We start from the raw sequence: 72,089 nt of genomic DNA on the forward strand, positions 1-72,089 counted from the left end.
AACACCATTCCGCACTGAACAACACCATGCCGCACTGAACAACACCATGCCGCACTGAACAACACCATGCCGCACTGAACAACACCATGCCGCACTGAACAACATCATGCCGCACTGAACAACACCATGCCACACTGAACAACACCATCCCGCACTGAACAACACCATGCCGCATTGAACAACACCATGCCGCACTGAACAACACCATCCTGCACTGAACAACACCATCCCGCACTAAACAACACCATGCCGCACTGAACAACATTATGGCGCACTGGACAACATTATGCCGCACTGAACAACACCATGCCGCACTGAACAACACCATGCCGCACTGAACAACACCATGCCGCACTGAACAACACCATGCCGCACTGAACAACATTATGCCGCACTGAAGAACACCATGCCGCACTGAACAACACCATGCCGCACTGAACAACACGATCCCGCATTGAACAACACCATCCTGCACTGAACAACACCATGCCGCACTGAACAACACCATGCCGCACTGAACAACACCATTCCGCACTGAACAACACCATGCCGCACTGAACGACACCATCCTGCACTGAACAACACCATCCCGCACTGAACAACACCATGCCGCATTAAACAACACCATGCCGCACTGAACAACACCATCCTGCACTGAACAACACCATGCCGCACTGAACAACACCATGCCGCACTGAACAACACCATGCCGCACTGAACAACATTATGCCGCACTGAACAACATTATGCCGCACTAAACAACATTATGTCGCACTGAACAACACCATGCCGCACTGAACAACACCATGCTGCACTGAACAACATTATGCCGCACTGAACAACACGATCCCGCATTGAACAACACCATCCCGCAGTGAACAACACCATGCCGCATTGAACAACACCATGCCGCACTGAACAACACCATGCTGCACTGAACAACATTATGCTGCACTGAACAACACGATCCTGCATTGAACAACACCATGCCGCACTGAACAACACCATCCTGCACTGAACAACACCATGCCGCACTGAACAACACCATGCCGCACTGAACAACATTATGCCGCACTGAAAAACACCATGCCGCACTGAACAACACCATCCCGCACTGAACAACACCATGCCGCATTGAACAACACCATGCCGCACTGAACAACACCATGCTGCACTGAACAACATTATGCTGCACTGAACAACACGATCCTGCATTGAACAACACCATGCCGCACTGAACAACACCATCCTGCACTGAACAACACCATCCTGCACTGAACAACACGATCCCGCATTGAACAACACCATCCCGCACTGAACAACACCATCCCGCACTGAACAACACCATGCCGCACTGAACAACACCATGCCGCACTGAACAACACCATGCCGCACTGAACAACACCATGCCGCACTGAACAACACCATGCCGCACTGAACAACACCATGCCGCACTGAACAACATTATGCCGCACTGAACAACACCATGCCGCACTGAACAACACCATCCCGCACTGAACAACACCATGCCGCATTGAACAACACCATGCCGCACTGAACAACACCATCCTGCACTGAACAACACCATCCCGCACTAAACAACACCATGCCGCACTGAACAACATTATGGCGCACTGGACAACATTATGCCGCACTGAACAACACCATGCCGCACTGAACAACACCATGCCGCACTGAACAACACCATGCCGCACTGAACAACACCATGCCGCACTGAACAACATTATGCCGCACTGAACAACACCATGCCGCACTGAACAACACCATGCCGCACTGAACAACACGATCCCGCATTGAACAACACCATCCTGCACTGAACAACACCATGCCGCACTGAACAACACCATGCCGCACTGAACAACACCATTCCGCACTGAACAACACCATGCCGCACTGAACAACACCATCCTGCACTGAACAACACCATTCCGCACTGAACAACACCATGCCGCATTGAACAACACCATGCCGCACTGAACAACACCATCCTGCACTGAACAACACCATGCCGCACTGAACAACACCATGCCGCACTGAACAACACCTTGCCGCACTGAACAACATTATGCCGCACTGAACAACATTACGCCGCACTAAACAACATTATGTCGCACTGAACAACACCATGCCGCACTGAACAACACCATGCTGCACTGAACAACATTATGCCGCACTGAACAACACGATCCCGCATTGAACAACACCATCCCGCAGTGAACAACACCATGCCGCATTGAACAACACCATGCCGCACTGAACAACACCATGCTGCACTGAACAACATTATGCTGCACTGAACAACACGATCCTGCATTGAACAACACCATGCCGCACTGAACAACACCATCCTGCACTGAACAACACCTTTCCACACTGAACAACACCATGCCGCACTGAACAACATTATGCCGCACTGAACAACACCATGCCGCACTGAACAACACCATGCCGCACTGAACAACACCATGCCGCACTGAACAACACCATGCCGCAATGAACAACACCATCCCGCACTGAACAACAGCATGCCGCATTGAACAACACCATGCCGCACTGAACAACACCATCCCGCACTGAACAACACCACCCCGCACTGAACAACACGATCCCGCATTGAACAACACCATCCCGGACTGAACAACACCATGCCGCACTGAACAACACCATTCCGCACTGAACAACACCATGCCGTACTGAACAACACCATGCCGCACTGAACAACACCATGCCGCACTGAACAACACCATGCCGCACTGAACAACATTATGCCGCACTGAACAACACCATGCCGCACTGAACAACACCATCCCGCACTGAACAACATTATGCCGCACTGAACAACATTATGCCGCACTGAACAACACCATGCCGCACTGAACAACACCATGCCGCACTGAACAACACCATGCCGCACTGAACAACACGACGTCGCACTGAACAACACGACGCCGCACAGAACAACACGACGCCGCACAGAATAACACAATACCGCACAGAACAACACAATACCGCACAAACAGTTTTAGATAATATTACGTCGCAATCATGTGACGCGGACATGACGTCAATAGGCGGAACTCACGGCAAAATTATAATCCGTGGGCGTGGCTTGCAACAGGAAGTAGGAAAGCGGCAGTTCTGGCAAACAAGACACAGCTGTTAGTAACACGATGACTAACAAGGCAAATATTTTTGTTTTCAGCTTGCAACTTGACCGTCTAGAGCGTACAAGGTAATTACAACTGTTTTTTTTTAGCCCTGAAAAGCAAGGGAGTGTGGCGTTTGGGAGGAATGTCGAACTCGGCGTCTGCTTCCAGCCACAGACGCCAAATTTCGACGATTATTTCGACTGGTCAACGGTTGTAAATTATTGCGTTGACTAAAAACTTTATTTAACTCTACTCTTAACTTTGCCGTTTCAGATATGCGGGTATTACACCGCGGAAATGACGTCAATAGGCTGAACTCTCGCCAAAATTCAAATCTGTGGGCGCAATGGCCTTGAGCGAGACACCGGATACAAACACGACGATTATCAACAGAAATATCTTTATTTTCCGCTTGCAAGTGGACCGTCTAGAGCGTACACCGTAAGTACAACTCATTGTGTTTAAAAAGATTTACGTTTGTGTAGTTTGCGTTGCGTTGTATCTGTGAATGTTGGTTGAGGCTAAATGTTAATGTTTAATTTCATTCCTTTAGGTTCCACGGTGTTTGTTGGCTGTATGTTTTCCACTGCAAGAAGAGGCTCGTATCATTGACCAGCAGGAGCTACAATGGTGAGTACCCCTTTCGTCTTCCATTTATGTTAAACACTTCCTATTTCATGTCTAACAGTACTCGATTTAACAAATAACCATAAATAAATACAGTGTGGGCAGTCACGTTAACATATGTGATTATCCTGCCTAATATGTTTATCACAAATATGTCACTAATCACTAATATGTTTATTTGTTTATCACAACACCTTTGGACCTTCAGCAATCGATTATTTCCCTTCATCTACATAGAGACAGAACGATGGTGTCTTAAACATCTCATTCATTTCACCAAATAACTTCACGCAGGTGGATAACGGCCGTCTCGGTCACGCTATGTTGCGTGATGCAGTTTTGAAGAACCAAATGCATTTATTCAATGAATAAGTCAAGCTAGTTCTATGTTTATGATGTTGTAAGTTACGGTACCGATTGAAGTTGAGTTCGAAGCCAGTGGAAAACAGCGCTGCGTTTGTGCTCTCCAGGTACAAATGTTGTGATCTCTGACTGACGACCGGGCGAGACTCGAGTAAGAGATGTCCAAACGAGCTCCGGCAGGGCGGGCCAAGGCGGAGCGAACGGACGCCCTTCAGGCCGCCAATGACGAGCTGAGAACCAAACTGATGGACGTCCAGTTAGAACTTCAGCAGGAGAAGAACAAGGTGAAAACCTCAACAGACAGACACTGCCTGCCTCCCTGCCTGCCTCCCTGCCTGCCTCCCTGCCTGCCTCCCTCCCTCCCAGTTTTCCCGATGTAGATTAGACATGCGTGTGCCATGACTGTGTCAGCCTACATCAACAAATGCACCGAGGACGTCAGCACCACTAAGAATATCATCACCCGGGGCAACCAACGACCCTGGATGACTGAGGAGGTACGTCAAACGCTACGAGCGCGGAACTCTGCCTTCAAGTCTGGCGACAAGGAGACACTGAGGACAGCGAGAGCCAACTTGAACCGTGCCATCAGGATAGCGAAGCGAGACCGCAGTCGAAAATTTCAGGATCGTTTCCACGACGTCAAAAACATCAGGAGTATGTGGCAAGGCATACGGGCGATTACAGACTACAACTCACCCTCCCCCCCCCCCCCCCCCCGGTGGGTGTAGTTGATGCTGACTTTCTAAATGGTCTAAATAACTTCTTTGGGAGGTTCGAGGCACTAAACGGCACTCCAGCAGTTAAAACTGTCCCCCATCAGGAAGAGGAGGTACTCTGCCTTGACTCCGCCGATGTGTTGAAGACCCTGAGGAGAGTCAACCCCTGTAAGGCCCCTGGCCCCGACAACATTCCTGGGCGTGTGTTCAGGGAATGTGCAAGTCATCTGGCTGGGGTCATCACAGACATTTTTAACACCTCGCTGGGCCAAGCCACAGTGCCGGCGTGCTTTAAGACTGCCTCCATCATTCCGGTGCCGAAGAAACCTCAAATCACCTCATTTAATGATTACCGGCCTGTTGCACTGACTCCGGTTATGATGAAGTGCTTCGAAAGGCTGCTTAAAGGTCACATCGTTTCCAGACTCCCCCTATTATTTGACCCGTTCCAGTTTGCCGACCGGCAAAACCGCTCCACTCAGGACGCCATCTCCTCCGTTCTTCACCTGAGCCTGGCTCACCTGGAGGAGAAGAACACCCATGTGCGGAGGCTGTTCCTGGACTTCAGCTCAGCGTTTAACACCATCATCCCACAGCATCTGGTAGGAAAATTGGAACACCTGGGCTTCAACACCCCCCTTCGCAACTGGCTGCTAGACTTCCTCACCAACAGACCTCAGTCAGTCCGGGTCGGACAGAACACCTCTGATGTCATCACCCTCAGCACAGGCTCCCTTCAGGGCTGCGTCCTGAGCCCCCTGCTGTGCACCCTGATGACACACGACTGCGTCCTCAGGTTCACCACCAATCACATCGTGAAGTCAGCAGACGACACAACGGTGGTGGGGCTCATCAGAGACAACAACGACCTGGACTACAGAGAGGAGGTGGAGCAGCTGGTGGGCTGGTGCAGAGAAAACAGCCTGATCCTGAATGAGGAGAAGATGAAGGAGATCATCGTCGACTTCAGGAAAAAACAGCCTCACCACGCTCCACTGATCATCAACAGCTCAGCTGTGGAGGTGGTCAGCACCACCAAATTCCTGGGGGTCCACATCACAGAAGACCTCACCTGGACTATGAACACTACGGCACTGGTCAAGAGGGCACAGAAGCGCTTGTACTTCCTGCGGAGGATGAGGAGAGCCCACCTGCCCCCACCCATCATGAGGACGTTCTACAGGAGCACCATAGAGAGCATTCTGACAAGCTGTCTCTCTGTGTGGTGTGGAGGCTGCACCGCCTCCGATTGGAAGAACGTGAGGAGAGTGGTGAGGACAGCAGAGAGGATCATAGGGGCTCCTCTTCCCTCCATTCAGGACATTTCATCTCAGCGCTGCATGTCCCGTGCCCGTAACATCATCAATGACCCATCACACCCCCACCATGGACTGTTCTCCCTGCTGCCCTCTGGGAAGAGGTTTGCAGCATCCGCTGCAGGTCCACCAGGTTCTGCAACAGCTTTTTCCCTGCTGTCATCAGACTGTTGAACACTAGAACTGTTGAGCTCTAAACTGAACTCTGCATCACACATTCACAGAACTGTACTTTATGACACTACGGACCTCTATCTTGCACTATCTCGCACTACCAACTTTACTGAACTTGTATAAACCCTTTAAATAGAAGTTTAATACATGGTTTAGCATTCCTCTGCACACTCTTGAATACTGTTTTGCCTACTTGCACTATTGCATAATTATCACTGCTGCACTTTATACTTATTTTTAATATATATATATATATATATATAGTATATATGTATATATATATATTTTCATAGGATATGTTACTTCTATTCAACTGCAATATCACTACTTTGTTGTAAGACGTATGCAACGGAATTTCGTTTTGTATGCACCATGTGCAGACAAGATGACAATAAAGTTTGTCTAAGTCTAAGTCATGTCAGGTCAGCTGTCTGGAGAGAGAGAGAAGTCAGGACCTGCGGGCGGAGCACCACCGTGCCACCGCCGCCATGACGGAACTCAAAAGCAAACTCCATGAGGAGAAGCAGAAAGAGTTAGCCATTACCAGGGAGACATTACTGCGGCAGCATGAAATGGAGCTGATGAGAGTGATCAAAATCAAAGATGGAGAGATCCAGCGACTGAATGCCTTGGTCCTCAGCCTGAGGGACGGCTCCATGGACAAGGTGATCCGCTCTATCCGTGTCTGACTATCCGCACGCCACGTCGGGCTTCGATGCGGCCGCTACCGTATTGTGTAGCTTGTCCCCAGTAAGCGTCGCGGCGCTCCGTTGCGGTCTCAACGGCCCGGTGTGGCGCAATGTCTGCTCAGGTGAGGAGGGGGGGCGCTTTGCTGGCGGAGGTGGAGGAGACGCGGCGGTGTCGGGAGACCGAGCGGTGTCGCCTCCACCAGGAGCGCGGAAGAAGCCCTGGCAGCGGCCCAGCAGGCCTGGCAGTCCCGAGCGGCCGAGCTCCGATCGGCTCATCACCAGCATCGGGAGGAGCTGAGCCGAACCAAGAGAGACTGCGAGAGGGAGATCCGCCGACTGGTAGGACTGATCAGATGCGCGGTGCGTGGCTATGTTCCCAATTTCGTTGTATACCTGCAGTGCAATGACACCTAAGGCATTCTATTCTATTCTATTTCACAAGAAGAAAATGTCCGGTTGCTCGCTTCGCTTTAGTCACAGCAAAGGTGTTCTAGTCGATTCAAGAAAAAAATTGGCCGGTTGCTCTCTTTGTTTTTGTCACAATTCTGGCAAATGAGTTTGCCCGCCTGCCTGAGCGCTCCCCGTTTGTACATCCAGACGGATGAGATCAAGCTGAAAGACAGAGCGGTTAGTGTTTTGGATGAAGCCCTGGGGCCGGCCACGTCCACCGCCTTCAGCTGCAGACTCAGGCTGCCGAGCAGCAGATCGCTGCCCTGAGGGATTCCCAAAGGGCGGGCCTAAACTACCCTGGAAGTGGGGTCAACGCCGCTACTAGCAATCCTCTTCATTGCGTAAGGCACCTCATCACACACTTGCAGTACGCATGACTTAGTTCGTTGCTGGAGGAAGGTAGCACAAAAACAGTTTTGAACTTTGAACGAGTGCTTGTGTGTGTGTGTTGCGGGGCGTTTTCAGTCTCAGGAGGATCGGGACACGCGACGGTTTCATCTGAAAATCGCTGAGCTCAGCGCAGTCATCAGGAAACTGGAGGATCGAAACGCCCTGCTTTCTGAAGAGCGCAATGAACTGGTAATTTATTGACGGCACGCTTGAAGGTTTGCGCTACGTTTGATGCGCGCCATCCAGCGAGGCACCCATTGCGCTTGCTTATTAGTTGAGCGGCGCGGCGAGTCGGTTGCCTGGTAGATGTCTTTTATTGGGAGCCAAAGCCACGATTCCGTTCAAACCGATGCAAAAGGAATGGATACGTTCTGGCCCGCGTGTTGTGCGTCTTTCACATCCCGCACTTCATGCTTGCAGCTAAAGCGACTGAGAGAAACAGAAAGCTAGTTTCTGCCACTCCTGTACAAAAACAAACGCCTGAGCAGGAAGAATGAAGAACTCTCGCTGGTGCTGTGTCGCCTTGAAAACAAAGTGCGCTTTGTCACCCAGGAGAACGAGGAGATGGCAAGCTTGGTAAGTCGACGCGGACAACGGCGGCGTGCCAACAGAGTCCACTGCATTTGTGTTCCACAGAGAAGGCCTAGTTCGCTCAATGACCTGGACCGCGGTTGCGGCCAGCAGGACGGTGAAATGGAGTTCCTTCAAGTTGTGGAGCAGCGGCACATCATCGACGACTTGTCCAAGGTCTTCAGGCAGGCGACTCGGTGCACGTACGGCAGCGCCGCGCTCGCTCGCTGTCGCCAGGAAACCTTTTCCGTCCAAAGCTTGGCCGGCGGCCGCCATCCAAAAAATTGGCCCCTTAAATTCCGACCTTTCAAGCAGGAGCATTGTGCGCACGCGTTTGAACACGCTTTAGACTTGTTTTGCCGTTTTCAGCAGCTCAAAGCTCCCGTTTTGTCAGCGCCTTTGCCACTCGCTGTGCGCTGAAAACGACGGACTTGCCCGGCTGCTCAGCCCGTCAACCATGAGCCGCGAGCGCGACGTCATTGTCCGTAGGCAGCTAGTGGCAAAATGCACCCTGTTAGAGTTGCGCTCGCTCCAACTTATTTTGCAAGAACCACACGGGAGACAAGTAAGTTCTTTTGGACACCTGCAGGTGGAGAGTCCATCCGTTGTATACGAATGAAGTCTGACTCTCGGCTCCTGCACGAGCATTTTAATTAAGAGAAACAGGGTGGGTGTAAGAGTGGATTGAATAGAGGAAGCCCTTGACCTCTAGTCAAAACATAGCAAGGGGTGTTTTACGACTTTGTGTAGGAAGGGATAAGCGATAGGGATAAATAAGGGATAAATAATATTATTTATTACAGGTCGCAGTCAAAGTCAAAGCAACACAATGATACGATAAAGATAATCTGGAAAACCCCGACACACCCTGTAGTTGTCACTTTTGGAAAAGACGAGCGTCCCTCCAATCATCGCCGGTGACGTGTTTTTCAGGCTCTGGAGACAGGAGCTCATGTCAGAAATGTCATTGTGAGTCGCGTTTGTTTCTGCGCCGGAGCCGTTCGTTCCCTTTGCATCCAAAGAATCTCAAAGGCGGATTATTTGTGTCGACAGGAGAGAGATTTGCTGCTACGATACCGACGTCGAGAATCTCTGAGGAGGAACAAAGCGTGAGGTCCTGCAAGGTGAGTCTGTTTGTTTGCGGCTGCTTGGTGTTGCGCAAGATGAAATGGCCTTTTTCTCGCTATCGTTCCTCTCGTCGATTCATCGTGAGGTGTCGCTTCAGTTTGTTCAGAGAGATGTTTGCTTCCGCGCCCGCAGGTCATCGAAACATTTTACGGCTACGACGAAGACGTGTTGGTGGACTCGGACGGATCGTCCTTGTCTTTTCACACCGACAGAACCCCCGACACGGAACCCGAAGAGGTAGCCCGCCATTTCTGCCAGCGTATTGGCACCAAACATTCCTCTTCAGCCTGGAATCGGACTCGTCTTTGCGTCGCGGGTGCTTTGTCGCCGGTCTGACTGATTCTGGTACTAGTGCTGTGTTGCATTGGTGTGTGCATGAAGAGGCGGAGCTTCGCTACCGCCAGCTGACGCAAGAATATCAAGCGCTGCAACGAGCCTACGCTCTGCTAGCCCAGACCAGCGAAAGGGGACTACGACGCCGAGAAGGAGATCAAGGTGGCGCCCCTTCCCGCAACCCCCGGCCGGGTCGCAGCCTCCCCGTTCTCACCCAGCCTCGGGTGTTCTCTGGTCTGAAAGGAGGAGGAGGAGCCTCCCTCCTCCTCCTTTCAGACCAGAGAAAAGCTGATGGTAGAAATGGGTCACTATCAAAGCAGAGTAGCAGATCTGGAGTCAGCGCTGAAGCAACAAGGACAGGTAAGCTCATCAATGAGCACACCTTTTTCTCAGACAAAATAGCTACATTCTTCAGTCACTCATCCGTCTGGCATTACTGGACCAACCCCCCCCCCCCCCCCCCCCCTCCCGAACGTGGCTGGGAAAATGCGGAGAAAAGCAAATGTCATTTTCCAGTCAACCAAAGAATTTGTGGATGAAAATGACACAACATTCCAAAGCTGTCCACGCGTTTGTCTCTTCTAGAATGTCAAGTGGGTGGAGGAGAAGCAGCTGCTGCGTCAGAGCAATCAGCAGTTGGCCGAAAAGGTGACGGAAAGAAAGGCGCTGGGCGGAGTCGCTTGGCGTCACACCTGTCGGGAAGCCCCGCAGATGAGGTCTGACTGTCTTTTCAGGTCAGGCGGATGGAGGCGGAAGAAGCGCGTCTGAAAGAGCACATCCAGGATATCCGAGACCAAAACGAACTGCTTGAGTTCCGCATCCTGGAGCTGGAGGTGGGAAGACTCGCACAAGCGTGTTGAGGCCAGAGATGTGACGGACGGACGGACGGACGGACGGACGGATGCATGCCTCTGCCTTTCAGGAGAGGGAGTGGCGCTCCCCCGTCTTGAAGTTTCTGCAAGTCCGTTTCCCAGACGGCCTCAGCCCTTTGCAGATCTACTGCGAGGCCGAGGGCGTGAGCGTACGTAAGGCGTCCCTCGCAACCCTAACCTTAACCCGAGGTCCCAGAACACCTTACATTGCTCCTTGCGCCTTTCCCCCGGACATCGTCATCAGTGATCTGATGAAGAAGCTGGACATCCTGGGCTATAACGCCGTAAGTGTATGTCGAACTCCTTATGTTCGCACTCCACGAGACTCGGCGGCTCAAATGTGACTTTTGGAAGGCTTTGCGCTGAAAGAAGCTTGTTGACGCTGTGCCTTTGGGCTCTTGCAGAATCTCACCAACGAGGAGCAGGTGGTCGTGATTCACGCCAGGACCCTTCTCACCCTAGCCGAGAAGGTAACGCGCACGTCCACGCACGCTCTCGCATTCTGCTTATGTGACAGCAGCCTTTCCTCAGTGGTTAGAATACATCAAAGTGACCAAGTCAGCACTTCAACAGAAGATGTTGGACATTGAAAGTGAGAAGGTAGACAGACACGCGACATCAGCCAAGGGGAACTCCGGCAATGTGCCCCAACAATTCTGACCTTGAGCTGTGCTAGGATATGTTCTGCAAGCAGAAGGGCTACCTGGATGAAGAGTTGGACTTCAGGAAGTGTTCCATGGACCAGGCTCATAAGGTAAGCCGCCCTCAAATCTCCCGCCGGACCACTGATGGACGAGGATTGCGGCCCAGAGGATCCTGGAGCTGGAGGCCATGTTGTACGAGGCGCTACCGCAGCGGGACTGCCCCGCCACGGACGGCGAAAAAGCCAGCCACGCTGGCGTGAATGACGTGCTGACGGCGGATCAGAGAGAAGAGCTTAGGAGCGCCGTGGACCAATGGAAGCGAGCCCTGATGTGCGAGTTGAGGGAGCGCGACGCTTGCATCCTCCAAGAGAGAATGGATCTGCTGCACAGCGCGCAACAGGTAAGGGCCCAAAGCCAGCCCGGCACTTACTTGCACGCTTACTGGCTTTTGAATGCCACTTTCCATTTGTCCGTCCTAGAGGAACAGAGAGCTGAAAGAATTCATCGAAGCTCAGAAGAGACAAATCAAACAATTGGAGGAGAAGTTTCTGTTTCTCTTTCTATTCTTCTCCTTGGCCTTCATTCTGTGGCCCTAACACCAGCTGGTGAGTGAGCTCCAGCGGCACCGCACTCGACACCTCCGATACACTGCCAGCCGGTCTCAGACGTTGGCAGACGCTCCGATGCCAACGTATACCCCCCGCCACGGTGACAGAGGCACCGCGTCACACCGGCGCTCATCCAATCAGAAGGCAGGAAAAGCAAATTCACATGCAGGGCACTTTTGAACCAGAAGAGAGCGCCACAAAAAACGGTTGTTGCCCCAAACGCGCACTAAAAAGGGTCAGAATAACAAGAGTCCCACTGGCCAGCCGGGGCCACCCGTCCAGCTGTTTCTTCAGGGGGGAAAAAAATTGGAGTCACCGGTGAGTACATTTTGCATTTAGCTCTGCTTTTCTGCTTCTGTCTTCAAGTGTGTGGCATCCTGCGATCAAAGAGTCAGCCAACCCCAAAGCGGTTGACCTCAACGTCCCACCACCATGCCTACCAGAGCAGGTGACGTGATGCTTTGGACATCCTTCCGTCTCAGATGCCCAAAAGTACTCTTTGCCACATCTGCGGCAATACGGTGTCTTTTCAAAGGTGCAAATAAATCCAGCGTGGGCGGAACACGCACGTCTTCGGTTTTTCCCGCTTTGTTTGTGTGACAGCTGTTGTGAAAATTTTATACAAATAAAGTTGTATAGTACAGGTTTGGCCAAGCCGCAACTCCCGAACCGCATGCGGCTCTTTTATGTTCATATCAACATTTGTGTGTGTGTGTGTGTGGGGGGGGGGGGGGGTTGTGCGTGTTGGCTTCACTTGAGTTCAATTTGGTATTTTGGTCAAAAGCGCATGTGGTGAAATTCCACAAAGTAGGATGGGCAAACACATTTCTTTAAACTATGAGTGTCAATTGGGCTCTCGAAATGGCAGGGAAAAGATGCACAGCAAAACGAAAATACGTAGATGAACACAGGACGTTTTAATCAGAGTGGGAAAGTTTCTATTTTTTGTTGAACGTGATGGCAAACCATTCTGCCTGATATGTCAGACCTCAGCGCATTTCAAAGATTCAAATCTTCAGCGCCATGCACTTCAGCTCACTCCATGCTAACATTGATCAGGCGTCGAACCCGCATCATCATGCTTAAGAGGTGGCCATGCTAACCAGTGCGCCATTATGTCAACGCATAATAACTAAGTCTACTGGTCAAAACAGCGGTTACTATATGACGTCGCTACGTCGTGGTCACGTGACGCAGACAAGACGTCAATGGACGTGGGCAGAGTTAACTTGTTTAAAAGGGAGTAGGCAGAAGAAATATTTAATTTATTTAAATCTATTTTGAGTGCACACCATTATGCCAATGCATAACAACTGTAAATCTACTAAACAAAACAGCGGTTGCTATATGACATCTGCCACGTCGTGGTCACGTGACATACGTGACGTCGATGGGCGTAACTTTCGCCGGAATTCAAATCCGCGGGGAGAGTTAACTTGTTTAAAAGAGAGTGGGCAGAAGAATTATTTAATTTATTTAAATCTATTTGGTGTGTGCGCCATTATGTCAATGCATAACAACTGTAAGTCTACTAAACAAAACAGCGGTTGCTATTTGACGTCTGCCACGTCGTGGTCACGTGACGCGGACGTGACGTCGACGCCTACTTTACATCCCACCGATCACAGGACTCCTCGGCTGCATAACCGTGCCCCCTTCCCAACCAATCGGATTTGCTATACGCGAAAACGACGCCAATGGAAAGAGCTTCCGCCCAAATTTAAATCCGTGGGCGTGGCTCGCAGCAGGAAGTAGGAAAATGGCGGCGATGTTGACAAAGACACAGCGGATGGTAACATACGACTAACAAGAGAAATATTTTTATTTTCTGCTTGCAACTGGACCGTCCAGAGCGTACACGGTAAGTACAACTCATCGTTTTTAAAAAGAAGTACTTTTGTTGCCCTGAAAAGCGAGTGAGCGTGGCGTTTGTGGGGGACGTCGAATTTCGACGATTCTTTCTGGTCAACGGTTGTAAATGATTGTGTTGATTAAAAAAGAAAACTTGATGTAACTCTACTTTTAACTGCCGTTTCAGATAGATTTGGAATTGCATCACATCCAATTTTGCCTAGAGCGTACACGGTAAGTAACACTCGTTGTGTTTAAGGAGATTTACGTTTGTAATAGCAGAAGTGTAGCCGCGTTGCGTTGTACGTGTGAATGTTGGTCCGGGCGAAATGTTAATGTTTAATTTCATTCCTTTAGGTTCCACGGTGTTTGTTGGCTGCAAGTTTTCCACTGCAAGAAGAGGCTCATATCATTGACCAGGAGCGAGCTACAATGGTGAGTAGCCATAACATTTATGTTAAACACTTCCTATTTCATGTCTAACAGTACTTGATTTAACAAATAACCATAAATAAATACAGTGTGGGCACTGAAGTTAACATATGTGATTATACTGCCTAATCTGTCACCGAGTAGATTGTTGCAAAGTAATATAAGATCCAAAGTTGTAATTCAGAATAGTTTTCAAAAGAAGGCCATTAGAATTATATACAAGTCTGATTACCCTGAACAAGCTATTAATTAAATCACAAATTCTTCAATTCAAAGATTTGGTAGATTATCAGACAAATAATGTCTAACAGTAATTGATTTAACACATCACGATAAGTAGATTGAGTGTGGGCACTCTCAAGTTAACATATGTGATTATACTGCCTAATCTGTTACAGAGTATGTTGTTGCCAAGTAATGTAGAATAGATCCAAAGTAGTAATCCAGAATAGTTTTGAAGAGGCCATTAGAATGATAAACAAATCTGATTACCTTGAACATAATAACAAGCTAAGTGTTTAATATGTCCTATGAAGTCAAAATTGGGCACCATCATGTGGTGAAATTTGGAATTGCATCACATCCAATTTTGCCTGGGAACAAACAGATTACATAAATCTTAGTTTTGAATAAGCCACTCCTTCTCAAACAAGTAAACTCTGCCCATTTTGCGCAGTAGATGTTCTGTTAATATCTAGTATTTATACAAAGTCATAATTTAAATTGCTTTCAACCTTCATTCATCGGTTCAACCAACATTACTCGCTCTTATTACCAACTTGTATTGATTTAACTAAGCGTTTAATACTTCCTATCAGGTCTCAAATCGAGATTTGGCAAAATACAATTTCAGCAAATCCAATTTTGCCAGGGAACAAAAATAGATTAAATAAACTAAATAAGTCCTCTTCCCATTAAATAAATCAGAAAAGTCTGTCTTGTAACCAGTCCTCTTCAAACAAGTAAAGTCTGCCCATTTTGTGCCGTAGATTTTGTGTCTATGCCTAGTATTTAAACAAAATCATAATTTAAACGACTTCTTTCCTTCATTCACTTTGGAAATTTGGAATTGCAGCAAATCGAATTTTGGCAGGGAACAAAAATAGATCAATTAAACTAAATAAGTCTTCTTCCCATTAAATAAATTAAAAAAGTCTGTCTTGTAACCAGTCCTTTTCAAACAAGTAAAGTCTGCCCATTTTGTGCCGTCGATTTTGTGTTAATGCCTAGTATTCATACAAAATCATAATTTAAAGGACTTCATTCCTTCATTCACTTTGGAAATTTGGAATTGCAGCACATCAAATTTTGCCTGGGAAGAAAAGTAGATTAAATAAATTTAATAAGTCTTACTACTTCCCATTAAATAAATTAAATACGTCTTACTTGTTCCCACTCCTTTTCAAAACAGTAGTTTAAAACGAGGGCCCTTCACTCAATCTTTAACCTCAACCCCGCACGTTGTGTTGTATCTGTGAATGTTGGTTGTGGCCAAATGATAGTTTTCTTTCATTCGTTTAGGTTCCAAGAAAACTTGATGTAACTCTACTTTTAACTGCCGTTTCAGATAAGCGGGTATTACGTCGCAGTCAAATGCCGCGGATATGACGTAATTGCCCGAACCTCCGCCAAAATTCAAATCTGTTGGCGCGATGGCCGTGAGCCACTGAGCAGCGACGATTATCAACAGAAATATCTTTATTTTCTGCTTGCAACTGGACCGTCTAGAGCGTACACGGTAAGTAACACTCATTGTGTTTAAGGAGATTTACGTTTGTAATAGCAGAAGTGTAGCCGCGTTGCGTTGTACGTGTGAAAATTGGTCGAGGCGAAATGTTAATGTTTAATTTCATTCCTTTAGGTTCCACGGTGTTTGTTGGCTGCAAGTTTTCCACTGCAAGAAGAGGCTCGTATCATTGACCAGGAGCGAGCTACAATGGTGAGTAGCCATAACATTTATGTTAAACACTTCCTATTTCATGTCTAACAGTACTTGATTTAACAAATAACCATAAATAAATACAGTGTGGGCACTGAAGTTAACATATGTGATTATACTGCCTAATCTGTCACGGAGTAGATTGTTGCAAAGTAATATAAGATCCAAAGTTGTAATTCAGAATAGTTTTCAAAAGAAGGCCATTAGAATTATATACAAGTCTGATTACCCTGAACAAGCTATTAATTAAATCACAAATTCTTCAATTCAAAGATTTGGTAGATTATCAGACAAATAATGTCTAACAGTAATTGATTTAACACATCACGATAAGTAGATTGAGTGTGGGCACTCTCAAGTTAACATATGTGATTATACTGCCTAATCTGTTACAGAGTATGTTGTTGCCAAGTAATGTAGAATAGATCCAAAGTAGTAATCCAGAATAGTTTTGAAGAGGCCATTAGAATGATAAACAAATCTGATTACCTTGAACATAATAACAAGCTAAGTGTTTAATATGTCCTATGAAGTCAAAATTGGGCACCATCATGTGGTGGAATTTGGAATTGCATCACATCCAATTTTGCCTGGGAACAAACAGATTACATAAATCTTAGTTTTGAATAAGCCACTCCTTCTCAAACAAGTAAACTCTGCCCATTTTGCGCAGTAGATGTTCTGTTAATATCTAGTATTTATACAAAGTCATAATTTAAATTGCTTTCAACCTTCATTCATCGGTTCAACCAACATTACTCGCTCTTATTACCAACTTGTATTGATTTAACTAAGCGTTTAATACTTCCTATCAGGTCTCAAATCGAGATTTGGCAAAATACAATTTCAGCAAATCCAATTTTGCCAGGGAACAAAAATAGATTAAATAAACTAAATAAGTCCTCTTCCCATTAAATAAATCAGAAAAGTCTGTCTTGTAACCAGTCCTCTTCAAACAAGTAAAGTCTGCCCATTTTGTGCCGTAGATTTTGTGTCTATGCCTAGTATTTAAACAAAATCATAATTTAAACGACTTCTTTCCTTCATTCACTTTGGAAATTTGGAATTGCAGCAAATCGAATTTTGGCAGGGAACAAAAATAGATCAATTAAACTAAATAAGTCTTCTTCCCATTAAATAAATTAAAAAAGTCTGTCTTGTAACCAGTCCTTTTCAAACAAGTAAAGTCTGCCCATTTTGTGCCGTCGATTTTGTGTTAATGCCTAGTATTTATACAAAATCATAATTTAAAGGACTTCATTCCTTCATTCACTTTGGAAATTTGGAATTGCAGCACATCAAATTTTGCCTGGGAAGAAAAGTAGATTAAATAAATTTAATAAGTCTTACTACTTCCCATTAAATAAATTAAATACGTCTTACTTGTTCCCACTCCTTTTCAAAACAGTAGTTTAAAACGAGGGCCCTTCACTCAATCTTTAACCCCAACCCCGCACGTTGTGTTGTATCTGTGAATGTTGGTTGTGGCCAAATGATAGTTTTCTTTCATTCGTTTAGGTTCCAAGAAAACTTGATGTAACTCTACTTTTAACTGCCGTTTCAGATAAGCGGGTATTACGTCGCAGTCATGTGCCGTGGATATGACGTAATTGCCCGAACCTCCGCCAAAATTCAAATCTGTTGGCGCGATGGCCGTGAGCCACTGAGCAGCGACGATTATCAACAGAAATATCTTTATTTTCTGCTTGCAACTGGACCGTCTAGAGCGTACACGGTAAGTAACACTCATTGTGTTTAAGGAGATTTACGTTTGTAATAGCAGAAGTGTAGCCGCGTTGCGTTGTACGTGTGAAAATTGGTCGAGGCGAAATGTTAATGTTTAATTTCATTCCTTTAGGTTCCACGGTGTTTGTTGGCTGCAAGTTTTCCACTGCAAGAAGAGGCTCGTATCATTGACCAGGAGCGAGCTACAATGGTGAGTAGCCATAACATTTATGTTAAACACTTCCTATTTCATGTCTAACAGTACTTGATTTAACAAATAACCATAAATAAATACAGTGTGGGCACTGAAGTTAACATATGTGATTATACTGCCTAATCTGTCACAGAGTAGATTGTTGCAAAGTAATATAAGATCCAAAGTTGTAATTCAGAATAGTTTTCAAAAGAAGGCCATTAGAATTATATACAAGTCTGATTACCCTTAACATAACAACAAGCTATTAATTAAATCACAAATTCTTCAATTCAAAGATTTGGTAGATTATCAGACAAATAATGTCTAACAGTAATTGATTTAACACATCACGATAAGTAGATTGAGTGTGGGCACTCTCAAGTTAACAGATATGATTATACTGCCTAATCTGTTACAGAGTATGTTGTTGCCAAGTAATGTAGAATAGATCCAAAGTAGTAATCCAGAATAGTTTTGAAGAGGCCATTAGAATAATAAACAAATCTGATTACCTTGAACATAATAACAAGCTAAGTGTTTAATATGTCCTATGAAGTCAAAATTGGGCACCATCATGTGGTGAAATTTGGAATTGCATCACATCCAATTTTGCCTGGGAACAAACAGATTAAATAAATCTTAGTTTTGAATAAGCCACTCCTTCTCAAACAAGTAAACTCTGCCCATTTCGCGCAGTAGATGTTCTGTTAATATCTAGTATTTATACAAAGTCATAATTTAAATTGCTTTCAACCTTCATTCATCGGTTCAACCAACATTACTCGCTCTTATTACCAACTTGTATTGATTTAACTAAGCGTTTAATACTTCCTATCAGGTCTCAAGGCAAGATTTGGCAAAATACAATTTCAGCAAATCCAATTTTGCCAGGGAACAAAAATAGATTAAATAAACTAAATAAGTCTTCTTCCCATTAAATAAATCAGAAAAGTCTGTCTTGTAACCAGTCCTCTTCAAACAAGTAAAGTCTGCCCATTTTGTGCCGTAGATTTTGTGTCTATGCCTAGTATTTAAACAAAATCATAATTTAAACGACTTCTTTCCTTCATTCACTTTGGAAATTTGGAATTGCAGCAAATCGAATTTTGCCAGGGAACAAAAATAGATCAATTAAACTAAATAAGTCTTCTTCCCATTAAATAAATTAAAAAAGTCTGTCTTGTAACCAGTCCTTTTCAAACAAGTAAAGTCTGCCCATTTTGTGCCGTCGATTTTGTGTTAATGCCTAGTATTTATACAAAATCATAATTTAAAGGACTTCATTCCTTCATTCACTTTGGAAATTTGGAATTGCAGCACATCAAATTTTGCCTGGGAAGAAAAGTAGATTAAATAAATTTAATAAGTCTTACTACTTCCCATTAAATAAATTAAATACGTCTTACTTGTTCCCACTCCTTTACAAAAAAGTAGTTTAAAACGAGGTCCCTTCACTCAACCTTTAACCCTATTTATTCACCTTCTAGGCTAAGTGTTAAAGGCTAAGTGTTAAAGGCTAAGTGTTAAAGGCTAAGTGTTAGAGGCTAAGTGCCAGAGGCTAGGCGCCAGAGGCGAGTTTTTGTGGGCTGAAGTTTTAGTGGGGTTAGTGTGAATACAATCCAAAAGAATACAACAGAATACAATACAATAGAATATAATACATAGATTAAATTCAATAGCTCTTACTACTTCCCATTAAATAAATTAAATACGTCTTACTTGTTCCCAATCCTTTTCAAAAAAGTAGTTTAAAACGAGGGCCCTTCACTCAACCTTTAACCTCAACCCCGCACGTCACATTGTGTTGTATCTGTGAATGTTGGTTGTGGCCAAATGATAGTTTTCTTTCATTCGTTTAGGTTCCACGGTGTTTGTTGGCTATGTTTTCCACTGTCAGAAGGATGAAAATACAAAGTACAACGCTTGGACGTGGGCGAAGACGTCACCGGTGAGTCCTTCCTTCCTATGTATTTACCTTCTAGATGCTAGAGGCTAAGTGTTAGAGGCTAAGTGTTAGAGGCTAAGTGTTAAACACAATACGAACAACACAACGATACTGCACTGAACAACACGATACCGCACTGAGAAACACGATACCGCACTGAACAACACGATACCGCACTGAACAACACCATGCCGCACTGAACACCATGCCACACTGAACAACACCATCCCGCACTGAACAACACCATGCCGCACTAAACAACACCATGCCGCACTGAACAACACCATGCCTCACTGAACGACACCATGCCGCACTGAAAGACACCATGCCGCACTGAACGACACCATGCCGCACTGAAAGACACCATCCCGCACTGAACACCATGCCGCACTGAACAACACCATCCCGCACTGAACAACACCATCCCGCACTGAACAACACCATGCCGCACTGAACAACATTATGCCGCACTGAACATTATGCCGCACTGAACAACACCATGCCGCACTGAACAACACCATGCCGCACTGAACAACATTATGCCGCACTGAACAACACCATGCCGCACTGAACAACACCATGCCGCACTGAACAACACCATGCCGCACTGAACAACATTATGCCGCACTGAACAACACCATGCCGCACTGAACAACACCATCCTGCACTGAACAACACCATTCCGCATTGAACACCATGCCGCACTGAACAACACCATCCCGCACTGAACCATACCATGCCGCACTGAACAACACCATGCCGCACTGAACAACATTATGCCGCACTGAACAACATTATGCCGCACTGAACAACACCATGCCGCACTGAACAACACCATGCCGCACTGAACAACACCATGCCGCACTGAACAACATTATAACGCACTGAACAACACCATCCCGCACTGAACAACACCATGCCGCACTAAACAACATTATGCCGCACTGAACAACATTATGCCGCACTGAACAACACCATGCCGCACTGAACAACACCATCCTGCACTGAACAACACCATCCTGCACTGAACAACACCATCCCGCACTGAACAACACCATGCCGCACTGAACAACACCATGCCGCAATGAACAACACCATGCCGCAATGAACAACACCATCCCGCACTGAACAACATTATGCCGCACTGAACAACATTATGCCGCACTGAACAACACCATGCCGCACTGAACAACACCATCCTGCACTGAACAACACCATCCCGCACTGAACAACACCATCCCGCACTGAACAACACCATGCCGCACTGAACAACATTATGCCGCACTGAACAACACCATGCCGCACTGAACAACACCATGCCGCACTGAACAACACCATGCCGCAATGAACAACACCATCCCGCACTGAACAACACCATGCCGCACTGAGCAACACCATGCCGCACTGAACAACACCATCCTGCACTGAACAACACCATGCCGCACTGAACAACACCATTCCGCACTGAACAACACCATGCCGCACTGAACAACATTACGCTGCACTGAACAACACCATGCCGCACTGAACAACACCATGCCGCACTGAACAACACCATGCCGCATTGAACAACACCATGCCGCATTGAACAACACCATGCCGCACTGAACAACACCATCCTGCACTGAACAACACCATGCCGCATTGAACAACACCATGCCGCACTGAACAACACCATCCTGCACTGAACAACACCATCCCGCACTGAACAACACCATCCCGCATTGAACAACACCATCCTGCACTGAACAACACCATGCCGCACTGAACAACACCATGCCGCACTGAACAACACCATTCCGCACTGAACAACACCATGCCGCACTGAACAACACCATCCTGCACTGAACAACACCATCCCGCACTGAACAACACCATGCCGCATTGAACAACACCATGCCGCATTGAACAACACCATGCCGCACTGAACAACACCATGCCGCACTGAACAACACCATGCCGCACTGAACAACACCATGCCGCACTGAACAACACCATGCCGCACTGAACAACATTATGCCGCACTGAACAACATTATGTCGCACTGAACAACACCATGCCGCACTGAACAACACCATGCCGCACTGAACAACATTATGCCGCACTGAAAAACACCATGCCGCACTGAACAACACCATCCCGCACTGAACAACACCATGCCGCACTGAACAACACCATGCCGCACTGAACAACACCATGCTGCACTGAACAACATTATGCTGCACTGAACAACACGATCCTGCATTGAACAACACCATGCCGCACTGAACAACACCATCCTGCACTGAACAACACCATCCTGCACTGAACAACACGATCCCGCATTGAACAACACCATCCCGCACTGAACAACACCATCCCGCACTGAACAACACCATGCCGCACTGAACAACACCATGCCGCACTGAACAACACCATGCCGCACTGAACAACACCATGCCGCACTGAACAACACCATGCCGCACTGAACAACACCATGCCGCACTGAACAACATTATGCCGCACTGAACAACACCATGCCGCACTGAACAACACCATCCCGCACTGAACAACACCATGTTGCATTGAACAACACCATGCCGCACTGAACAACACCATCCTGCACTGAACAACACCATCCCGCACTAAACAACACCATGCCGCACTGAACAACATTATGGCGCACTGGACAACATTATGCCGCACTGAACAACACCATGCCGCACTGAACAACACCATGCCGCACTGAACAACACCATGCCGCACTGAACAACACCATGCCGCACTGAACAACATTATGCCGCACTGAACAACACCATGCCGCACTGAACAACACCATGCCGCACTGAACAACACGATCCCGCATTGAACAACACCATCCTGCACTGAACAACACCATGCCGCACTGAACAACACCATGCCGCACTGAACAACACCATTCCGCACTGAACAACACCATGCCGCACTGAACAACACCATCCTGCACTGAACAACACCATTCCGCACTGAACAACACCATGCCGCATTGAACAACACCATGCCGCACTGAACAACACCATCCTGCACTGAACAACACCATGCCGCACTGAACAACACCATGCCGCACTGAACAACACCATGCCGCACTGAACAACATTATGCCGCACTGAACAACATTATGCCGCACTAAACAACATTATGTCGCACTGAACAACACCATGCCGCACTGAACAACACCATGCTGCACTGAACAACATTATGCCGCACTGAACAACACGATCCCGCATTGAACAACACCATCCCGCAGTGAACAACACCATGCCGCATTGAACAACACCATGCCGCACTGAACAACACCATGCTGCACTGAACAACATTATGCTGCACTGAACAACACGATCCTGCATTGAACAACACCATGCCGCACTGAACAACACCATCCTGCACTGAACAACACCTTTCCACACTGAACAACACCATGCCGCACTGAACAACATTATGCCGCACTGAACAACACCATGCCGCACTGAACAACACCATGCCGCACTGAACAACACCATGCCGCACTGAACAACACCATGCCGCAATGAACAACACCATCCCGCACTGAACAACAGCATGCCGCATTGAACAACACCATGCCGCACTGAACAACACCATCCCGCACTGAACAACACCACCCCGCACTGAACAACACGATCCCGCATTGAACAACACCATCCCGGACTGAACAACACCATGCCGCACTGAACAACACCATTCCGCACTGAACAACACCATGCCGTACTGAACAACACCATGCCGCACTGAACAACACCATGCCGCACTGAACAACACCATGCCGCACTGAACAACACCATGCCGCACTGAACAACATTATGCCGCACTGAACAACACCATGCCGCACTGAACAACACCATCCCGCACTGAACAACATTATGCCGCACTGAACAACATTATGCCGCACTGAACAACACCATGCCGCACTGAACAACACCATGCCGCACTGAACAACACCATGCCGCACTGAACAACACGACGTCGCACTGAACAACACGACGCCGCACAGAACAACACGACGCCGCACAGAATAACACAATACCGCACAGAACAACACAATACCGCACAAACAGTTTTAGATAATATTACGTCGCAATCATGTGACGCGGACATGACGTCAATAGGCGGAACTCACGGCAAAATTATAATCCGTGGGCGTGGCTTGCAACAGGAAGTAGGAAAGCGGCAGTTCTGGCAAACAAGACACAGCTGTTAGTAACACGATGACTAACAAGGCAAATATTTTTGTTTTCAGCTTGCAACTTGACCGTCTAGAGCGTACAAGGTAATTACAACTGTTTTTTTTTAGCCCTGAAAAGCAAGGGAGTGTGGCGTTTGGGAGGAATGTCGAACTCGGCGTCTGCTTCCAGCCACAGACGCCAAATTTCGACGATTATTTCGACTGGTCAACGGTTGTAAATTATTGCGTTGACTAAAAACTTTATTTAACTCTACTCTTAACTTTGCCGTTTCAGATATGCGGGTATTACACCGCGGAAATGACGTCAATAGGCTGAACTCTCGCCAAAATTCAAATCTGTGGGCGCAATGGCCTTGAGCGAGACACCGGATACAAACACGACGATTATCAACAGAAATATCTTTATTTTCCGCTTGCAAGTGGACCGTCTAGAGCGTACACGGTAAGTACAACTCATTGTGTTTAAAAAGATTTACGTTTGTGTAGTTTGCGTTGCGTTGTATCTGTGAATGTTGGTTGAGGCTAAATGTTAATGTTTAATTTCATTCCTTTAGGTTCCACGGTGTTTGTTGGCTGTATGTTTTCCACTGCAAGAAGAGGCTCGTATCATTGACCAGCAGGAGCTACAATGGTGAGTACCCCTTTCGTCTTCCATTTATGTTAAACACTTCCTATTTCATGTCTAACAGTACTCGATTTAACAAATAACCATAAATAAATACAGTGTGGGCAGTCACGTTAACATATGTGATTATCCTGCCTAATATGTTTATCACAAATATGTCACTAATCACTAATATGTTTATTTGTTTATCACAACACCTTTGGACCTTCAGCAATCGATTATTTACCTTCATCTACATAGAGACAGAACGATGGTGTCTTAAACATCTCATTCATTTCACCAAATAACTTCACGCAGGTGGATAACGGCCGTCTCGGTCACGCTATGTTGCGTGATGCAGTTTTGAAGAACCAAATGCATTTATTCAATGAATAAGTCAAGCTAGTTCTATGTTTATGATGTTGTAAGTTACGGTACCGATTGAAGTTGAGTTCGAAGCCAGTGGAAAACAGCGCTGCGTTTGTGCTCTCCAGGTACAAATGTTGTGATCTCTGACTGACGACCGGGCGAGACTCGAGTAAGAGATGTCCAAACGAGCTCCGGCAGGGCGTGCCAAGGCGGAGCGAACGGACGCCCTTCAGGCCGCCAATGACGAGCTGAGAACCAAACTGATGGACGTCCAGTTAGAACTTCAGCAGGAGAAGAACAAGGTGAAAACCTCAACAGACAGACACTGCCTGCCTCCCTGCCTGCCTCCCTGCCTGCCTCCCTGCCTGCCTCCCTCCCTCCCAGTTTTCCCGATGTAGATTAGACATGCGTGTGCCATGACTGTGTCAGCCTACATCAACAAATGCACCGAGGACGTCAGCACCACTAAGAATATCATCACCCGGGGCAACCAACGACCCTGGATGACTGAGGAGGTACGTCAAACGCTACGAGCGCGGAACTCTGCCTTCAAGTCTGGCGACAAGGAGACACTGAGGACAGCGAGAGCCAACTTGAACCGTGCCATCAGGATAGCGAAGCGAGACCGCAGTCGAAAATTTCAGGATCGTTTCCACGACGTCAAAAACATCAGGAGTATGTGGCAAGGCATACGGGCGATTACAGACTACAACTCACCCTCCCCCCCCCCGGTGGGTGTAGTTGATGCTGACTTTCTAAATGGTCTAAATAACTTCTTTGGGAGGTTCGAGGCACTAAACGGCACTCCAGCAGTTAAAACTGTCCCCCATCAGGAAGAGGAGGTACTCTGCCTTGACTCCGCCGATGTGTTGAAGACCCTGAGGAGAGTCAACCCCTGTAAGGCCCCTGGCCCCGACAACATTCCTGGGCGTGTGTTCAGGGAATGTGCAAGTCATCTGGCTGGGGTCATCACAGACATTTTTAACACCTCGCTGGGCCAAGCCACAGTGCCGGCGTGCTTTAAGACTGCCTCCATCATTCCGGTGCCGAAGAAACCTCAAATCACCTCATTTAATGATTACCGGCCTGTTGCACTGACTCCGGTTATGATGAAGTGCTTCGAAAGGCTGCTTAAAGGTCACATCGTTTCCAGACTCCCCCTATTATTTGACCCGTTCCAGTTTGCCGACCGGCAAAACCGCTCCACTCAGGACGCCATCTCCTCCGTTCTTCACCTGAGCCTGGCTCACCTGGAGGAGAAGAACACCCATGTGCGGAGGCTGTTCCTGGACTTCAGCTCAGCGTTTAACACCATCATCCCACAGCATCTGGTAGGAAAATTGGAACACCTGGGCTTCAACACCCCCCTTCGCAACTGGCTGCTAGACTTCCTCACCAACAGACCTCAGTCAGTCCGGGTCGGACAGAACACCTCTGATGTCATCACCCTCAGCACAGGCTCCCTTCAGGGCTGCGTCCTGAGCCCCCTGCTGTGCACCCTGATGACACACGACTGCGTCCTCAGGTTCACCACCAATCACATCGTGAAGTCAGCAGACGACACAACGGTGGTGGGGCTCATCAGAGACAACAACGACCTGGACTACAGAGAGGAGGTGGAGCAGCTGGTGGGCTGGTGCAGAGAAAACAGCCTGATCCTGAATGAGGAGAAGATGAAGGAGATCATCGTCGACTTCAGGAAAAAACAGCCTCACCACGCTCCACTGATCATCAACAGCTCAGCTGTGGAGGTGGTCAGCACCACCAAATTCCTGGGGGTCCACATCACAGAAGACCTCACCTGGACTATGAACACTACGGCACTGGTCAAGAGGGCACAGAAGCGCTTGTACTTCCTGCGGAGGATGAGGAGAGCCCACCTGCCCCCACCCATCATGAGGACGTTCTACAGGAGCACCATAGAGAGCATTCTGACAAGCTGTCTCTCTGTGTGGTGTGGAGGCTGCACCGCCTCCGATTGGAAGAACGTGAGGAGAGTGGTGAGGACAGCAGAGAGGATCATAGGGGCTCCTCTTCCCTCCATTCAGGACATTTCATCTCAGCGCTGCATGTCCCGTGCCCGTAACATCATCAATGACCCATCACACCCCCACCATGGACTGTTCTCCCTGCTGCCCTCTGGGAAGAGGTTTGCAGCATCCGCTGCAGGTCCACCAGGTTCTGCAACAGCTTTTTCCCTGCTGTCATCAGACTGTTGAACACTAGAACTGTTGAGCTCTAAACTGAACTCTGCATCACACATTCACAGAACTGTACTTTATGACACTACGGACCTCTATCTTGCACTATCTCGCACTACCAACTTTACTGAACTTGTATAAACCCTTTAAATAGAAGTTTAATACATGGTTTAGCATTCCTCTGCACACTCTTGAATACTGTTTTGCCTACTTGGACTGTTGCATAATTATCACTGCTGCACTTTATACTTATTTTTAATATATATATATATATATATATATAGTATATATGTATATATATATATTTTCATAGGATATGTTACTTCTATTCAACTGCAATATCACTACTTTGTTGTAAGACGTATGCAACGGAATTTCGTTTTGTATGCACCATGTGCAGACAAGATGACAATAAAGTTTGTCTAAGTCTAAGTCATGTCAGGTCAGCTGTCTGGAGAGAGAGAGAAGTCAGGACCTGCGGGCGGAGCACCACCGTGCCACCGCCGCCATGACGGAACTCAAAAGCAAACTCCATGAGGAGAAGCAGAAAGAGTTAGCCATTACCAGGGAGACATTACTGCGGCAGCATGAAATGGAGCTGATGAGAGTGATCAAAATCAAATATGGAGAGATCCAGCGACTGAATGCCTTGGTCCTCAGCCTGAGGGACGGCTCCATGGACAAGGTGATCCGCTCTATCCGTGTCTGACTATCCGCACGCCACGTCGGGCTTCGATGCGGCCGCTACCGTATTGTGTAGCTTGTCCCCAGTAAGCGTCGCGGCGCTCCGTTGCGGTCTCAACGGCCCGGTGTGGCGCAATGTCTGCTCAGGTGAGGAGGGGGGGCGCTTTGCTGGCGGAGGAGACGCGGCGGTGTCGGGAGACCGAGCGGTGTCGCCTCCACCAGGAGCGCGGAAGAAGCCCTGGCAGCGGCCCAGCAGGCCTGGCAGTCCCGAGCGGCCGAGCTCCGATCGGCTCATCACCAGCATCGGGAGGAGCTGAGCCGAACCAAGAGAGACTGCGAGAGGGAGATCCGCCGACTGGTAGGACTGATCAGATGCGCGGTGCGTGGCTATGTTCCCAATTTCGTTGTATACCTGCAGTGCAATGACACCTAAGGCATTCTATTCTATTCTATTTCACAAGAAGAAAATGTCCGGTTGCTCGCTTCGCTTTTGTCACAGCAAAGGTGTTCTAGTCGATTCCAGAAAAAAATTGGCCGGTTGCTCTCTTTGTTTTTGTCACAATTCTGGCAAATGAGTTTGCCCGCCTGCCTGAGCGCTCCCCGTTTGTACATCCAGACGGATGAGATCAAGCTGAAAGACAGAGCGGTTAGTGTTTTGGATGAAGCCCTGGGGCCGGCCACGTCCACCGCCTTCAGCTGCAGACTCAGGCTGCCGAGCAGCAGATCGCTGCCCTGAGGGATTCCCAAAGGGCGGGCCTAAACTACCCTGGAAGTGGGGTCAACGCCGCTACTAGCAATCCTCTTCATTGCGTAAGCCACCTCATCACACACTTGCAGTACGCATGACTTAGTTCGTTGCTGGAGGAAGGTAGCACAAAAACAGTTTTGAACTTTGAACGAGTGCTTGTGTGTGTGTGTTGCGGGGCGTTTTCAGTCTCAGGAGGATCGGGACACGCGACGGTTTCATCTGAAAATCGCTGAGCTCAGCGCAGTCATCAGGAAACTGGAGGATCGAAACGCCCTGCTTTCTGAAGAGCGCAATGAACTGGTAATTTATTGACGGCACGCTTGAAGGTTTGCGCTACGTTTGATGCGCGCCATCCAGCGAGGCACCCATTGCGCTTGCTTATTAGTTGAGCGGCACGGCGAGTCGGTTGCCTGGTAGATGTCTTTTATTGGGAGCCAAAGCCACGATTCCGTTCAAACCGATGCAAAAGGAATGGATACGTTCTGGCCCGCGTGTTGTGCGTCTTTCACATCCCGCACTTCATGCTTGCAGCTAAAGCGACTGAGAGAAACAGAAAGCCAGTTTCTGCCACTCCTGTACAAAAACAAACGCCTGAGCAGGAAGAATGAAGAACTCTCGCTGGTGCTGTGTCGCCTTGAAAACAAAGTGCGCTTTGTCACCCAGGAGAACGAGGAGATGGCAAGCTTGGTAAGTCGACGCGGACAACGGCGGCGTGCCAACAGAGTCCACTGCATTTGTGTTCCACAGAGAAGGCCTAGTTCGCTCAATGACCTGGACCGCGGTTGCGGCCAGCAGGACGGTGAAATGGAGTTCCTTCAAGTTGTGGAGCAGCGGCACATCATCGACGACTTGTCCAAGGTCTTCAGGCAGGCGACTCGGTGCACGTACGGCAGCGCCGCGCTCGCTCGCTGTCGCCAGGAAACCTTTTCCGTCCAAAGCTTGGCCGGCGGCCGCCATCCAAAGAATTGGCCCCTTAAATTCCGACCTTTCAAGCAGGAGCATTGTGCGCACGCGTTTGAACACGCTTTAGACTTGTTTTGCCGTTTTCAGCAGCTCAAAGCTCCCGTTTTGTCAGCGCCTTTGCCACTCGCTGTGCGCTGAAAACGACGGACTTGCCCGGCTGCTCAGCCCGTCAACCATGAGCCGCGAGCGCGACGTCATTGTCCGTAGGCAGCTAGTGGCAAAATGCACCCTGTTAGAGTTGCGCTCGCTCCAACTTATTTTGCAAGAACCACACGGGAGACAAGTAAGTTCTTTTGGACACCTGCAGGTGGAGAGTCCATCCGTTGTACGAATGAAGTCTGACTCTCGGCTCCTGCACGAGCATTTTAATTAAGAGAAACAGGGTGGGTGTAAGAGTGGATTGAATAGAGGAAGCCCTTGACCTCTAGTCAAAACATAGCAAGGGGTGTTTTACGACTTTGTGTAGGAAGGGATAAGCGATAGGGATAAATAAGGGATAAATAATATTATTTATTACAGGTCGCAGTCAAAGTCAAAGCAACACAATGATACGATAAAGATAATCTGGAAAACCCTGACACACCCTGTAGTTGTCACTTTTGGAAAAGACGAGCGTCCCTCCAATCATCGCCGGTGACGTGTTTTTCAGGCTCTGGAGACAGGAGCTCATGTCAGAAATGTCATTGTGAGTCGCGTTTGTTTCTGCGCCGGAGCCGTTCGTTCCCTTTGCATCCAAAGAATCTCAAAGGCGGATTATTTGTGTCGACAGGAGAGAGATTTGCTGCTACGATACCGACGTCGAGAATCTCTGAGGAGGAACAAAGCGTGAGGTCCTGCAAGGTGAGTCTGTTTGTTTGCGGCTGCTTGGTGTTGCGCAAGATGAAATGGCCTTTTTCTCGCTATCGTTCCTCTCGTCGATTCATCGTGAGGTGTCGCTTCAGTTTGTTCAGAGAGATGTTTGCTTCCGCGCCCGCAGGTCATCGAAATATTTTACGGTTACGACGAAGACGTGTTGGTGGACTCGGACGGATCGTCCTTGTCTTTTCACACCGACAGAACCCCCGACACGGAACCCGAAGAGGTAGCCCGCCATTTCTGCCAGCGTATTGGCACCAAACATTCCTCTTCAGCCTGGAATCGGACTCGTCTTTGCGTCGCGGGTGCTTTGTCGCCGGTCTGACTGATTCTGGTACTAGTGCTGTGTTGCATTGGTGTGTGCATGAAGAGGCGGAGCTTCGCTACCGCCAGCTGACGCAAGAATATCAAGCGCTGCAACGAGCCTACGCTCTGCTAGCCCAGACCAGCGAAAGGGGACTACGACGCCGAGAAGGAGATCAAGGTGGCGCCCCTTCCCGCAACCCCCGGCCGGGTCGCAGCCTCCCCGTTCTCACCCAGCCTCGGGTGTTCTCTGGTCTGAAAGGAGGAGGAGGAGCCTCCCTCCTCCTCCTTTCAGACCAGAGAAAAGCTGATGGTAGAAATGGGTCACTATCAAAGCAGAGTAGCAGATCTGGAGTCAGCGCTGAAGCAACAAGGACAGGTAAGCTCATCAATGAGCACACCTTTTTCTCAGACAAAATAGCTACATTCTTCAGTCACTCATCCGTCTGGCATTACTGGACCAACCCCCCCCCCCCCCCCCCCCTCCCGAACGTGGCTGGGAAAATGCGGAGAAAAGCAAATGTCATTTTCCAGTCAACCAAAGAATTTGTGGATGAAAATGACACAACATTCCAAAGCTGTCCACGCGTTTGTCTCTTCTAGAATGTCAAGTGGGTGGAGGAGAAGCAGCTGCTGCGTCAGAGCAATCAGCAGTTGGCCGAAAAGGTGACGGAAAGAAAGGCGCTGGGCGGAGTCGCTTGGCGTCACACCTGTCGGGAAGCCCCGCAGATGAGGTCTGACTGTCTTTTCAGGTCAGGCGGATGGAGGCGGAAGAAGCGCGTCTGAAAGAGCACATCCAGGATATCCGAGACCAAAACGAACTGCTTGAGTTCCGCATCCTGGAGCTGGAGGTGGGAAGACTCGCACAAGCGTGTTGAGGCCAGAGATGTGACGGACGGACGGACGGACGGACGGACGGATGCATGCCTCTGCCTTTCAGGAGAGGGAGTGGCGCTCCCCCGTCTTGAAGTTTCTGCAAGTCCGTTTCCCAGACGGCCTCAGCCCTTTGCAGATCTACTGCGAGGCCGAGGGCGTGAGCGTACGTAAGGCGTCCCTCGCAACCCTAACCTTAACCCGAGGTCCCAGAACACCTTACATTGCTCCTTGCGCCTTTCCCCCGGACATCGTCATCAGTGATCTGATGAAGAAGCTGGACATCCTGGGCTATAACGCCGTAAGTGTATGTCGAACTCCTTATGTTCGCACTCCACGAGACTCGGCGGCTCAAATGTGACTTTTGGAAGGCTTTGCGCTGAAAGAAGCTTGTTGACGCTGTGCCTTTGGGCTCTTGCAGAATCTCACCAACGAGGAGCAGGTGGTCGTGATTCACGCCAGGACCCTTCTCACCCTAGCCGAGAAGGTAACGCGCACGTCCACGCACGCTCTCGCATTCTGCTTATGTGACAGCAGCCTTTCCTCAGTGGTTAGAATACATCAAAGTGACCAAGTCAGCACTTCAACAGAAGATGTTGGACATTGAAAGTGAGAAGGTAGACAGACTTATTTCCAATTTTAGGACCGTCCGTCTTAAATATAATCAATCTGTCTGTTTCCTCTGGGATAGTGCCAATAGCCTTTAAAACCGCTATTATTAAACCACTACTTAAGCGAGCAAATCTTGACCCGGACTGTCTCAGTAATTATAGGCCAGTTTCAAACCTCCCATTCATAGCAAAACTTCTCGAAAAAGTAGTAGCGCAGCAGCTTATTGATTACATGGTCACTAATAATCGATATGACTCCTTTCAGTCTGGTTTTAGAGCTAATCATTCTACAGAGACAGCACTTGCTAAAGTGACTAATGATCTCCTCATAGCTATGGATTCAAATACGTCGTCTGTATTGTTACTACTCGATCTTAGTGCTGCCTTTGACACTGTAGACTTTGATATTTTATTAGGGCGTCTTAAAAGTTGTGTTGGTATCTCAGGGTCAGCACTCAGCTGGTTCAATTCCTATCTATCAGGCAGGACGCACCGAGTGGTCCATGGTAATACGTCCTCTGAGCTTTATAATGTTACGTGTGGTGTTCCACAGGGATCGGTACTCGGACCGATTTTATTTAATATTTATATGATTCCGCTTGGGGACATAATACGTAAATATAATATTAGCTTTCAATGCTACGCGGATGACACCCAATTATATATGCCGTTATCGATGACAGATCCACGGGACTGTTGTAATCTCGAGGCGTGCCTTGCGGAGATCAAGCAATGGATGTCTCTCAACTTCCTTCGTCTTAACCCAGATAAAACTGAGATGTTGATAATTGGTCCTACTCGTTATCAACACTTATTTAAGGAAACCACTATAACTATAGATAACCGGACTATCACTCAGAGTGATACGGTAACTAATCTCGGGGTAATATTTGACCAAACGCTCTCCTTTCAAAAACACATTAAGAATATAACCAGGATTGCGTTTTTTCACCTTCGTAATATTGCTAAGATTCGTCCTATCCTCTCGACCGGGGATGCGGAAACCATTATACATGCGTTCGTTACGTCGCGCCTGGACTACTGTAATGTATTATTCTCTGGTCTTCCTAAGTCCAGTATCAAAAGTCTACAGTTAGTGCAAAATGCCGCTGCGAGGATGCTCTCACGGTCAAGAAAATTTGATCACATTACCCCAATATTAGCCAAATTACATTGGCTCCCGGTCCATTTAAGATGTGACTTCAAGGTTCTTCTACTAACCTATAAATCACTGCATGGCTTAGCGCCTTCATATCTCGTCGACCTAGTCGTTCCTTATGTTCCGTCTCGTAACCTTCGTTCGCAAAACGCTAGTCTTTTAGTTATACCTAGGGCCAAGAAAATGTCTGCAGGGTCTAGAGCATTCTCTATTCGGGCTCCAGAGCTTTGGAATGCCCTACCAATGGATATTAGAACTACTACCTCAGTAGAAACATTTAAGACACGTTTAAAGACACATTTCTATGAGATGGCCTTTAACTAACTTGTGATGGCCGATTTGGCCGGAGTTTGTTTTGTTCTCTCTGGGAGGGGGTTAGGTGGCTCAAAAGCTGATCGCGGTTAGCTGGATTCTCGGGGACCAATTCAAGATGAAGGAACTGCAGCTCAACCCCCTTGAAGACACGGCCAGGACAACCGAGGGCACCTCCGACATCCATTTTTTCATTGATTTTCATATTATGTATTACTTTTGCACTCTCTGCATCCATTATAACCTGGTGATCCTGAAAGGGGGATCCTTCCATCTGTGGTCCCTTCTCAAGGTTTCTCATTTTCCCCTGGCAGGGGTTTTTTGAGTTTTTCCTTGCCCTTTTGGGAGCTTATGATCAGGGGATGCTTTGAGAATAATTGTCAATTTTTGGCTATGTGAAGCCCTTTGAGACTGTTTGTGATTTAGGGCTATACAAATAAACTTGACTTGACTTGACTTGACAGACACGCGACATCAGCCAAGGGGAACTCCGGCAATGTGCCCCAACAATTCTGACCTTGAGCTGTGCTAGGATATGTTCTGCAAGCAGAAGGGCTACCTGGATGAAGAGTTGGACTTCAGGAAGTGTTCCATGGACCAGGCTCATAAGGTAAGCCGCCCTCAAATCTCCCGCCGGACCACTGATGGACGAGGATTGCGGCCCAGAGGATCCTGGAGCTGGAGGCCATGTTGTACGAGGCGCTACCGCAGCGGGACTGCCCCGCCACGGACGGCGAAAAAGCCAGCCACGCTGGCGTGAATGACGTGCTGACGGCGGATCAGAGAGAAGAGCTTAGGAGCGCCGTGGACCAATGGAAGCGAGCCCTGATGTGCGAGTTGAGGGAGCGCGACGCTTGCATCCTCCAAGAGAGAATGGATCTGCTGCACAGCGCGCAACAGGTAAGGGCCCAAAGCCAGCCCGGCACTTACTTGCACGCTTACTGGCTTTTGAATGCCACTTTCCATTTGTCCGTCCTAGAGGAACAAAGAGCTGAAAGAATTCATCGAAGCTCAGAAGAGACAAATCAAACAATTGGAGGAGAAGTTTCTGTTTCTCTTTCTATTCTTCTCCTTGGCCTTCATTCTGTGGCCCTAACACCAGCTGGTGAGTGAGCTCCAGCGGCACCGCACTCGACACCTCCGATACACTGCCAGCCGGTCTCAGACGTTGGCAGACGCTCCGATGCCAACGTATACCCCCCGCCACGGTGACAGAGGCACCGCGTCACACCGGCGCTCATCCAATCAGAAGGCAGGAAAAGCAAATTCACATGCAGGGCACTTTTGAACCAGAAGAGAGCGCCACAAAAAACGGTTGTTGCCCCAAACGCGCACTAAAAAGGGTCAGAATAACAAGAGTCCCACTGGCCAGCCGGGGCCACCCGTCCAGCTGTTTCTTCAGGGGGGAAAAAAATTGGAGTCACCGGTGAGTACATTTTGCATTTAGCTCTGCTTTTCTGCTTCTGTCTTCAAGTGTGTGGCATCCTGCGATCAAAGAGTCAGCCAACCCCAAAGCGGTTGACCTCAACGTCCCACCACCATGCCTACCAGAGCAGGTGACGTGATGCTTTGGACATCCTTCCGTCTCAGATGCCCAAAAGTACTCTTTGCCACATCTGCGGCAATACGGTGTCTTTTCAAAGGTGCAAATAAATCCAGCGTGGGCGGAACACGCACGTCTTCGGTTTTTCCCGCTTTGTTTGTGTGACAGCTGTTGTGAAAATTTTATACAAATAAAGTTGTATAGTACAGGTTTGGCCAAGCCGCAACTCCCGAACCGCATGCGGCTCTTTTATGTTCATATCAACATTTGTGTGTGTGTGTGTGTGTGTGTGGGGGGGGGGGGGGGGGGTTGTGCGTGTTGGCTTCACTTGAGTTCAATTTGGTATTTTGGTCAAAAGCGCATGTGGTGAAATTCCACAAAGTAGGATGGGCAAACACATTTCTTTAAACTATGAGTGTCAATTGGGCTCTCGAAATGGCAGGGAAAAGATGCACAGCAAAACGAAAATACGTAGATGAACACAGGACGTTTTAATCAGAGTGGGAAAGTTTCTATTTTTTGTTGAACGTGATGGCAAACCATTCTGCCTGATATGTCAGACCTCAGCGCATTTCAAAGATTCAAATCTTCAGCGCCATGCACTTCAGCTCACTCCATGCTAACATTGATCAGGCGTCGAACCCGCATCATCATGCTTAAGAGGTGGCCATGCTAACCAGTGCGCCATTATGTCAACGCATAATAACTAAGTCTACTGGTCAAAACAGCGGTTACTATATGACGTCGCTACGTCGTGGTCACGTGACGCAGACAAGACGTCAATGGACGTGAGCAGAGTTAACTTGTTTAAAAGGGAGTAGGCAGAAGAAATATTTAATTTATTTAAATCTATTTTGAGTGCACACCATTATGCCAATGCATAACAACTGTAAATCTACTAAACAAAACAGCGGTTGCTATATGACATCTGCCACGTCGTGGTCACGTGACATACGTGACGTCGATGGGCGTAACTTTCGCCGGAATTCAAATCCGCGGGGAGAGTTAACTTGTTTAAAAGAGAGTGGGCAGAAGAATTATTTAATTTATTTAAATCTATTTGGTGTGTGCGCCATTATGTCAATGCATAACAACTGTAAGTCTACTAAACAAAACAGCGGTTGCTATTTGACGTCTGCCACGTCGTGGTCACGTGACGCGGACGTGACGTCGACGCCTACTTTACATCCCACCGATCACAGGACTCCTCGGCTGCATAACCGTGCCCCCTTCCCAACCAATCGGATTTGCTATACGCGAAAACGACGCCAATGGAAAGAGCTTCCGCCCAAATTTAAATCCGTGGGCGTGGCTCGCAGCAGGAAGTAGGAAAATGGCGGCGATGTTGACAAAGACACAGCGGATGGTAACATACGACTAACAAGAGAAATATTTTTATTTTCTGCTTGCAACTGGACCGTCCAGAGCGTACACGGTAAGTACAACTCATCGTTTTTAAAAAGAAGTACTTTTGTTGCCCTGAAAAGCGAGTGAGCGTGGCGTTTGTGGGGGACGTCGAATTTCGACGATTCTTTCTGGTCAACGGTTGTAAATGATTGTGTTGATTAAAAAAGAAAACTTGATGTAACTCTACTTTTAACTGCCGTTTCAGATAGATTTGGAATTGCATCACATCCAATTTTGCCTAGAGCGTACACGGTAAGTAACACTCGTTGTGTTTAAGGAGATTTACGTTTGTAATAGCAGAAGTGTAGCCGCGTTGCGTTGTACGTGTGAATGTTGGTCCGGGCGAAATGTTAATGTTTAATTTCATTCCTTTAGGTTCCACGGTGTTTGTTGGCTGCAAGTTTTCCACTGCAAGAAGAGGCTCATATCATTGACCAGGAGCGAGCTACAATGGTGAGTAGCCATAACATTTATGTTAAACACTTCCTATTTCATGTCTAACAGTACTTGATTTAACAAATAACCATAAATAAATACAGTGTGGGCACTGAAGTTAACATATGTGATTATACTGCCTAATCTGTCACCGAGTAGATTGTTGCAAAGTAATATAAGATCCAAAGTTGTAATTCAGAATAGTTTTCAAAAGAAGGCCATTAGAATTATATACAAGTCTGATTACCCTGAACAAGCTATTAATTAAATCACAAATTCTTCAATTCAAAGATTTGGTAGATTATCAGACAAATAATGTCTAACAGTAATTGATTTAACACATCACGATAAGTAGATTGAGTGTGGGCACTCTCAAGTTAACATATGTGATTATACTGCCTAATCTGTTACAGAGTATGTTGTTGCCAAGTAATGTAGAATAGATCCAAAGTAGTAATCCAGAATAGTTTTGAAGAGGCCATTAGAATGATAAACAAATCTGATTACCTTGAACATAATAACAAGCTAAGTGTTTAATATGTCCTATGAAGTCAAAATTGGGCACCATCATGTGGTGAAATTTGGAATTGCATCACATCCAATTTTGCCTGGGAACAAACAGATTACATAAATCTTAGTTTTGAATAAGCCACTCCTTCTCAAACAAGTAAACTCTGCCCATTTTGCGCAGTAGATGTTCTGTTAATATCTAGTATTTATACAAAGTCATAATTTAAATTGCTTTCAACCTTCATTCATCGGTTCAACCAACATTACTCGCTCTTATTACCAACTTGTATTGATTTAACTAAGCGTTTAATACTTCCTATCAGGTCTCAAATCGAGATTTGGCAAAATACAATTTCAGCAAATCCAATTTTGCCAGGGAACAAAAATAGATTAAATAAACTAAATAAGTCCTCTTCCCATTAAATAAATCAGAAAAGTCTGTCTTGTAACCAGTCCTCTTCAAACAAGTAAAGTCTGCCCATTTTGTGCCGTAGATTTTGTGTCTATGCCTAGTATTTAAACAAAATCATAATTTAAACGACTTCTTTCCTTCATTCACTTTGGAAATTTGGAATTGCAGCAAATCGAATTTTGGCAGGGAACAAAAATAGATCAATTAAACTAAATAAGTCTTCTTCCCATTAAATAAATTAAAAAAGTCTGTCTTGTAACCAGTCCTTTTCAAACAAGTAAAGTCTGCCCATTTTGTGCCGTCGATTTTGTGTTAATGCCTAGTATTTATACAAAATCATAATTTAAAGGACTTCATTCCTTCATTCACTTTGGAAATTTGGAATTGCAGCACATCAAATTTTGCCTGGGAAGAAAAGTAGATTAAATAAATTTAATAAGTCTTACTACTTCCCATTAAATAAATTAAATACGTCTTACTTGTTCCCACTCCTTTTCAAAACAGTAGTTTAAAACGAGGGCCCTTCACTCAATCTTTAACCTCAACCCCGCACGTTGTGTTGTATCTGTGAATGTTGGTTGTGGCCAAATGATAGTTTTCTTTCATTCGTTTAGGTTCCAAGAAAACTTGATGTAACTCTACTTTTAACTGCCGTTTCAGATAAGCGGGTATTACGTCGCAGTCAAATGCCGCGGATATGACGTAATTGCCCGAACCTCCGCCAAAATTCAAATCTGTTGGCGCGATGGCCGTGAGCCACTGAGCAGCGACGATTATCAACAGAAATATCTTTATTTTCTGCTTGCAACTGGACCGTCTAGAGCGTACACGGTAAGTAACACTCATTGTGTTTAAGGAGATTTACGTTTGTAATAGCAGAAGTGTAGCCGCGTTGCGTTGTACGTGTGAAAATTGGTCGAGGCGAAATGTTAATGTTTAATTTCATTCCTTTAGGTTCCACGGTGTTTGTTGGCTGCAAGTTTTCCACTGCAAGAAGAGGCTCGTATCATTGACCAGGAGCGAGCTACAATGGTGAGTAGCCATAACATTTATGTTAAACACTTCCTATTTCATGTCTAACAGTACTTGATTTAACAAATAACCATAAATAAATACAGTGTGGGCACTGAAGTTAACATATGTGATTATACTGCCTAATCTGTCACGGAGTAGATTGTTGCAAAGTAATATAAGATCCAAAGTTGTAATTCAGAATAGTTTTCAAAAGAAGGCCATTAGAATTATATACAAGTCTGATTACCCTGAACAAGCTATTAATTAAATCACAAATTCTTCAATTCAAAGATTTGGTAGATTATCAGACAAATAATGTCTAACAGTAATTGATTTAACACATCACGATAAGTAGATTGAGTGTGGGCACTCTCAAGTTAACATATGTGATTATACTGCCTAATCTGTTACAGAGTATGTTGTTGCCAAGTAATGTAGAATAGATCCAAAGTAGTAATCCAGAATAGTTTTGAAGAGGCCATTAGAATGATAAACAAATCTGATTACCTTGAACATAATAACAAGCTAAGTGTTTAATATGTCCTATGAAGTCAAAATTGGGCACCATCATGTGGTGAAATTTGGAATTGCATCACATCCAATTTTGCCTGGGAACAAACAGATTACATAAATCTTAGTTTTGAATAAGCCACTCCTTCTCAAACAAGTAAACTCTGCCCATTTTGCGCAGTAGATGTTCTGTTAATATCTAGTATTTATACAAAGTCATAATTTAAATTGCTTTCAACCTTCATTCATCGGTTCAACCAACATTACTCGCTCTTATTACCAACTTGTATTGATTTAACTAAGCGTTTAATACTTCCTATCAGGTCTCAAATCGAGATTTGGCAAAATACAATTTCAGCAAATCCAATTTTGCCAGGGAACAAAAATAGATTAAATAAACTAAATAAGTCCTCTTCCCATTAAATAAATCAGAAAAGTCTGTCTTGTAACCAGTCCTCTTCAAACAAGTAAAGTCTGCCCATTTTGTGCCGTAGATTTTGTGTCTATGCCTAGTATTTAAACAAAATCATAATTTAAACGACTTCTTTCCTTCATTCACTTTGGAAATTTGGAATTGCAGCAAATCGAATTTTGGCAGGGAACAAAAATAGATCAATTAAACTAAATAAGTCTTCTTCCCATTAAATAAATTAAAAAAGTCTGTCTTGTAACCAGTCCTTTTCAAACAAGTAAAGTCTGCCCATTTTGTGCCGTCGATTTTGTGTTAATGCCTAGTATTTATACAAAATCATAATTTAAAGGACTTCATTCCTTCATTCACTTTGGAAATTTGGAATTGCAGCACATCAAATTTTGCCTGGGAAGAAAAGTAGATTAAATAAATTTAATAAGTCTTACTACTTCCCATTAAATAAATTAAATACGTCTTACTTGTTCCCACTCCTTTTCAAAACAGTAGTTTAAAACGAGGGCCCTTCACTCAATCTTTAACCCCAACCCCGCACGTTGTGTTGTATCTGTGAATGTTGGTTGTGGCCAAATGATAGTTTTCTTTCATTCGTTTAGGTTCCAAGAAAACTTGATGTAACTCTACTTTTAACTGCCGTTTCAGATAAGCGGGTATTACGTCGCAGTCATGTGCCGTGGATATGACGTAATTGCCCGAACCTCCGCCAAAATTCAAATCTGTTGGCGCGATGGCCGTGAGCCACTGAGCAGCGACGATTATCAACAGAAATATCTTTATTTTCTGCTTGCAACTGGACCGTCTAGAGCGTACACGGTAAGTAACACTCATTGTGTTTAAGGAGATTTACGTTTGTAATAGCAGAAGTGTAGCCGCGTTGCGTTGTACGTGTGAAAATTGGTCGAGGCGAAATGTTAATGTTTAATTTCATTCCTTTAGGTTCCACGGTGTTTGTTGGCTGCAAGTTTTCCACTGCAAGAAGAGGCTCGTATCATTGACCAGGAGCGAGCTACAATGGTGAGTAGCCATAACATTTATGTTAAACACTTCCTATTTCATGTCTAACAGTACTTGATTTAACAAATAACCATAAATAAATACAGTGTGGGCACTGAAGTTAACATATGTGATTATACTGCCTAATCTGTCACGGAGTAGATTGTTGCAAAGTAATATAAGATCCAAAGTTGTAATTCAGAATAGTTTTCAAAAGAAGGCCATTAGAATTATATACAAGTCTGATTACCCTTAACATAACAACAAGCTATTAATTAAATCACAAATTCTTCAATTCAAAGATTTGGTAGATTATCAGACAAATAATGTCTAACAGTAATTGATTTAACACATCACGATAAGTAGATTGAGTGTGGGCACTCTCAAGTTAACAGATATGATTATACTGCCTAATCTGTTACAGAGTATGTTGTTGCCAAGTAATGTAGAATAGATCCAAAGTAGTAATCCAGAATAGTTTTGAAGAGGCCATTAGAATAATAAACAAATCTGATTACCTTGAACATAATAACAAGCTAAGTGTTTAATATGTCCTATGAAGTCAAAATTGGGCACCATCATGTGGTGAAATTTGGAATTGCATCACATCCAATTTTGCCTGGGAACAAACAGATTAAATAAATCTTAGTTTTGAATAAGCCACTCCTTCTCAAACAAGTAAACTCTGCCCATTTCGCGCAGTAGATGTTCTGTTAATATCTAGTATTTATACAAAGTCATAATTTAAATTGCTTTCAACCTTCATTCATCGGTTCAACCAACATTACTCGCTCTTATTACCAACTTGTATTGATTTAACTAAGCGTTTAATACTTCCTATCAGGTCTCAAGGCAAGATTTGGCAAAATACAATTTCAGCAAATCCAATTTTGCCAGGGAACAAAAATAGATTAAATAAACTAAATAAGTCTTCTTCCCATTAAATAAATCAGAAAAGTCTGTCTTGTAACCAGTCCTCTTCAAACAAGTAAAGTCTGCCCATTTTGTGCCGTAGATTTTGTGTCTATGCCTAGTATTTAAACAAAATCATAATTTAAACGACTTCTTTCCTTCATTCACTTTGGAAATTTGGAATTGCAGCAAATCGAATTTTGCCAGGGAACAAAAATAGATCAATTAAACTAAATAAGTCTTCTTCCCATTAAATAAATTAAAAAAGTCTGTCTTGTAACCAGTCCTTTTCAAACAAGTAAAGTCTGCCCATTTTGTGCCGTCGATTTTGTGTTAATGCCTAGTATTTATACAAAATCATAATTTAAAGGACTTCATTCCTTCATTCACTTTGGAAATTTGGAATTGCAGCACATCAAATTTTGCCTGGGAAGAAAAGTAGATTAAATAAATTTAATAAGTCTTACTACTTCCCATTAAATAAATTAAATACGTCTTACTTGTTCCCACTCCTTTACAAAAAAGTAGTTTAAAACGAGGTCCCTTCACTCAACCTTTAACCCTATTTATTCACCTTCTAGGCTAAGTGTTAAAGGCTAAGTGTTAAAGGCTAAGTGTTAAAGGCTAAGTGTTAAAGGCTAAGTGTTAGAGGCTAAGTGCCAGAGGCTAGGCGCCAGAGGCGAGTTTTTGTGGGCTGAAGTTTTAGTGGGGTTAGTGTGAATACAATCCAAAAGAATACAACAGAATACAATACAATAGAATATAATACATAGATTAAATTCAATAGCTCTTACTACTTCCCATTAAATAAATTAAATACGTCTTACTTGTTCCCAATCCTTTTCAAAAAAGTAGTTTAAAACGAGGGCCCTTCACTCAACCTTTAACCTCAACCCCGCACGTCACATTGTGTTGTATCTGTGAATGTTGGTTGTGGCCAAATGATAGTTTTCTTTCATTCGTTTAGGTTCCACGGTGTTTGTTGGCTATGTTTTCCACTGTCAGAAGGATGAAAATACAAAGTACAACGCTTGGACGTGGGCGAAGACGTCACCGGTGAGTCCTTCCTTCCTATTTATTTACCTTCTAGATGCTAGAGGCTAAGTGTTAGAGGCTAAGTGTTAGAGGCTAAGTGTTAAACACAATACGAACAACACAACGATACTGCACTGAACAACACGATACCGCACTGAGAAACACGATACCGCACTGAACAACACGATACCGCACTGAACAACACCATGCCGCACTGAACACCATGCCACACTGAACAACACCATCCCGCACTGAACAACACCATGCCGCACTAAACAACACCATGCCGCACTGAACAACACCATGCCTCACTGAACGACACCATGCCGCACTGAAAGACACCATGCCGCACTGAACGACACCATGCCGCACTGAAAGACACCATCCCGCACTGAACACCATGCCGCACTGAACAACACCATCCTGCACTGAACAACACCATCCCGCACTGAACAACACCATGCCGCACTGAACAACATTATGCCGCACTGAACATTATGCCGCACTGAACAACACCATGCCGCACTGAACAACACCATGCCGCACTGAACAACATTATGCCGCACTGAACAACACCATGCCGCACTGAACAACACCATGCCGCACTGAACAACACCATGCCGCACTGAACAACATTATGCCGCACTGAACAACACCATGCCGCACTGAACAACACCATCCTGCACTGAACAACACCATTCCGCATTGAACACCATGCCGCACTGAACAACACCATCCCGCACTGAACAACACCATCCCGCACTGAACAACACCATCCCGCACTGAACAACATTATGCCGCACTGAACAACATTATGCCGCACTGAACAACACCATGCCGCACTGAACAACACCATGCCGCACTGAACAACACCATGCCGCACTGAACAACATTATAACGCACTGAACAACACCATCCCGCACTGAACAACACCATGCCGCACTAAACAACATTATGCCGCACTGAACAACATTATGCCGAAATGAACAACACCATGCCGCACTGAACAACACCATGCCGCACTGAACAACACCATCCTGCACTGAACAACACCATCCCGCACTGAACAACACCATGCCGCACTGAACAACACCATGCCGCAATGAACAACACCATCCCGCACTGAACAACATTATGCCGCACTGAACAACATTATGCCACACTGAACAACACCATGCCGCACTGAACAACACCATGCCGCACTGAACAACACCATCCTGCACTGAACAACACCATCCCGCACTGAACAACACCATGCCGCACTGAACAACATTATGGCGCACTGAACAACATTATGCCGCACTGAACAACACCATGCCGCACTGAACAACACCATGCCGCACTGAACAACACCATGCCGCAATGAACAACACCATCCCGCACTGAACAACACCATGCCGCACTGAGCAACACCATGCCGCACTGAACAACACCATCCTGCACTGAACAACACCATGCCGCACTGAACAACACCATTCCGCACTGAACAACACCATGCCGCACTGAACAACATTACGCTGCACTGAACAACACCATGCCGCACTGAACAACACCATGCCGCACTGAACAACACCATGCCGCATTGAACAACACCATGCCGCATTGAACAACACCATGCCGCACTGAACAACACCATCCTGCACTGAACAACATCATGCCGCATTGAACAACACCATGCCGCACTGAACAACACCATCCTGCACTGAACAACACCATCCCGCACTGAACAACACCATCCCGCATTGAACAACACCATCCTGCACTGAACAACACCATGCCGCACTGAACAACACCATGCCGCACTGAACAACACCATTCCGCACTGAACAACACCATGCCGCACTGAACAACACCATCCTGCACTGAACAACACCATCCCGCACTGAACAACACCATGCCGCATTGAACAACACCATGCCGCATTGAACAACACCATGCCGCACTGAACAACACCATGCCGCACTGAACAACACCATGCCGCACTGAACAACACCATGCCGCACTGAACAACACCATGCCGCACTGAACAACATTATGCCGCACTGAACAACATTATGTCGCACTGAACAACACCATGCCGCACTGAACAACACCATGCCGCACTGAACAACATTATGCCGCACTGAAAAACACCATGCCGCACTGAACAACACCATCCCGCACTGAACAACACCATGCCGCATTGAACAACACCATGCCGCACTGAACAACACCATGCTGCACTGAACAACATTATGCTGCACTGAACAACACGATCCTGCATTGAACAACACCATGCCGCACTGAACAACACCATCCTGCACTGAACAACACCATCCTGCACTGAACAACACCACCCCGCACTGAACAACACGATCCCGCATTGAACACCATCCCGCACTGAACAACACCATGCCGCACTGAACAACACCATTCCGCACTGAACAACACCATGCCGCACTGAACAACACCATGCCGCACTGAACAACACCATGCCGCACTGAACAACACCATGCCGCACTGAACAACATCATGCCGCACTGAACAACACCATGCCGCACTGAACAACACCATCCCGCACTGAACAACACCATGCCGCATTGAACAACACCATGCCGCACTGAACAACACCATCCTGCACTGAACAACACCATCCCGCACTAAACAACACCATGCCGCACTGAACAACATTATGGCGCACTGGACAACATTATGCCGCACTGAACAACACCATGCCGCACTGAACAACACCATGCCGCACTGAACAACACCATGCCGCACTGAACAACACCATGCCGCACTGAACAACATTATGCCGCACTGAACAACACCATGCCGCACTGAACAACACCATGCCGCACTGAACAACACGATCCCGCATTGAACAACACCATCCTGCACTGGACAACACCATGCCGCACTGAACAACACCATGCCGCACTGAACAACACCATTCCGCACTGAACAACACCATGCCGCACTGAACGACACCATCCTGCACTGAACAACACCATCCCGCACTGAACAACACCATGCCGCATTAAACAACACCATGCCGCACTGAACAACACCATCCTGCACTGAACAACACCATGCCGCACTGAACAACACCATGCCGCACTGAACAACACCATGCCGCACTGAACAACATTATGCCGCACTGAACAACATTATGCCGCACTAAACAACATTATGTCGCACTGAACAACACCATGCCGCACTGAACAACACCATGCTGCACTGAACAACATTATGCCGCACTGAACAACACGATCCCGCATTGAACAACACCATCCCGCAGTGAACAACACCATGCCGCATTGAACAACACCATGCCGCACTGAACAACACCATGCTGCACTGAACAACATTATGCTGCACTGAACAACACGATCCTGCATTGAACAACACCATGCCGCACTGAAAAACACCATCCTGCACTGAACAACACCATGCCGCACTGAACAACACCATGCCGCACTGAACAACATTATGCCGCACTGAAAAACACCATGCCGCACTGAACAACACCATCCCGCACTGAACAACACCATGCCGCATTGAACAACACCATGCCGCACTGAACAACACCATGCTGCACTGAACAACATTATGCTGCACTGAACAACACGATCCTGCATTGAACAACACCATGCCGCACTGAACAACACCATCCTGCACTGAACAACACCATCCTGCACTGAACAACACCACCCCGCACTGAACAACACGATCCCGCATTGAACAACACCATCCCGCACTGAACAACACCATGCCGCACTGAACAACACCATTCCGCACTGAACAACACCATGCCGCACTGAACAACACCATGCCGCACTGAACAACACCATGCCGCACTGAACAACACCATGCCGCACTGAACAACATTATGCCGCACTGAACAACACCATGCCGCACTGAACAACACCATCCCGCACTGAACAACACCATGCCGCATTGAACAACACCATGCCGCACTGAACAACACCATCCTGCACTGAACAACACCATCCCGCACTAAACAACACCATGCCGCACTGAACAACATTATGGCGCACTGGACAACATTATGCCGCACTGAACAACACCATGCCGCACTGAACAACACCATGCCACACTGAACAACACCATGCCGCACTGAACAACACCATGCCGCACTGAACAACATTATGCCGCACTGAACAACACCATGCCGCACTGAACAACACCATGCCGCACTGAACAACACGATCCCGCATTGAACAACACCATCCTGCACTGAACAACACCATGCCGCACTGAACAACACCATGCCGCACTGAACAACACCATTCCGCACTGAACAACACCATGCCGCACTGAACAACACCATCCTGCACTGAACAACACCATTCCGCACTGAACAACACCATGCCGCATTGAACAACACCATGCCGCACTGAACAACACCATCCTGCACTGAACAACACCATGCCGCACTGAACAACACCATGCCGCACTGAACAACACCATGCCGCACTGAACAACATTATGCCGCACTGAACAACATTATGCCGCACTAAACAACATTATGTCGCACTGAACAACACCATGCCGCACTGAACAACACCATGCTGCACTGAACAACATTATGCCGCACTGAACAACACGATCCCGCATTGAACAACACCATCCCGCAGTGAACAACACCATGCCGCATTGAACAACACCATGCCGCACTGAACAACACCATGCTGCACTGAACAACATTATGCTGCACTGAACAACACGATCCTGCATTGAACAACACCATGCCGCACTGAACAACACCATCCTGCACTGAACAACACCTTTCCACACTGAACAACACCATGCCGCACTGAACAACATTATGCCGCACTGAACAACACCATGCCGCACTGAACAACACCATGCCGCACTGAACAACACCATGCCGCACTGAACAACACCATGCCGCAATGAACAACACCATCCCGCACTGAACAACACCATGCCGCATTGAACAACACCATGCCGCACTGAACAACACCATCCCGCACTGAACAACACCACCCCGCACTGAACAACACGATCCCGCATTGAACAACACCATCCCGGACTGAACAACACCATGCCGCACTGAACAACACCATTCCGCACTGAACAACACCATGCCGTACTGAACAACACCATGCCGCACTGAACAACACCATGCCGCACTGAACAACACCATGCCGCACTGAACAACATTATGCCGCACTGAACAACACCATGCCGCACTGAACAACACCATCCCGCACTGAACAACACCATGCCGCATTGAACAACACCATGCCGCACTGAACAACACCATCCTGCACTGAACAACACCATCCCGCACTGAACAACACCATGCCGCACTGAACAACATTATGGCGCACTGAACAACATTATGCCGCACTGAACAACACCATGCCGCACTGAACAACACCATGCCGCACTGAACAACACCATGCCGCACTGAACAACATTATGCCGCACTGAACAACATTATGCCGCACTGAACAACACCATGCCGCACTGAACAACACCATGCCGCACTGAACAACACCATGCCGCACTGAACAACACGACGTCGCACTGAACAACACGACGCCGCACAGAACAACACGACGCCGCACAGAATAACACAATACCGCACAGAACAACACAATACCGCACAAACAGTTTTAGATAATATTACGTCGCAATCATGTGACGCGGACATGACGTCAATAGGCGGAACTCACGGCAAAATTATAATCCGTGGGCGTGGCTTGCAACAGGAAGTAGGAAAGCGGCAGTTCTGGCAAACAAGACACAGCTGTTAGTAACACGATGACTAACAAGGCAAATATTTTTGTTTTCAGCTTGCAACTTGACCGTCTAGAGCGTACAAGGTAATTACAACTGTTTTTTTTTAGCCCTGAAAAGCAAGGGAGTGTGGCGTTTGGGAGGAATGTCGAACTCGGCGTCTGCTTCCAGCCACAGACGCCAAATTTCGACGATTATTTCGACTGGTCAACGGTTGTAAATTATTGCGTTGACTAAAAACTTTATTTAACTCTACTCTTAACTTTGCCGTTTCAGATATGCGGGTATTACACCGCGGAAATGACGTCAATAGGCTGAACTCTCGCCAAAATTCAAATCTGTGGGCGCAATGGCCTTGAGCGAGACACCGGATACAAACACGACGATTATCAACAGAAATATCTTTATTTTCCGCTTGCAAGTGGACCGTCTAGAGCGTACACGGTAAGTACAACTCATTGTGTTTAAAAAGATTTACGTTTGTGTAGTTTGCGTTGCGTTGTATCTGTGAATGTTGGTTGAGGCTAAATGTTAATGTTTAATTTCATTCCTTTAGGTTCCACGGTGTTTGTTGGCTGTATGTTTTCCACTGCAAGAAGAGGCTCGTATCATTGACCAGCAGGAGCTACAATGGTGAGTACCCCTTTCGTCTTCCATTTATGTTAAACACTTCCTATTTCATGTCTAACAGTACTCGATTTAACAAATAACCATAAATAAATACAGTGTGGGCAGTCACGTTAACATATGTGATTATCCTGCCTAATATGTTTATCACAAATATGTCACTAATCACTAATATGTTTATTTGTTTATCACAACACCTTTGGACCTTCAGCAATCGATTATTTACCTTCATCTACATAGAGACAGAACGATGGTGTCTTAAACATCTCATTCATTTCACCAAATAACTTCACGCAGGTGGATAACGGCCGTCTCGGTCACGCTATGTTGCGTGATGCAGTTTTGAAGAACCAAATGCATTTATTCAATGAATAAGTCAAGCTAGTTCTATGTTTATGATGTTGTAAGTTACGGTACCGATTGAAGTTGAGTTCGAAGCCAGTGGAAAACAGCGCTGCGTTTGTGCTCTCCAGGTACAAATGTTGTGATCTCTGACTGACGACCGGGCGAGACTCGAGTAAGAGATGTCCAAACGAGCTCCGGCAGGGCGGGCCAAGGCGGAGCGAACGGACGCCCTTCAGGCCGCCAATGACGAGCTGAGAACCAAACTGATGGACGTCCAGTTAGAACTTCAGCAGGAGAAGAACAAGGTGAAAACCTCAACAGACAGACACTGCCTGCCTCCCTGCCTGCCTCCCTGCCTGCCTCCCTGCCTGCCTCCCTCCCTCCCAGTTTTCCCGATGTAGATTAGACATGCGTGTGCCATGACTGTGTCAGCCTACATCAACAAATGCACCGAGGACGTCAGCACCACTAAGAATATCATCACCCGGGGCAACCAACGACCCTGGATGACTGAGGAGGTACGTCAAACGCTACGAGCGCGGAACTCTGCCTTCAAGTCTGGCGACAAGGAGACACTGAGGACAGCGAGAGCCAACTTGAACCGTGCCATCAGGATAGCGAAGCGAGACCGCAGTCGAAAATTTCAGGATCGTTTCCACGACGTCAAAAACATCAGGAGTATGTGGCAAGGCATACGGGCGATTACAGACTACAACTCACCCTCCCCCCCCCCCGGTGGGTGTAGTTGATGCTGACTTTCTAAATGGTCTAAATAACTTCTTTGGGAGGTTCGAGGCACTAAACGGCACTCCAGCAGTTAAAACTGTCCCCCATCAGGAAGAGGAGGTACTCTGCCTTGACTCCGCCGATGTGTTGAAGACCCTGAGGAGAGTCAACCCCTGTAAGGCCCCTGGCCCCGACAACATTCCTGGGCGTGTGTTCAGGGAATGTGCAAGTCATCTGGCTGGGGTCATCACAGACATTTTTAACACCTCGCTGGGCCAAGCCACAGTGCCGGCGTGCTTTAAGACTGCCTCCATCATTCCGGTGCCGAAGAAACCTCAAATCACCTCATTTAATGATTACGGGCCTGTTGCACTGACTCCGGTTATGATGAAGTGCTTCGAAAGGCTGCTTAAAGGTCACATCGTTTCCAGACTCCCCCTATTATTTGACCCGTTCCAGTTTGCCGACCGGCAAAACCGCTCCACTCAGGACGCCATCTCCTCCGTTCTTCACCTGAGCCTGGCTCACCTGGAGGAGAAGAACACCCATGTGCGGAGGCTGTTCCTGGACTTCAGCTCAGCGTTTAACACCATCATCCCACAGCATCTGGTAGGAAAATTGGAACACCTGGGCTTCAACACCCCCCTTCGCAACTGGCTGCTAGACTTCCTCACCAACAGACCTCAGTCAGTCCGGGTCGGACAGAACACCTCTGATGTCATCACCCTCAGCACAGGCTCCCTTCAGGGCTGCGTCCTGAGCCCCCTGCTGTGCACCCTGATGACACACGACTGCGTCCTCAGGTTCACCACCAATCACATCGTGAAGTCAGCAGACGACACAACGGTGGTGGGGCTCATCAGAGACAACAACGACCTGGACTACAGAGAGGAGGTGGAGCAGCTGGTGGGCTGGTGCAGAGAAAACAGCCTGATCCTGAATGAGGAGAAGATGAAGGAGATCATCGTCGACTTCAGGAAAAAACAGCCTCACCACGCTCCACTGATCATCAACAGCTCAGCTGTGGAGGTGGTCAGCACCACCAAATTCCTGGGGGTCCACATCACAGAAGACCTCACCTGGACTATGAACACTACGGCACTGGTCAAGAGGGCACAGAAGCGCTTGTACTTCCTGCGGAGGATGAGGAGAGCCCACCTGCCCCCACCCATCATGAGGACGTTCTACAGGAGCACCATAGAGAGCATTCTGACAAGCTGTCTCTCTGTGTGGTGTGGAGGCTGCACCGCCTCCGATTGGAAGAACGTGAGGAGAGTGGTGAGGACAGCAGAGAGGATCATAGGGGCTCCTCTTCCCTCCATTCAGGACATTTCATCTCAGCGCTGCATGTCCCGTGCCCGTAACATCATCAATGACCCATCACACCCCCACCATGGACTGTTCTCCCTGCTGCCCTCTGGGAAGAGGTTTGCAGCATCCGCTGCAGGTCCACCAGGTTCTGCAACAGCTTTTTCCCTGCTGTCATCAGACTGTTGAACACTAGAACTGTTGAGCTCTAAACTGAACTCTGCATCACACATTCACAGAACTGTACTTTATGACACTACGGACCTCTATCTTGCACTATCTCGCACTACCAACTTTACTGAACTTGTATAAACCCTTTAAATAGAAGTTTAATACATGGTTTAGCATTCCTCTGCACACTCTTGAATACTGTTTTGCCTACTTGGACTGTTGCATAATTATCACTGCTGCACTTTATACTTATTTTTAATATATATATATATATATATATAGTATATATGTATATATATATATTTTCATAGGATATGTTACTTCTATTCAACTGCAATATCACTACTTTGTTGTAAGACGTATGCAACGGAATTTCGTTTTGTATGCACCATGTGCAGACAAGATGACAATAAAGTTTGTCTAAGTCTAAGTCATGTCAGGTCAGCTGTCTGGAGAGAGAGAGAAGTCAGGACCTGCGGGCGGAGCACCACCGTGCCACCGCCACCATGACGGAACTCAAAAGCAAACTCCATGAGGAGAAGCAGAAAGAGTTAGCCATTACCAGGGAGACATTACTGCGGCAGCATGAAATGGAGCTGATGAGAGTGATCAAAATCAAATATGGAGAGATCCAGCGACTGAATGCCTTGGTCCTCAGCCTGAGGGACGGCTCCATGGACAAGGTGATCCGCTCTATCCGTGTCTGACTATCCGCACGCCACGTCGGGCTTCGATGCGGCCGCTACCGTATTGTGTAGCTTGTCCCCAGTAAGCGTCGCGGCGCTCCGTTGCGGTCTCAACGGCCCGGTGTGGCGCAATGTCTGCTCAGGTGAGGAGGGGGGGCGCTTTGCTGGCGGAGGAGACGCGGCGGTGTCGGGAGACCGAGCGGTGTCGCCTCCACCAGGAGCGCGGAAGAAGCCCTGGCAGCGGCCCAGCAGGCCTGGCAGTCCCGAGCGGCCGAGCTCCGATCGGCTCATCACCAGCATCGGGAGGAGCTGAGCCGAACCAAGAGAGACTGCGAGAGGGAGATCCGCCGACTGGTAGGACTGATCAGATGCGCGGTGCGTGGCTATGTTCCCAATTTCGTTGTATACCTGCAGTGCAATGACACCTAAGGCATTCTATTCTATTCTATTTCACAAGAAGAAAATGTCCGGTTGCTCGCTTCGCTTTTGTCACAGCAAAGGTGTTCTAGTCGATTCCAGAAAAAAATTGGCCGGTTGCTCTCTTTGTTTTTGTCACAATTCTGGCAAATGAGTTTGCCCGCCTGCCTGAGCGCTCCCCGTTTGTACATCCAGACGGATGAGATCAAGCTGAAAGACAGAGCGGTTAGTGTTTTGGATGAAGCCCTGGGGCCGGCCACGTCCACCGCCTTCAGCTGCAGACTCAGGCTGCCGAGCAGCAGATCGCTGCCCTGAGGGATTCCCAAAGGGCGGGCCTAAACTACCCTGGAAGTGGGGTCAACGCCGCTACTAGCAATCCTCTTCATTGCGTAAGCCACCTCATCACACACTTGCAGTACGCATGACTTAGTTCGTTGCTGGAGGAAGGTAGCACAAAAACAGTTTTGAACTTTGAACGAGTGCTTGTGTGTGTGTGTTGCGGGGCGTTTTCAGTCTCAGGAGGATCGGGACACGCGACGGTTTCATCTGAAAATCGCTGAGCTCAGCGCAGTCATCAGGAAACTGGAGGATCGAAACGCCCTGCTTTCTGAAGAGCGCAATGAACTGGTAATTTATTGACGGCACGCTTGAAGGTTTGCGCTACGTTTGATGCGCGCCATCCAGCGAGGCACCCATTGCGCTTGCTTATTAGTTGAGCGGCACGGCGAGTCGGTTGCCTGGTAGATGTCTTTTATTGGGAGCCAAAGCCACGATTCCGTTCAAACCGATGCAAAAGGAATGGATACGTTCTGGCCCGCGTGTTGTGCGTCTTTCACATCCCGCACTTCATGCTTGCAGCTAAAGCGACTGAGAGAAACAGAAAGCCAGTTTCTGCCACTCCTGTACAAAAACAAACGCCTGAGCAGGAAGAATGAAGAACTCTCGCTGGTGCTGTGTCGCCTTGAAAACAAAGTGCGCTTTGTCACCCAGGAGAACGAGGAGATGGCAAGCTTGGTAAGTCGACGCGGACAACGGCGGCGTGCCAACAGAGTCCACTGCATTTGTGTTCCACAGAGAAGGCCTAGTTCGCTCAATGACCTGGACCGCGGTTGCGGCCAGCAGGACGGTGAAATGGAGTTCCTTCAAGTTGTGGAGCAGCGGCACATCATCGACGACTTGTCCAAGGTCTTCAGGCAGGCGACTCGGTGCACGTACGGCAGCGCCGCGCTCGCTCGCTGTCGCCAGGAAACCTTTTCCGTCCAAAGCTTGGCCGGCGGCCGCCATCCAAAAAATTGGCCCCTTAAATTCCGACCTTTCAAGCAGGAGCATTGTGCGCACGCGTTTGAACACGCTTTAGACTTGTTTTGCCGTTTTCAGCAGCTCAAAGCTCCCGTTTTGTCAGCGCCTTTGCCACTCGCTGTGCGCTGAAAACGACGGACTTGCCCGGCTGCTCAGCCCGTCAACCATGAGCCGCGAGCGCGACGTCATTGTCCGTAGGCAGCTAGTGGCAAAATGCACCCTGTTAGAGTTGCGCTCGCTCCAACTTATTTTGCAAGAACCACACGGGAGACAAGTAAGTTCTTTTGGACACCTGCAGGTGGAGAGTCCATCCGTTGTACGAATGAAGTCTGACTCTCGGCTCCTGCACGAGCATTTTAATTAAGAGAAACAGGGTGGGTGTAAGAGTGGATTGAATAGAGGAAGCCCTTGACCTCTAGTCAAAACATAGCAAGGGGTGTTTTACGACTTTGTGTAGGAAGGGATAAGCGATAGGGATAAATAAGGGATAAATAATATTATTTATTACAGGTCGCAGTCAAAGTCAAAGCAACACAATGATACGATAAAGATAATCTGGAAAACCCTGACACACCCTGTAGTTGTCACTTTTGGAAAAGACGAGCGTCCCTCCAATCATCGCCGGTGACGTGTTTTTCAGGCTCTGGAGACAGGAGCTCATGTCAGAAATGTCATTGTGAGTCGCGTTTGTTTCTGCGCCGGAGCCGTTCGTTCCCTTTGCATCCAAAGAATCTCAAAGGCGGATTATTTGTGTCGACAGGAGAGAGATTTGCTGCTACGATACCGACGTCGAGAATCTCTGAGGAGGAACAAAGCGTGAGGTCCTGCAAGGTGAGTCTGTTTGTTTGCGGCTGCTTGGTGTTGCGCAAGATGAAATGGCCTTTTTCTCGCTATCGTTCCTCTCGTCGATTCATCGTGAGGTGTCGCTTCAGTTTGTTCAGAGAGATGTTTGCTTCCGCGCCCGCAGGTCATCGAAACATTTTACGGCTACGACGAAGACGTGTTGGTGGACTCGGACGGATCGTCCTTGTCTTTTCACACCGACAGAACCCCCGACACGGAACCCGAAGAGGTAGCCCGCCATTTCTGCCAGCGTATTGGCACCAAACATTCCTCTTCAGCCTGGAATCGGACTCGTCTTTGCGTCGCGGGTGCTTTGTCGCCGGTCTGACTGATTCTGGTACTAGTGCTGTGTTGCATTGGTGTGTGCATGAAGAGGCGGAGCTTCGCTACCGCCAGCTGACGCAAGAATATCAAGCGCTGCAACGAGCCTACGCTCTGCTAGCCCAGACCAGCGAAAGGGGACTACGACGCCGAGAAGGAGATCAAGGTGGCGCCCCTTCCCGCAACCCCCGGCCGGGTCGCAGCCTCCCCGTTCTCACCCAGCCTCGGGTGTTCTCTGGTCTGAAAGGAGGAGGAGGAGCCTCCCTCCTCCTCCTTTCAGACCAGAGAAAAGCTGATGGTAGAAATGGGTCACTATCAAAGCAGAGTAGCAGATCTGGAGTCAGCGCTGAAGCAACAAGGACAGGTAAGCTCATCAATGAGCACACCTTTTTCTCAGACAAAATAGCTACATTCTTCAGTCACTCATCCGTCTGGCATTACTGGACCAACCCCCCCCCCCCCCCCCCGAACGTGGCTGGGAAAATGCGGAGAAAAGCAAATGTCATTTTCCAGTCAACCAAAGAATTTGTGGATGAAAATGACACAACATTCCAAAGCTGTCCACGCGTTTGTCTCTTCTAGAATGTCAAGTGGGTGGAGGAGAAGCAGCTGCTGCGTCAGAGCAATCAGCAGTTGGCCGAAAAGGTGACGGAAAGAAAGGCGCTGGGCGGAGTCGCTTGGCGTCACACCTGTCGGGAAGCCCCGCAGATGAGGTCTGACTGTCTTTTCAGGTCAGGCGGATGGAGGCGGAAGAAGCGCGTCTGAAAGAGCACATCCAGGATATCCGAGATCAAAACGAACTGCTTGAGTTCCGCATCCTGGAGCTGGAGGTGGGAAGACTCGCACAAGCGTGTTGAGGCCAGAGATGTGACGGACGGACGGACGGACGGACGGACGGATGCATGCCTCTGCCTTTCAGGAGAGGGAGTGGCGCTCCCCCGTCTTGAAGTTTCTGCAAGTCCGTTTCCCAGACGGCCTCAGCCCTTTGCAGATCTACTGCGAGGCCGAGGGCGTGAGCGTACGTAAGGCGTCCCTCGCAACCCTAACCTTAACCCGAGGTCCCAGAACACCTTACATTGCTCCTTGCGCCTTTCCCCCGGACATCGTCATCAGTGATCTGATGAAGAAGCTGGACATCCTGGGCTATAACGCCGTAAGTGTATGTCGAACTCCTTATGTTCGCACTCCACGAGACTCGGCGGCTCAAATGTGACTTTTGGAAGGCTTTGCGCTGAAAGAAGCTTGTTGACGCTGTGCCTTTGGGCTCTTGCAGAATCTCACCAACGAGGAGCAGGTGGTCGTGATTCACGCCAGGACCCTTCTCACCCTAGCCGAGAAGGTAACGCGCACGTCCACGCACGCTCTCGCATTCTGCTTATGTGACAGCAGCCTTTCCTCAGTGGTTAGAATACATCAAAGTGACCAAGTCAGCACTTCAACAGAAGATGTTGGACATTGAAAGTGAGAAGGTAGACAGACACGCGACATCAGCCAAGGGGAACTCCGGCAATGTGCCCCAACAATTCTGACCTTGAGCTGTGCTAGGATATGTTCTGCAAGCAGAAGGGCTACCTGGATGAAGAGTTGGACTTCAGGAAGTGTTCCATGGACCAGGCTCATAAGGTAAGCCGCCCTCAAATCTCCCGCCGGACCACTGATGGACGAGGATTGCGGCCCAGAGGATCCTGGAGCTGGAGGCCATGTTGTACGAGGCGCTACCGCAGCGGGACTGCCCCGCCACGGACGGCGAAAAAGCCAGCCACGCTGGCGTGAATGACGTGCTGACGGCGGATCAGAGAGAAGAGCTTAGGAGCGCCGTGGACCAATGGAAGCGAGCCCTGATGTGCGAGTTGAGGGAGCGCGACGCTTGCATCCTCCAAGAGAGAATGGATCTGCTGCACAGCGCGCAACAGGTAAGGGCCCAAAGCCAGCCCGGCACTTACTTGCACGCTTACTGGCTTTTGAATGCCACTTTCCATTTGTCCGTCCTAGAGGAACAAAGAGCTGAAAGAATTCATCGAAGCTCAGAAGAGACAAATCAAACAATTGGAGGAGAAGTTTCTGTTTCTCTTTCTATTCTTCTCCTTGGCCTTCATTCTGTGGCCCTAACACCAGCTGGTGAGTGAGCTCCAGCGGCACCGCACTCGACACCTCCGATACACTGCCAGCCGGTCTCAGACGTTGGCAGACGCTCCGATGCCAACGTATACCCCCCGCCACGGTGACAGAGGCACCGCGTCACACCGGCGCTCATCCAATCAGAAGGCAGGAAAAGCAAATTCACATGCAGGGCACTTTTGAACCAGAAGAGAGCGCCACAAAAAACGGTTGTTGCCCCAAACGCGCACTAAAAAGGGTCAGAATAACAAGAGTCCCACTGGCCAGCCGGGGCCACCCGTCCAGCTGTTTCTTCAGGGGGGAAAAAAATTGGAGTCACCGGTGAGTACATTTTGCATTTAGCTCTGCTTTTCTGCTTCTGTCTTCAAGTGTGTGGCATCCTGCGATCAAAGAGTCAGCCAACCCCAAAGCGGTTGACCTCAACGTCCCACCACCATGCCTACCAGAGCAGGTGACGTGATGCTTTGGACATCCTTCCGTCTCAGATGCCCAAAAGTACTCTTTGCCACATCTGCGGCAATACGGTGTCTTTTCAAAGGTGCAAATAAATCCAGCGTGGGCGGAACACGCACGTCTTCGGTTTTTCCCGCTTTGTTTGTGTGACAGCTGTTGTGAAAATTTTATACAAATAAAGTTGTATAGTACAGGTTTGGCCAAGCCGCAACTCCTGAACCGCATGCGGCTCTTTTATGTTCATATCAACATTTGTGTGTGTGTGTGTGTGTGTGTGTGGGGGGGGGGGGGGGGGGGGGGGTTGTGCGTGTTGGCTTCACTTGAGTTCAATTTGGTATTTTGGTCAAAAGCGCATGTGGTGAAATTCCACAAAGTAGGATGGGCAAACACATTTCTTTAAACTATGAGTGTCAATTGGGCTCTCGAAATGGCAGGGAAAAGATGCACAGCAAAACGAAAATACGTAGATGAACACAGGACGTTTTAATCAGAGTGGGAAAGTTTCTATTTTTTGTTGAACGTGATGGCAAACCATTCTGCCTGATATGTCAGACCTCAGCGCATTTCAAAGATTCAAATCTTCAGCGCCATGCACTTCAGCTCACTCCATGCTAACATTGATCAGGCGTCGAACCCGCATCATCATGCTTAAGAGGTGGCCATGCTAACCAGTGCGCCATTATGTCAACGCATAATAACTAAGTCTACTGGTCAAAACAGCGGTTACTATATGACGTCGCTACGTCGTGGTCACGTGACGCAGACAAGACGTCAATGGACGTGGGCAGAGTTAACTTGTTTAAAAGGGAGTAGGCAGAAGAAATATTTAATTTATTTAAATCTATTTTGAGTGCACACCATTATGCCAATGCATAACAACTGTAAATCTACTAAACAAAACAGCGGTTGCTATATGACATCTGCCACGTCGTGGTCACGTGACATACGTGACGTCGATGGGCGTAACTTTCGCCGGAATTCAAATCCGCGGGGAGAGTTAACTTGTTTAAAAGAGAGTGGGCAGAAGGATTATTTAATTTATTTAAATCTATTTGGTGTGTGCGCCATTATGTCAATGCATAACAACTGTAAGTCTACTAAACAAAACAGCGGTTGCTATTTGACGTCTGCCACGTCGTGGTCACGTGACGCGGACGTGACGTCGACGCCTACTTTACATCCCACCGATCACAGGACTCCTCGGCTGCATAACCGTGCCCCCTTCCCAACCAATCGGATTTGCTATACGCGAAAACGACGCCAATGGAAAGAGCTTCCGCCCAAATTTAAATCCGTGGGCGTGGCTCGCAGCAGGAAGTAGGAAAATGGCGGCGATGTTGACAAAGACACAGCGGATGGTAACATACGACTAACAAGAGAAATATTTTTATTTTCTGCTTGCAACTGGACCGTCCAGAGCGTACACGGTAAGTACAACTCATCGTTTTTAAAAAGAAGTACTTTTGTTGCCCTGAAAAGCGAGTGAGCGTGGCGTTTGTGGGGGACGTCGAATTTCGACGATTCTTTCTGGTCAACGGTTGTAAATGATTGTGTTGATTAAAAAAGAAAACTTGATGTAACTCTACTTTTAACTGCCGTTTCAGATAGATTTGGAATTGCATCACATCCAATTTTGCCTAGAGCGTACACGGTAAGTAACACTCGTTGTGTTTAAGGAGATTTACGTTTGTAATAGCAGAAGTGTAGCCGCGTTGCGTTGTACGTGTGAATGTTGGTCCGGGCGAAATGTTAATGTTTAATTTCATTCCTTTAGGTTCCACGGTGTTTGTTGGCTGCAAGTTTTCCACTGCAAGAAGAGGCTCATATCATTGACCAGGAGCGAGCTACAATGGTGAGTAGCCATAACATTTATGTTAAACACTTCCTATTTCATGTCTAACAGTACTTGATTTAACAAATAACCATAAATAAATACAGTGTGGGCACTGAAGTTAACATATGTGATTATACTGCCTAATCTGTCACCGAGTAGATTGTTGCAAAGTAATATAAGATCCAAAGTTGTAATTCAGAATAGTTTTCAAAAGAAGGCCATTAGAATTATATACAAGTCTGATTACCCTGAACAAGCTATTAATTAAATCACAAATTCTTCAATTCAAAGATTTGGTAGATTATCAGACAAATAATGTCTAACAGTAATTGATTTAACACATCACGATAAGTAGATTGAGTGTGGGCACTCTCAAGTTAACATATGTGATTATACTGCCTAATCTGTTACAGAGTATGTTGTTGCCAAGTAATGTAGAATAGATCCAAAGTAGTAATCCAGAATAGTTTTGAAGAGGCCATTAGAATGATAAACAAATCTGATTACCTTGAACATAATAACAAGCTAAGTGTTTAATATGTCCTATGAAGTCAAAATTGGGCACCATCATGTGGTGAAATTTGGAATTGCATCACATCCAATTTTGCCTGGGAACAAACAGATTACATAAATCTTAGTTTTGAATAAGCCACTCCTTCTCAAACAAGTAAACTCTGCCCATTTTGCGCAGTAGATGTTCTGTTAATATCTAGTATTTATACAAAGTCATAATTTAAATTGCTTTCAACCTTCATTCATCGGTTCAACCAACATTACTCGCTCTTATTACCAACTTGTATTGATTTAACTAAGCGTTTAATACTTCCTATCAGGTCTCAAATCGAGATTTGGCAAAATACAATTTCAGCAAATCCAATTTTGCCAGGGAACAAAAATAGATTAAATAAACTAAATAAGTCCTCTTCCCATTAAATAAATCAGAAAAGTCTGTCTTGTAACCAGTCCTCTTCAAACAAGTAAAGTCTGCCCATTTTGTGCCGTAGATTTTGTGTCTATGCCTAGTATTTAAACAAAATCATAATTTAAACGACTTCTTTCCTTCATTCACTTTGGAAATTTGGAATTGCAGCAAATCGAATTTTGGCAGGGAACAAAAATAGATCAATTAAACTAAATAAGTCTTCTTCCCATTAAATAAATTAAAAAAGTCTGTCTTGTAACCAGTCCTTTTCAAACAAGTAAAGTCTGCCCATTTTGTGCCGTCGATTTTGTGTTAATGCCTAGTATTTATACAAAATCATAATTTAAAGGACTTCATTCCTTCATTCACTTTGGAAATTTGGAATTGCAGCACATCAAATTTTGCCTGGGAAGAAAAGTAGATTAAATAAATTTAATAAGTCTTACTACTTCCCATTAAATAAATTAAATACGTCTTACTTGTTCCCACTCCTTTTCAAAACAGTAGTTTAAAACGAGGGCCCTTCACTCAATCTTTAACCTCAACCCCGCACGTTGTGTTGTATCTGTGAATGTTGGTTGTGGCCAAATGATAGTTTTCTTTCATTCGTTTAGGTTCCAAGAAAACTTGATGTAACTCTACTTTTAACTGCCGTTTCAGATAAGCGGGTATTACGTCGCAGTCAAATGCCGCGGATATGACGTAATTGCCCGAACCTCCGCCAAAATTCAAATCTGTTGGCGCGATGGCCGTGAGCCACTGAGCAGCGACGATTATCAACAGAAATATCTTTATTTTCTGCTTGCAACTGGACCGTCTAGAGCGTACACGGTAAGTAACACTCATTGTGTTTAAGGAGATTTACGTTTGTAATAGCAGAAGTGTAGCCGCGTTGCGTTGTACGTGTGAAAATTGGTCGAGGCGAAATGTTAATGTTTAATTTCATTCCTTTAGGTTCCACGGTGTTTGTTGGCTGCAAGTTTTCCACTGCAAGAAGAGGCTCGTATCATTGACCAGGAGCGAGCTACAATGGTGAGTAGCCATAACATTTATGTTAAACACTTCCTATTTCATGTCTAACAGTACTTGATTTAACAAATAACCATAAATAAATACAGTGTGGGCACTGAAGTTAACATATGTGATTATACTGCCTAATCTGTCACGGAGTAGATTGTTGCAAAGTAATATAAGATCCAAAGTTGTAATTCAGAATAGTTTTCAAAAGAAGGCCATTAGAATTATATACAAGTCTGATTACCCTGAACAAGCTATTAATTAAATCACAAATTCTTCAATTCAAAGATTTGGTAGATTATCAGACAAATAATGTCTAACAGTAATTGATTTAACACATCACGATAAGTAGATTGAGTGTGGGCACTCTCAAGTTAACATATGTGATTATACTGCCTAATCTGTTACAGAGTATGTTGTTGCCAAGTAATGTAGAATAGATCCAAAGTAGTAATCCAGAATAGTTTTGAAGAGGCCATTAGAATGATAAACAAATCTGATTACCTTGAACATAATAACAAGCTAAGTGTTTAATATGTCCTATGAAGTCAAAATTGGGCACCATCATGTGGTGAAATTTGGAATTGCATCACATCCAATTTTGCCTGGGAACAAACAGATTACATAAATCTTAGTTTTGAATAAGCCACTCCTTCTCAAACAAGTAAACTCTGCCCATTTTGCGCAGTAGATGTTCTGTTAATATCTAGTATTTATACAAAGTCATAATTTAAATTGCTTTCAACCTTCATTCATCGGTTCAACCAACATTACTCGCTCTTATTACCAACTTGTATTGATTTAACTAAGCGTTTAATACTTCCTATCAGGTCTCAAATCGAGATTTGGCAAAATACAATTTCAGCAAATCCAATTTTGCCAGGGAACAAAAATAGATTAAATAAACTAAATAAGTCCTCTTCCCATTAAATAAATCAGAAAAGTCTGTCTTGTAACCAGTCCTCTTCAAACAAGTAAAGTCTGCCCATTTTGTGCCGTAGATTTTGTGTCTATGCCTAGTATTTAAACAAAATCATAATTTAAACGACTTCTTTCCTTCATTCACTTTGGAAATTTGGAATTGCAGCAAATCGAATTTTGGCAGGGAACAAAAATAGATCAATTAAACTAAATAAGTCTTCTTCCCATTAAATAAATTAAAAAAGTCTGTCTTGTAACCAGTCCTTTTCAAACAAGTAAAGTCTGCCCATTTTGTGCCGTCGATTTTGTGTTAATGCCTAGTATTTATACAAAATCATAATTTAAAGGACTTCATTCCTTCATTCACTTTGGAAATTTGGAATTGCAGCACATCAAATTTTGCCTGGGAAGAAAAGTAGATTAAATAAATTTAATAAGTCTTACTACTTCCCATTAAATAAATTAAATACGTCTTACTTGTTCCCACTCCTTTTCAAAACAGTAGTTTAAAACGAGGGCCCTTCACTCAATCTTTAACCCCAACCCCGCACGTTGTGTTGTATCTGTGAATGTTGGTTGTGGCCAAATGATAGTTTTCTTTCATTCGTTTAGGTTCCAAGAAAACTTGATGTAACTCTACTTTTAACTGCCGTTTCAGATAAGCGGGTATTACGTCGCAGTCATGTGCCGCGGATATGACGTAATTGCCCGAACCTCCGCCAAAATTCAAATCTGTTGGCGCGATGGCCGTGAGCCACTGAGCAGCGACGATTATCAACAGAAATATCTTTATTTTCTGCTTGCAACTGGACCGTCTAGAGCGTACACGGTAAGTAACACTCATTGTGTTTAAGGAGATTTACGTTTGTAATAGCAGAAGTGTAGCCGCGTTGCGTTGTACGTGTGAAAATTGGTCGAGGCGAAATGTTAATGTTTAATTTCATTCCTTTAGGTTCCACGGTGTTTGTTGGCTGCAAGTTTTCCACTGCAAGAAGAGGCTCGTATCATTGACCAGGAGCGAGCTACAATGGTGAGTAGCCATAACATTTATGTTAAACACTTCCTATTTCATGTCTAACAGTACTTGATTTAACAAATAACCATAAATAAATACAGTGTGGGCACTGAAGTTAACATATGTGATTATACTGCCTAATCTGTCACGGAGTAGATTGTTGCAAAGTAATATAAGATCCAAAGTTGTAATTCAGAATAGTTTTCAAAAGAAGGCCATTAGAATTATATACAAGTCTGATTACCCTGAACAAGCTATTAATTAAATCACAAATTCTTCAATTCAAAGATTTGGTAGATTATCAGACAAATAATGTCTAACAGTAATTGATTTAACACATCACGATAAGTAGATTGAGTGTGGGCACTCTCAAGTTAACATATGTGATTATACTGCCTAATCTGTTACAGAGTATGTTGTTGCCAAGTAATGTAGAATAGATCCAAAGTAGTAATCCAGAATAGTTTTGAAGAGGCCATTAGAATGATAAACAAATCTGATTACCTTGAACATAATAACAAGCTAAGTGTTTAATATGTCCTATGAAGTCAAAATTGGGCACCATCATGTGGTGAAATTTGGAATTGCATCACATCCAATTTTGCCTGGGAACAAACAGATTACATAAATCTTAGTTTTGAATAAGCCACTCCTTCTCAAACAAGTAAACTCTGCCCATTTTGCGCAGTAGATGTTCTGTTAATATCTAGTATTTATACAAAGTCATAATTTAAATTGCTTTCAACCTTCATTCATCGGTTCAACCAACATTACTCGCTCTTATTACCAACTTGTATTGATTTAACTAAGCGTTTAATACTTCCTATCAGGTCTCAAATCGAGATTTGGCAAAATACAATTTCAGCAAATCCAATTTTGCCAGGGAACAAAAATAGATTAAATAAACTAAATAAGTCCTCTTCCCATTAAATAAATCAGAAAAGTCTGTCTTGTAACCAGTCCTCTTCAAACAAGTAAAGTCTGCCCATTTTGTGCCGTAGATTTTGTGTCTATGCCTAGTATCTAAACAAAATCATAATTTAAACGACTTCTTTCCTTCATTCACTTTGGAAATTTGGAATTGCAGCAAATCGAATTTTGCCAGGGAACAAAAATAGATCAATTAAACTAAATAAGTCTTCTTCCCATTAAATAAATTAAAAAAGTCTGTCTTGTAACCAGTCCTTTTCAAACAAGTAAAGTCTGCCCATTTTGTGCCGTCGATTTTGTGTTAATGCCTAGTATTTATACAAAATCATAATTTAAAGGACTTCATTCCTTCATTCACTTTGGAAATTTGGAATTGCAGCACATCAAATTTTGCCTGGGAAGAAAAGTAGATTAAATAAATTTAATAAGTCTTACTACTTCCCATTAAATAAATTAAATACGTCTTACTTGTTCCCACTCCTTTTCAAAACAGTAGTTTAAAACGAGGGCCCTTCACTCAATCTTTAACCCCAACCCCGCACGTTGTGTTGTATCTGTGAATGTTGGTTGTGGCCAAATGATAGTTTTCTTTCATTCGTTTAGGTTCCAAGAAAACTTGATGTAACTCTACTTTTAACTGCCGTTTCAGATAAGCGGGTATTACGTCGCAGTCATGTGCCGTGGATATGACGTAATTGCCCGAACCTCCGCCAAAATTCAAATCTGTTGGCGCGATGGCCGTGAGCCACTGAGCAGCGACGATTATCAACAGAAATATCTTTATTTTCTGCTTGCAACTGGACCGTCTAGAGCGTACACGGTAAGTAACACTCATTGTGTTTAAGGAGATTTACGTTTGTAATAGCAGAAGTGTAGCCGCGTTGCGTTGTACGTGTGAAAATTGGTCGAGGCGAAATGTTAATGTTTAATTTCATTCCTTTAGGTTCCACGGTGTTTGTTGGCTGCAAGTTTTCCACTGCAAGAAGAGGCTCGTATCATTGACCAGGAGCGAGCTACAATGGTGAGTAGCCATAACATTTATGTTAAACACTTCCTATTTCATGTCTAACAGTACTTGATTTAACAAATAACCATAAATAAATACAGTGTGGGCACTGAAGTTAACATATGTGATTATACTGCCTAATCTGTCACGAAGTAGATTGTTGCAAAGTAATATAAGATCCAAAGTTGTAATTCAGAATAGTTTTCAAAAGAAGGCCATTAGAATTATATACAAGTCTGATTACCCTTAACATAACAACAAGCTATTAATTAAATCACAAATTCTTCAATTCAAAGATTTGGTAGATTATCAGACAAATAATGTCTAACAGTAATTGATTTAACACATCACGATAAGTAGATTGAGTGTGGGCACTCTCAAGTTAACAGATATGATTATACTGCCTAATCTGTTACAGAGTATGTTGTTGCCAAGTAATGTAGAATAGATCCAAAGTAGTAATCCAGAATAGTTTTGAAGAGGCCATTAGAATAATAAACAAATCTGATTACCTTGAACATAATAACAAGCTAAGTGTTTAATATGTCCTATGAAGTCAAAATTGGGCACCATCATGTGGTGAAATTTGGAATTGCATCACATCCAATTTTGCCTGGGAACAAACAGATTAAATAAATCTTAGTTTTGAATAAGCCACTCCTTCTCAAACAAGTAAACTCTGCCCATTTCGCGCAGTAGATGTTCTGTTAATATCTAGTATTTATACAAAGTCATAATTTAAATTGCTTTCAACCTTCATTCATCGGTTCAACCAACATTACTCGCTCTTATTACCAACTTGTATTGATTTAACTAAGCGTTTAATACTTCCTATCAGGTCTCAAGGCAAGATTTGGCAAAATACAATTTCAGCAAATCCAATTTTGCCAGGGAACAAAAATAGATTAAATAAACTAAATAAGTCTTCTTCCCATTAAATAAATCAGAAAAGTCTGTCTTGTAACCAGTCCTCTTCAAACAAGTAAAGTCTGCCCATTTTGTGCCGTAGATTTTGTGTCTATGCCTAGTATTTAAACAAAATCATAATTTAAACGACTTCTTTCCTTCATTCACTTTGGAAATTTGGAATTGCAGCAAATCGAATTTTGCCAGGGAACAAAAATAGATCAATTAAACTAAATAAGTCTTCTTCCCATTAAATAAATTAAAAAAGTCTGTCTTGTAACCAGTCCTTTTCAAACAAGTAAAGTCTGCCCATTTTGTGCCGTCGATTTTGTGTTAATGCCTAGTATTTATACAAAATCATAATTTAAAGGACTTCATTCCTTCATTCACTTTGGAAATTTGGAATTGCAGCACATCAAATTTTGCCTGGGAAGAAAAGTAGATTAAATAAATTTAATAAGTCTTACTACTTCCCATTAAATAAATTAAATACGTCTTACTTGTTCCCACTCCTTTACAAAAAAGTAGTTTAAAACGAGGTCCCTTCACTCAACCTTTAACCCTATTTATTCACCTTCTAGGCTAAGTGTTAAAGGCTAAGTGTTAAAGGCTAAGTGTTAGAGGCTAAGTGCCAGAGGCTAGGCGCCAGAGGCGAGTTTTTGTGGGCTGAAGTTTTAGTGGGGTTAGTGTGAATACAATCCAAAAGAATACAACAGAATACAATACAATAGAATATAATACATAGATTAAATTCAATAGCTCTTACTACTTCCCATTAAATAAATTAAATACGTCTTACTTGTTCCCAATCCTTTTCAAAAAAGTAGTTTAAAACGAGGGCCCTTCACTCAACCTTTAACCTCAACCCCGCACGTCACATTGTGTTGTATCTGTGAATGTTGGTTGTGGCCAAATGATAGTTTTCTTTCATTCGTTTAGGTTCCACGGTGTTTGTTGGCTATGTTTTCCACTGTCAGAAGGATGAAAATACAAAGTACAACGCTTGGACGTGGGCGAAGACGTCACCGGTGAGTCCTTCCTTCCTATTTATTTACCTTCTAGATGCTAGAGGCTAAGTGTTAGAGGCTAAGTGTTAGAGGCTAAGTGTTAAACACAATACGAACAACACAACGATACTGCACTGAACAACACGATACCGCACTGAGAAACACGATACCGCACTGAACAACACGATACCGCACTGAACAACACCATGCCGCACTGAACACCATGCCACACTGAACAACACCATCCCGCACTGAAAAACACCATGCCGCACTAAACAACACCATGCCGCACTGAACAACACCATGCCTCACTGAACGACACCATGCCGCACTGAAAGACACCATGCCGCACTGAACGACACCATGCCGCACTGAAAGACACCATCCCGCACTGAACACCATGCCGCACTGAACAACACCATCCTGCACTGAACAACACCATCCCGCACTGAACAACACCATGCCGCACTGAACAACATTATGCCGCACTGAACATTATGCCGCACTGAACAACACCATGCCGCACTGAACAACACCATGCCGCACTGAACAACATTATGCCGCACTGAACAACACCATGCCGCACTGAACAACACCATGCCGCACTGAACAACACCATGCCGCACTGAACAACATTATGCCGCACTGAACAACACCATGCCGCACTGAACAACACCATCCTGCACTGAACAACACCATTCCGCATTGAACACCATGCCGCACTGAACAACACCATCCCGCACTGAACAACACCATCCCGCACTGAACAACACCATGCCGCACTGAACAACATTATGCCGCACTGAACAACATTATGCCGCACTGAACAACACCATGCCGCACTGAACAACACCATGCCGCACTGAACAACACCATGCCGCACTGAACAACATTATAACGCACTGAACAACACCATCCCGCACTGAACAACACCATGCCGCACTAAACAACATATTCCGCACTGAACAACATTATGCCGAAATGAACAACACCATGCCGCACTGAACAACACCATGCCGCACTGAACAACACCATCCTGCACTGAACAACACCATCCCGCACTGAACAACACCATGCCGCACTGAACAACACCATGCCGCACTGAACAACACCATGCCGCAATGAACAACACCATCCCGCACTGAACAACATTATGCCGCACTGAACAACATTATGCCGCACTGAACAACACCATGCCGCACTGAACAACACCATGCCGCACTGAACAACACCATCCTGCACTGAACAACACCATCCCGCACTGAACAACACCATGCCGCACTGAACAACATTATGGCGCACTGAACAACATTATGCCGCACTGAACAACACCATGCCGCACTGAACAACACCATGCCGCACTGAACAACACCATGCCGCAATGAACAACACCATCCCGCACTGAACAACACCATGCCGCACTGAGCAACACCATGCCGCACTGAACAACACCATCCTGCACTGAACAACACCATGCCGCACTGAACAACACCATTCCGCACTGAACAACACCATGCCGCACTGAACAACATTACGCTGCACTGAACAACACCATGCCGCACTGAACAACACCATGCCGCACTGAACAACACCATGCCGCATTGAACAACACCATGCCGCATTGAACAACACCATGCCGCACTGAACAACACCATCCTGCACTGAACAACACCATGCCGCATTGAACAACACCATGCCGCACTGAACAACACCATCCTGCACTGAACAACACCATCCCGCACTGAACAACACCATCCCGCATTGAACAACACCATCCTGCACTGAACAACACCATGCCGCACTGAACAACACCATGCCGCACTGAACAACACCATTCCGCACTGAACAACACCATGCCGCACTGAACAACACCATCCTGCACTGAACAACACCATCCCGCACTGAACAACACCATGCCGCATTGAACAACACCATCCTGCACTGAACAACACCATCCTGCACTGAACAACACCATGCCGCACTGAACAACACCATGCCGCACTGAACAACACCATGCCGCACTGAACAACACCATGCCGCACTGAACAACATTATGCCGCACTGAACAACATTATGTCGCACTGAACAACACCATGCCGCACTGAACAACACCATGCCGCACTGAACAACATTATGCCGCACTGAAAAACACCATGCCGCACTGAACAACACCATCCCGCACTGAACAACACCATGCCGCATTGAACAACACCATGCCGCACTGAACAACACCATGCTGCACTGAACAACATTATGCTGCACTGAACAACACGATCCTGCATTGAACAACACCATGCCGCACTGAACAACACCATCCTGCACTGAACAACACCATCCTGCACTGAACAACACCACCCCGCACTGAACAACACGATCCCGCATTGAACACCATCCTGCACTGAACAACACCATGCCGCACTGAACAACACCATTCCGCACTGAACAACACCATGCCGCACTGAACAACACCATGCCGCACTGAACAACACCATGCCGCACTGAACAACACCATGCCGCACTGAACAACATCATGCCGCACTGAACAACACCATGCCGCACTGAACAACACCATCCCGCACTGAACAACACCATGCCGCATTGAACAACACCATGCCGCACTGAACAACACCATCCTGCACTGAACAACACCATCCCGCACTAAACAACACCATGCCGCACTGAACAACATTATGGCGCACTGGACAACATTATGCCGCACTGAACAACACCATGCCGCACTGAACAACACCATGCCGCACTGAACAACACCATGCCGCACTGAACAACACCATGCCGCACTGAACAACATTATGCCGCACTGAACAACACCATGCCGCACTGAACAACACCATGCCGCACTGAACAACACGATCCCGCATTGAACAACACCATCCTGCACTGAACAACACCATGCCGCACTGAACAACACCATGCCGCACTGAACAACACCATTCCGCACTGAACAACACCATGCCGCACTGAACAACACCATGCTGCACTGAACAACATTATGCCGCACTGAACAACACGCTCCCGCATTGAACAACACCATCCCGCAGTGAACAACACCATGCCGCATTGAACAACACCATGCCGCACTGAACAACACCATGCTGCACTGAACAACATTATGCTGCACTGAACAACACGATCCTGCATTGAACAACACCATGCCGCACTGAACAACACCATCCTGCACTGAACAACACCATGCCGCACTGAACAACACCATGCCGCACTGAACAACATTATGCCGCACTGAAAAACACCATGCCGCACTGAACAACACCATCCCGCACTGAACAACACCATGCCGCATTGAACAACACCATGCCGCACTGAACAACACCATGCTGCACTGAACAACATTATGCTGCACTGAACAACACGATCCTGCATTGAACAACACCATGCCGCACTGAACAACACCATCCTGCACTGAACAACACCATCCTGCACTGAACAACACCACCCCGCACTGAACAACACGATCCCGCATTGAACAACACCATCCCGCACTGAACAACACCATGCCACACTGAACAACACCATTCCGCACTGAACAACACCATGCCGCACTGAACAACACCATGCCGCACTGAACAACACCATGCCGCACTGAACAACACCATGCCGCACTGAACAACATTATGCCGCACTGAACAACACCATGCCGCACTGAACAACACCATCCCGCACTGAACAACACCATGCCGCATTGAACAACACCATGCCGCACTGAACAACACCATCCTGCACTGAACAACACCATCCTGCACTGAACAACACCATGCCGCACTGAACAACACCATGCCGCACTGAACAACACCATGCCGCACTGAACAACACCATGCCGCACTGAACAACATTATGCCGCACTGAACAACACCATGCCGCACTGAACAACACCATGCCGCACTGAACAACACGATCCCGCATTGAACAACACCATCCTGCACTGAACAACACCATGCCGCACTGAACAACACCATGCCGCACTGAACAACACCATTCCGCACTGAACAACACCATGCCGCACTGAACAACACCATCCTGCGCTGAACAACACCATCCCGCACTGAACAACACCATGCCGCATTGAACAACACCATGCCGCACTGAACAACACCATCCTGCACTGAACAACACCATGCCGCACTGAACAACACCATGCCGCACTGAACAACACCATGCCGCACTGA

The 72,089-nt window shown here is 46.3% G+C and overlaps 5 protein-coding genes and 3 long non-coding RNA genes across 9 annotated transcripts; all 8 read left to right on the forward strand.

The window, feature by feature from the left end:
* Nucleotides 1-3,366: 3,366 nt before the first annotated feature.
* LOC148378620 (uncharacterized) lies at nt 3,367-5,368 on the forward strand. Its single transcript, XR_015855747.1, has 3 exons — nt 3,367-3,611; nt 3,724-3,800; nt 4,268-5,368. It is a non-coding gene; the product is annotated as an uncharacterized LOC148378620 (long non-coding RNA).
* A 3,438-nt stretch (nt 5,369-8,806) lies between these two features.
* On the forward strand, nt 8,807-10,083 carry LOC148378621 (uncharacterized). 2 transcript variants are annotated; one of them, XR_015855749.1, is made up of 4 exons: nt 8,807-9,437; nt 9,522-9,592; nt 9,729-9,833; nt 9,978-10,083. It is a non-coding gene; the product is annotated as an uncharacterized LOC148378621 (long non-coding RNA). The 2 variants fall into 2 exon arrangements; XR_015855748.1 differs by having other exon boundaries at nt 8,807-9,592.
* A 387-nt stretch (nt 10,084-10,470) lies between these two features.
* On the forward strand, nt 10,471-12,141 carry LOC148378622 (janus kinase and microtubule-interacting protein 3-like). Its single transcript, XM_088367747.1, has 10 exons — nt 10,471-10,491; nt 10,524-10,577; nt 10,664-10,762; nt 10,852-10,949; nt 11,031-11,085; nt 11,206-11,271; nt 11,333-11,401; nt 11,478-11,555; nt 11,612-11,845; nt 11,925-12,141. The coding sequence occupies exons 1-10, from the start codon at nt 10,471-10,473 to the stop codon at nt 12,039-12,041; spliced, it is 891 nt and encodes a 296-aa protein (XP_088223873.1). The 3' UTR covers nt 12,042-12,141.
* Nucleotides 12,142-24,506: 12,365 nt separating this feature from the next.
* LOC148378623 (janus kinase and microtubule-interacting protein 3-like) lies at nt 24,507-28,918 on the forward strand. The gene is made up of 6 exons (XM_088367754.1): nt 24,507-24,802; nt 24,915-24,991; nt 25,459-25,635; nt 27,977-28,219; nt 28,366-28,576; nt 28,835-28,918. Exons 3-6 carry the CDS (start codon nt 25,510-25,512, stop codon nt 28,840-28,842), a joined length of 588 nt encoding a protein of 195 aa, XP_088223880.1. The 5' UTR covers nt 24,507-24,802; nt 24,915-24,991; nt 25,459-25,509; the 3' UTR covers nt 28,843-28,918.
* Nucleotides 28,919-30,643: 1,725 nt separating this feature from the next.
* LOC148378624 (uncharacterized) lies at nt 30,644-31,238 on the forward strand. Its single transcript, XR_015855744.1, has 3 exons — nt 30,644-30,769; nt 30,906-31,010; nt 31,155-31,238. It is a non-coding gene; the product is annotated as an uncharacterized LOC148378624 (long non-coding RNA).
* A 480-nt stretch (nt 31,239-31,718) lies between these two features.
* On the forward strand, nt 31,719-32,667 carry LOC148378625 (janus kinase and microtubule-interacting protein 3-like). Its single transcript, XM_088367766.1, has 5 exons — nt 31,719-31,753; nt 31,840-31,938; nt 32,028-32,261; nt 32,382-32,447; nt 32,509-32,667. Exons 2-5 carry the CDS (start codon nt 31,849-31,851, stop codon nt 32,665-32,667), a joined length of 549 nt encoding a protein of 182 aa, XP_088223892.1. The 5' UTR covers nt 31,719-31,753; nt 31,840-31,848.
* Nucleotides 32,668-34,662: 1,995 nt separating this feature from the next.
* On the forward strand, nt 34,663-35,822 carry LOC148378626 (janus kinase and microtubule-interacting protein 3-like). Its single transcript, XM_088367767.1, has 3 exons — nt 34,663-34,942; nt 35,022-35,147; nt 35,517-35,822. Exons 1-2 carry the CDS (start codon nt 34,730-34,732, stop codon nt 35,136-35,138), a joined length of 330 nt encoding a protein of 109 aa, XP_088223893.1. The 5' UTR covers nt 34,663-34,729; the 3' UTR covers nt 35,139-35,147; nt 35,517-35,822.
* Nucleotides 35,823-55,806: 19,984 nt separating this feature from the next.
* LOC148378627 (janus kinase and microtubule-interacting protein 3-like) lies at nt 55,807-58,324 on the forward strand (the record flags this gene model as incomplete). The annotated part of the gene is given in 13 exon segments (XM_088367750.1): nt 55,807-55,890; nt 55,892-55,924; nt 56,039-56,122; nt 56,341-56,403; nt 56,490-56,588; nt 56,678-56,775; nt 56,857-56,911; nt 57,032-57,097; nt 57,159-57,227; nt 57,304-57,381; nt 57,438-57,671; nt 57,751-57,876; nt 58,246-58,324. Coding segments are annotated over 12 exon segments (1,080 nt in total), but the record flags the coding sequence as incomplete, so codon positions are not given.
* Nucleotides 58,325-72,089: the final 13,765 nt, after the last annotated feature.

This window comes from Syngnathus floridae, unplaced genomic scaffold (assembly GCF_059516105.1).
Source record: "Syngnathus floridae isolate MCC-2025c unplaced genomic scaffold, RoL_Sflo_1.0 HiC_scaffold_32, whole genome shotgun sequence".
Lineage (NCBI taxonomy): Eukaryota > Metazoa > Chordata > Actinopteri > Syngnathiformes > Syngnathidae > Syngnathus > Syngnathus floridae.

Excerpts from the sequence above, each read along its gene's own strand:
- LOC148378626 (XM_088367767.1), top strand. The coding sequence starts at position 34,730 with ATGTTGTACGAGGCGCTACCGCAGCGGGACTGCCCCGCCACGGACGGC. Across the intron at positions 34,943-35,021 it reads TGCTGCACAGCGCGCAACAG|AGGAACAAAGAGCTGAAAGA; the intron begins GTAAGGGCCCAA and ends TGTCCGTCCTAG.
- LOC148378622 (XM_088367747.1), top strand. The coding sequence starts at position 10,471 with ATGACACAACATTCCAAAGCT. Across the intron at positions 10,578-10,663 it reads ATCAGCAGTTGGCCGAAAAG|GTCAGGCGGATGGAGGCGGA; the intron begins GTGACGGAAAGA and ends CTGTCTTTTCAG. Across the intron at positions 10,950-11,030 it reads TGCGAGGCCGAGGGCGTGAG|GGACATCGTCATCAGTGATC; the intron begins CGTACGTAAGGC and ends CGCCTTTCCCCC.
- LOC148378623 (XM_088367754.1), top strand. The coding sequence starts at position 25,510 with ATGTCCAAACGAGCTCCGGCAGGGCGTGCCAAGGCGGAGCGAACGGAC. Across the intron at positions 25,636-27,976 it reads TTCAGCAGGAGAAGAACAAG|GTCAGCTGTCTGGAGAGAGA; the intron begins GTGAAAACCTCA and ends AAGTCATGTCAG. Across the intron at positions 28,220-28,365 it reads GGGACGGCTCCATGGACAAG|GTGAGGAGGGGGGGCGCTTT; the intron begins GTGATCCGCTCT and ends ATGTCTGCTCAG.
- LOC148378625 (XM_088367766.1), top strand. The coding sequence starts at position 31,849 with ATGGAGGCGGAAGAAGCGCGTCTGAAAGAGCACATCCAGGATATCCGA. Across the intron at positions 32,262-32,381 it reads ACATCCTGGGCTATAACGCC|AATCTCACCAACGAGGAGCA; the intron begins GTAAGTGTATGT and ends GGGCTCTTGCAG. Across the intron at positions 32,448-32,508 it reads TTCTCACCCTAGCCGAGAAG|TGGTTAGAATACATCAAAGT; the intron begins GTAACGCGCACG and ends GCCTTTCCTCAG.